Source organism: Gallinula chloropus (genome assembly GCF_964237585.1).
Source record: "Gallinula chloropus genome assembly, chromosome: 27".
Taxonomy (NCBI): domain Eukaryota; kingdom Metazoa; phylum Chordata; class Aves; order Gruiformes; family Rallidae; genus Gallinula; species Gallinula chloropus.
Window position 1 is genome coordinate 5,451,503 of NC_140112.1, and position 69,703 is coordinate 5,521,205.

Sequence of the window (69,703 nt, forward strand, 5' to 3'; positions counted from 1 at the left end):
CAAATCCCCTGCCAGGAATTCCAGGGGGGTTCTCAGGGCAGTAGGGGGGGGGAGGGGGGGGGGGATGCCAAATCTGTCCTGCACCCTATCCCGCTGCACACACCCGGGCTCTGGGACAGCATCCCTGAGGACAGCATCCTTCCTGGCCTGGTGCCATGCCCTGTGAGATGAAACCCTGTCATCATCCTCTTAGCGACAGCGAATTTTGCATTAATTGGCTCATTAAGTGCCAGGCTGGTTTTCTAAGCTGCCCTCCCCCCCCTGGCGCTCCACAAAGCGGGATTAGGGGGGACTAAGGACTTCGGAGACGCACGAGATCCCAGGAGCAGCCTGAGATGCCGTCAGGAGAAGCCCCCATCACCCCCCCAGCTCCCACTGAGCCCCAGGCTGGGGGGGGGCTGTGTGGGGCACGGGGCAGCTTTGTGCCTGGGCAGGATCAGTGCCCAGATGGCCGGTGCCCACGATCCCGGGGATTTTCAGGCGAGGTGATGGCTTTAGCTGTTGGGAGCCCTGGCAGGGCGTTGAGGGAAGGATGAAGGTAATACCAAGAGTTGGAACCCGATCAAAACCCTGGGGCTAATAACTCACCCTTCTTTAATACCTTCTTAATATCTTCAGTGGCCACAGGCAATCAGGGTCTCAATTTTATAACTGAGAGATTAAGCCCAGACACCGGAATCGCTCACGAGAAGGGACCTGGGCTCTGAGAGCCACCAGCCCTGGGCTGCTGCACCCAAAAATCATCCCACTGCTCCTAAAATCACCCCACCATGCCAGGCTGGAGCAGCATCCCTGCTTTGGTTTAGGTTATTTGGGAGCAGGAGCCCCTCGTGCAAGGGGCTGTGCAGGTTTTTCCCCCTGTTTCCCCAGCACTGGTGGGTGGGAAAGGGTCCAGCGCCCACAGAAGGAGGATGTTTGGTTTTGGTTCAGTGGTGACACCAGGAAAAGGGCAGGAGAAGGGGGTGGGAGAGAGATGAGGTGTTTTTCTCTCAGGTGCTTTGCCTGGCAGGCACGTCCCTCGTGCCCAGGGAAGATGCTGTCCTCTGGGAAGTCAGCGAGGAGACAAAGCCCTGTTCTGCTCCATGCAAATCCCAGCCCACACCTGGCACCACACCAGCTCAGATGCAAAATGAACAGGGACATGGTGTGATCCTCCCACCAGGCCCCTGACCCCAGCTCAACCCTGCCCCGGTCACAGCCCAGGCACGGCTGGGACAGGGCGCTGTGACTGTCACCAACAGGCAGAGCCTTTGTGTTTCCCCTGCTCTAAAACTCCCCCAGTTTGGTTCATGGCCAGAAGGAACCACCATGCTGGCGTTGTGCTTGTTGCTGGCATCGCCAGGCAGGATCCAGCAGTGGGATTTGATGTTATTCACAGTCCTAATTGCCTTGGACTAAATTAGACTGAGCCCCTGCAAGGTATCCCCCCTCCCTGGGGCTTCTCAGCAGCTGGGCATTCAACCCTCCACGTCTCTTCCATAAAGGCTTTGCAAGCTGGGGATGTTGGTGTGCATGGGAAGCCCTGCTTGCTTGCTTCCTTCCAGGGCTCCTCTTCCCCACTTTGCTTTATTTAGGGCTTTAAAAGGGCTGAAAAGATCAGATCCTCTGGGATGGGAGGTGCTGGGCAGACACGGATTCTCACTGGTGGTCCACAGGGCCCTGTCACCCCGTGCACGGCGCTGAGCCTGACCCACAGGTTGGTTTTTCACGATTGTCACCTTCAACTCACCAAGTCATCACACCTCTCACATGCTGTGAACCCCAAAATTTTGTCCCTTTCCCCCCCAAGGCTGGATCCAGCCCTGGCAAGGGAGATGCTCTGGCTGGTGCCACCACGCCAAGCGCTGGTAATACCCCCCCAGCCCCGAGCTGCCTTAATCTGCAGCCCTACTTAGGGGGTCTGGGCAAAGATTAGCTGGGAACATTCCCAGCGATTAGAGCTTAATCCCTTTGACATTTCACATCTCCTTAGGCCTCGTAGGTGAGACCCCAGCAGCTGTAAATCCCCTCAGTCCTGGCAGGAGCACCAGCGAGGGCACCAGCTTTACCCAGTTCTTGGTGTCAGCTCAAGCTGCTTGGGTGAACAAAGCTCCTTCTGCTGGGCAGGGAGTGGCTATAAATAGTGAAAAAATACCAGGACCGCACCGTGCAGCTGCTGCAAGGCTCCCTGTGTGCCACCTTCCCTCTGGCCTGAAAGGAGAAGTCCTCAGCAGCTGTAGCAGAGCAAATGTTAATCCCCATGTGAGGACCACGCACATCACCCACCAGACCAGCCTGGCTGTCACTTAGGGACCAGTTTATTTGAGGTTTTTTTTTTTTTCCCCTGAACTTCTTGGCTGACAGCTACAGGAAATGCTGCTGTACATCCCCAGACAGGTGTGGGAAGGGCAGGGAAATAAATACCCAGACACAGACAGGAACAACCCACGAGTCTCCACGCAGGCGCTTGGTGGGAGCCAAACCCCAGAGCAACCTCCAAACATTGGACTTGGTTTGGTTTACAGACTCCTCACCCCCCCAGCAAGGTGGGTTTGAGGCATTTCACGCTGCTGTGGCTGTTGCTGTTGTTTTCCTCTGAAGATTTTGAAATCCACAGCTCAGAAAGTCACCCCACAGTCAGGTCACCAACAGGGACCGTCCTTCCCCATCGGTAAATCTGCATCCTCGGGTTCCCAGGCACCACAAGCCCCCTGGAGAAGCCAACATCAATCTGGGCTCTCGCAGTTGTCTGTGCTGAACTCTTGCCTGTTCTGCTGAGACAGAAGAAAACACTCATGAGGTTCCCTTCCCAAGCTGAGCTCGTGGTCTCCTAGGTGGGTTTAGGAGGAAGTTCTCCCCTGAGGAAAGCTGTGGAGCGCAGCAGGGATGGGCACTACGGGGCAACGATGGGCATCTCCAGCTGTGGAGATGCAGCAGGCAGGGAGCAAAGCAAGTCCTGCTCCTTACATGGGCTGTGCTTACACTGAAGAAAGGCAAAGGCAGCCCAAACAGCTCAGGGCAAGACCCAGCACCCAATCCCCCCCCTTCCACAGCAAGCCAGCACGACTGCTACCCACCCAGCTCTGTCAGTCACCCTAGAATTATACCCCTTGCCCTAATTTGCTGCTTGGGAGCTCAACCCCAGGCTCAGTCCTCCAACCTACCTGGAGAATTCTGCTGTAGGACAAGGGTGCAAATGAATCTTCCAGGTAGCGGGTGCCGAAGCCCATGATCCTGTTGACTGCCTGGTTGCAGATGCCCGCCACCTTGGCCGTGAGGTGCACTGTGAAGGCAAACTGGATCTCCTGGGGGTTGATGTTGGGTCTGCTGGCCGTCATTTCCTTGTGGACGTAGGCATCAGCCAGGTTCTTGAAGGAGCTGTAGGACATGTCCCTGAAGAACATCCACAGCCGTGCGTCTTCTTTCACCTGGTTAAGGAGGGAACACACACGTTACAAGTGAGTAACTCAGAGCAGCATCCCTGTGTCGATGTGTTTGGTCCGTTGGATGGACTGTGGTTGAGGGAGGACAGACAGACAGACAGCCAGGATCACACCCAGTCGGGGAATTAAAAGCTGCCATTTCCTTGAGTGTGCTGAGCATTTCCCTGCCCCAGTGCATCCAGCACTGAGCTTGGCCCAAATTCCCTCCACCCCACCGCCGCTCGCCTCTCACCTGCCTGTCCAGCTCATCTCCTGCACTCTGGAGCAGGGCGACGATTCTCTTGATGGCTTCATCTGCAGAGAGAGACCCCACGTTATCTCCAGGCCTTTCCCCGAGCCCCACACCCAGACTCTCTAAGGGGGCAGCAGTGCCTGTTTAGCCCCTGTGAAAAAATTCCCTGAGCAGCATCCATCCACCTCCACCCTCCCAAACCCCATTTTCACCTATGGCCACGTGCCTGGGCATCCTCAGCCAGCAGAACCCCCTGTGCCTTTGAGTTCCTCCCTCCCCAGCTCGAGCCCCGATGCTGAAGATTCCCCCTCAAGTCTGCCCATGCCTGGTCAAGTCACGTAAGCCCCAGAGCCAGGGCTGAAACAGGGCACGAGTCCCACGCAGGCTCTGCATGGGGGCGAACCTCAGGCACGGACGTTGTCTCTGCGTGGCAGCAAGGGCATCACTTACCGACCCCGTCGGCGCTGACGGGCCGTGGGGGGGTCCCCTGGCCCCGCGCTCGGCTCCCCTGGCTCTCGCTGCCCTGCACGATCAGCCCGATCTCCTCTGAGACCTGTGCGTAGTACCCATCGGGCTGCTCCACGTCTGTGGGAAGAAAAACAGGGATTCAGACATCAGGATCCTGGGGTTTTCCCTTCTTGGCCCTGGATTGGAAGGAGAAGCAGCTGCGGCAGTGGCTGCGTCCACGTGATGCTCGTGCCCACCCTGCATCAGTGCGTATTGCTGGTGAATGATGGGTCTGTGCTCTCCTCATCATTGCCTGGGGCATCTCCCCTGTGAGGAAAGGCTGAGTGAGCTGGGGCTGTTCAGCCTGGAGAAAACAAGACTAAGGGGGGACCTTATTAATGTTTATAAATATCTTCAGTGTGGGATGCAGGGGGAATGGGCAGCCCCTTTTCAATGTCTGTGGGGACAGGACAAGGGGCAATGGCTGCAAGTTAGAGCACAGGAAGAACTTTTCCCCAGTGAGGGTGAGGGAGCCCTGGGACAGGCTGCCCAGGGGGTGTGGAGTCTCCTTCTCTGGAGAGATTCCAGACCCGTCTGGATGCTGATCTGTGTGCCGTGTCCTAGGGACCCTGCTTTGGCAGGGGGTGGGACCCCATGGGCTCTGGAGGTCCCTGTGATTCTATGATTCTACAATAACCAAGTGCTTGAGACTCACCCTAAATCTGCCCAAGCTGCCCAGAAATCCCCATGCCAGCTTTTTCACCAGGGGATGGGCTGAGGTGGGGATGGGGGTGTCCCGTGGGCTCTGCCTGTGGTGCCAGGGCAGCCAGCCACCTGCACCCTGCCCCACAGCAAACCGAAAGCAGCTTCAGACTGGCCCTAGGCTGGCTGAAGAATTAATCTCATGTCTGTAACGCAGGTTTAAACTAAACACAGGAACACCTGTGCCTGGATTGTGCTTGGGATGACTCGCTGTGCTCAGAAGCCAGAGGGGTGACTGACCCTTTCCTGGGGTTGGAATCAGAGCCCCCCAAAATCTACCCCAGAAAGCAACAGGAGGGTGATGCTTTGGGTGAAGAACCAGCACCAAGCACCATTTCTCTGCTAAGCAGTGCCCAGCAGAGGTCCTGTTGGCTGTAGGGTTGGCTTAGGGGTGGTTGGGGTCCCACCTGGTGAGGTTGGTGCCTGGACGTGCCGCAGCGGCAGGCAGCTGGGCCGCTTGGCCTTCACCCCAGCTGCCGCCTCTCCCCGCTCCTCATCCGCATGTTTCTTGAAGGAGAAAACCTTCTTGAGGCTGGATCTCTTCTTTGGGGCCTTGCCCAGCGGTGGGGACATGCTCATGTCCCCTCCAGGTCTGCTACTCCCTTCTGGTTTGGAGCTGGGAGGAGCTTTAGCATCTCTGTCCTTCGCTTTATGAGCTGCATTTTCCTTCTGCTCCTCAGGGTTCTTCTTCAGGAGGAAATTTAAGACACTTTTGAACCAGGTACGTTGGCTTTTGCCCTGGGAAGAGTTTTTTTGGCTTTTCCTCTTGAGCTCTGGCTCCTCTTTAGGGACCTCCCCAGGAGCTTTGCTCTCATCATCCAGAGTCTCATCCAGGTCCTGGGCTTTGGGTTCGTCCTCCTGGTCCTTCCTGGGGCCGAGTTTGCCAGACGAATACTTGCAGAAGTCGCTCTCTGACCGTTGCAGCCCACTTGCCTTCCTCCCTCTCCGGTCGGCTCTCTTCCGAAGGGGTTTTTTGGCCACTGTGGAGTTTTCACAGCAGCTCAGTGAGCGGCTGACGTAGATCTCCAGCACCTTCTTGGCCCCTTGCCTGTCCAGAGAGAGGATCTTTCCCGACGGCTGCATCCCCACGTCCCACGGAGGCTTCTCTGCAGCCAGAGCCTGCATGTTGCTGCAGAAGAAAACAACATTTTCAGCCTGGTTTTGGCTCTCCCCAGGGTGCTGAACAGTCAGGTCGGGCCCCGTTTTAGCTGACGCTGGAGCCCAGGGGAGCTTTGGCTGTCCCAATCTGTTTACGTCCCCAGTCAATGATCAACCCCTTTTATGATGCTGACCTGAGCGCTCCGTACGCAGCTCATGAGGAGCTTTATGGTTCAGCTTCACTGATAAAGGAAGTGAAACTGCAAGCAAAGGGGGGAGGAGAGGAGCTGGGCACATCTCAGAGGAACATCTGTGGTATCATCCAGGAAGGGTATAAATACCACCATGGTGTATCTGCTCCATGCTACAATGCCAAACTACACACCAGGAGTACCTCCATCCCCCCCCTGCCCTGATGAATTGCACAACACAGATTTATTAGTGTCTCCTCTTGATGTATTGGCTGGTAAAAAATAACCCCACCGTTCCCCAGCAAAGCAGGGTGCTTCCAGCCCTTGGAAAAGCCAAGGCCAGTGTGGGTTCCTGTCAATACACTCAGTCACTGCTGGTATTGACTGAGCACCTTGTGATCATAGAATCATAGGGGTTGGAAGGGACCTTGAGAGCTCAGCAGGTCCAACCCCCCTGCCAAAGCAGCTCCCCAGCTCATATTGCACAGGTCGGCGTCCAGATGGGTTTTGAATGTCTCCAGAGTGATGACACAGCCCCCTCACCAGCACAGGGCTCAGAGCATGGAGCACCCAATCTCTGCCCTTCCCATCACTCTTTTCCTCTACATTTTCCATCAAAATCCAACAGGAGAAGCTACTGCTGGGAAAGCAGAGTGCTGCTCTGCTTCCGAAACCACATTCACCCTTCAGAGAACCAAACCCAAGCCAGACTTTCCCCACTGCTGAGCAGGAAGCCAGCACTGGAACCCATCACACTCCGGCGTACAAACCACCCCAGAACCAGGCATCAGCCCCCTCCCCAGTCTGGATAAGCTTCATCCAAAGGCACAAGCACACCCACCTTCCTCTGGATCAAGGAGGAGAGTTTCCCTCATCCAGGCCAGGAGCAAATCCACCCGACCACCCAGTAATAAATCATTGAATTAAATGTAATCACAGCAAAGGGATAACCCCCACCCTCCTTCCACTGACACAACATCCTCATCACCCTTCGTTGCCTCTGTTGGTATTTACCTTTCCATGGGTATTTCAGCCCTTCTGGACATAGGTAAAGACAAACTCCTTGGCCGTGGGCGCTGAGGGTTGCCAGGCTCTCCTGGGAGGTGCCTGTTTTATACCCAGGGCTGGTACCTGGCTGAGTTCAGTCCTATTTTTAGCAGCCATTCAGGTAGGAGCTCGGCCGGTGCTTCCGCCTGGCTTCCCTGCTGTCACCTCCCTCGTGGCAGAGCAACCTGCGGGCGTGAGTTTCGCTGGAGGAGAAACCAGTTTCCTTATAGCAAAAGGAGCATAAACCTCACCTGGCAGCCGGTGTGAGCGCTGCCCTTTGGCACCAGCTCACTCAGCCCCTTGGCATTTGTTTGTCGGTCGGGGTGGTTTTTCCCCCCCCCCCCCGTGGGTGTGCAGCCCTGTGTGGGGTTTTCTGGGTTGTTTTTAGAAGGAGCAGCTGGAACTTTGGCAGATAAATGGGGTTTCGCTGCAGTGAGCAGATCAGCACCCTGCCCTGTCGCATCCCAACAGCTTCCAGGAGTGGGGATGTTGTGGCTGTGGCAGGACACTGGATGCTCTGTGGTTTGATGCTGTCGGGTTGTTGTCTAATCCTGAGTATGACTGAGCTGCAGCATCTCTGAAACCCACCCTGGGGGCTTCCAACAGCCCGTGCACCCACCCTAAAACATTGACAGGGACCCACTTTGTGACCCCCACCCTTTGCACCCTCATGGCTCCCCCTCAACCTTGCCCAGGGGCAGAGCATCTCCCAGCGCCCAGCACACACAGCCCAGATCCCTGTATCCCAACATCCACACGCTCCCCCTGCACCAAACCAGCCTCCTTACACCGCAGACCCATGTGGCCCCAGGGCCATCCCGGTGCCCCTCGCCCCCTCCCGCGCGCCGCTGCCCCGCATCCCCATTGCTGTTTTGCCACCTGATGGCCACGGTTCGCACTGCAGCTCCCAGGGACGGGCTGGGTGCCGCCTGCCAGGCAGCAGCTGCCTTTGGAAAACCCTTCAGCAGGAGCCCCAGCCGAGCTGTGCCGTGTTTCTCCAGGTCTCAGCGAGGATGAAGTGTGGCCCAGGTGCCCCCCTTGGTCTCTCCCTGATGCCGTGTTCAGGTCGGGCTGGACCAGCCCCAGGTCGTTTCCTTTGTGGTTCTACAAACAGCCTGGGCTGCAACTTCCTGCACTTGGGAGAGATCCAGCCCACTGCCCTCCGTTCCTCCTGAGCCCACAGGGATCACTCAGGGTCCGGTACTGGTTCGGGATTACCTGGCGCTGTTTTTCAGCACCCTCATCCACTTCTGATCAATAATTAAACCGTCCCTCAGGAGCTCCGTGCTGATCACTCGCATGTGACCACAGCGTCCTGCCATAAGCAGGTCAGTTCCAGCAGGTGAGGAGGAGTCTCACAACCAGTTCCAGTTGTTTTGGGTTGTTTTGAACTCTGCAGCATCCATATAACAAACCCCCCACATTCATTCTGACCACAGGGCATAGTTTGGTCATCTCCAGCTTGGGGACCTTGCTACTGGAGAGCATCCAAGGCTGAATCCAAACACTGTCTCTGCTCATGGAGGACTTCTCGTCTGGAATTGGGAATGGGCACTGAGATGTGGCCCCTCACAGGCTTTCCTTGTTTGTAGCAGTGTTTCTGGACACAGCCTGAAGATGTGACACCCACAGTGACACCTGGGAAAATCTTGATCTGAATTGTGAATCCGGGTTCAGACCTTTACCCAGGCTCAGACCCCTTCTGGGATTTGGGACATGCTCAGACTCAATGGGAGAGGGGCAGAAGAAAAAGATGCTTGCAAGGGACCTGAGCCAAACCAAAAGCCCATTATCAGAGCTGGGGGAAGATTCTGCATCCAAAACTTGTCTGCTTTTCTCATCCTTACTGGGAGACAGAGAGGAAGCTGGCTGGAAAGGCAGTGGTGTGGAGGGAACACACAACATCAAGGTTGGTATCTTCAGGCCAGCAACGCTGGAGGGAAAAGCAGAACTAAAAGCAGAACCACAGGGGCTCACTCACTCATTTACAGGAACTTGCTCATGAGGGTGGAAGAAGAACAAGGGAGAGGGATTTCCCACCCGGAGCTGTGGGGCTGAGGAGCCCCAGCCCTGCAGAGGGGGCTGGTTTGGCTAGCCAAAGCCACAGCCAGCCCAGCTGGGTGTCAGAGGCGGTTGTTGTGTTTTAAGTGGACCACAAAGGTCCCTTCCAGCCAACACCAGCCGCCCAGGCACAAAACTATCTGCAGTTTCAGATCTGACCCAGCACAGGGATGCTGAGGGCACCCACTGCTCCCTGTGCCAGCCGCAGAGGAAACCCCTTGTCCCAGTTGTGTGGAGCCTCTGATCCAAGAGGGTGGTGGGCACCAGCCCCCAAAGCAAATCCTCTTTCCCCCCAGGCTTGGGACTGACTCTAGCAGCTTCCCTCAGCAGATGAGACACGTGAGATGCACACTCACCTCTGCTGCCCCACGCACCACCCGAGCTGGGGCTGCTGAAGCTGGATGGACAATCACCTCCAGGGCACGAAGCACCCACAGACCGTGGGGAAAGCCCAGATGGGGCACCTGTCTGCGTGGCACCGCCCCTGGCCTCCAGCCATGGCTGCTGTGTGCTGTCCCTCCCCACACCCCCACACCAAACACCCCGGCGCGAGCGGCGGTTACTCGGCTGTTTGCTGAGCGGGATGGGTCCCCATCCTCCTTCCAGACAAGCAGCAGGTTTGCAGCCTTCCCGGCTCTGTTTACTGCAGGGAACGGGGACACACCGCCCCAGGAAGGACACGAGGGCTCCCTGGGAGCATGGGAAGGGCTCATCTTTGCAGCCCATCCTCAGAAACGTGGCCTTTCTTCACCCTCCCAGCTCCCTCCCAGGCTGAGACAGCACCAGGGGGTGTTGAGTGCTTCTGGCTGCTTCCCAACCAGGAGGGGAAATCCCCATCCAAGTCCAACACAGTCCTTAGTCACTGCAGGAAAAACAGGTGAAGAGAGGTGAAGAGAAGGTATCTCAGGCTCCCTGGGAGTGCAGCACAAGCACCGTGGTCACTGACTGTCACCTGCACCACCCAACCAAACCAGCCAGGCTGGAGAAGCCATGGGATGCTCAGGACTCATCAGGGCTGTTTCTACAGCAGGGATGAGTTGTTAGAAGGTGAGGAAACATGCACCCATGGGTGTGTATCCCAAGAGCGACACAGGGCCAGTTGCAGAGGGAGGATGTCCAGTTTCCCACCAAGGCTGATCCTCTGGGCTCTGCAGGGCTTACACTGTGTGACAGCCTGCTGGATGCTGTCTGGGTGCTTCACTGCACCTTCCTGCTACAGTCCATTGCCAGGCTGGGTGCTCGCTGACATCCAGCCCCTCTCCCAGCAGAGATTACAGCCTCCCTCCCCAGCTAGGGCCTCCCAAGGGCTGGGATGCTGTCCTCACTTACCCCACTGGAGCTTCTCCTTCCTTTCTCCCCCGTTGCTTGACTTGCCAAGCCCTTGTGGTTTGCCATCAAGCTGGTGATTTCTGCTGGAAGTGAAACCTCTCAGCCAGTGTTTCTGGAGATGCCCCACTGCTGCCAACCAGCCACATGTCCCACCACTGCTCCTTGCTGGCCACAGCATCTCCAGGCTCCAGTCAAAGGGTGTAAGGTGGGTTTGGAGGAGCAACGTTGGTTACAGTGAGGGGAACTGTGGTTTCAGGGTGGCAACGATCAGTTTGGGTGGAAACCTCAGTCACCAACCCTTGGCAAAGCTTCTCACAGGACAGACAGTTCCCAGACCCCTTCCCAGCACAGCTGCCCAGTGCAGCCAGGAGACAGCAGCTCGGGCTTGGGAAAGGATCCAGAGCCAAGAGAGGAGGCAGCAGGAGAACTTCTGCAGTGGTGGGAAACTGAGGATGGAAGGAACTCACCTCTTCCCATCAGCTGTGGTACAACACTCCCCTTCCCAGCCTTCATCTGTGCTGGTCCAGGTATCTACAGAGCACCGTGTCTTTGCACCACGTTCCCCCATCTGCTGAGCATCTCTGGTGGGGGGACAAGACCCAGGTACCCACAGGAGCTGGTTTAAGCAAGGAAGGCTTGGATTTTTCCAGAGTCACCCCTTCAATTAGCAAGAGGTGGGATTTTCAACCACACACAGCCACAGGACTTTTATTTCCTCAACAAAAAGCAGCCTGAAAATACTGACAGGTAAGTTTTAGATCTAAAATAATCCCCACCAAACCCACAGGTTGTTTCTTCTGCCTCTCACCTGGATGCTCCTGGGGTGGCTGGAATTCCTGCTGTGGGCTTAAAGCACAGAGCTGTGGGTGTGATGAGGAGTGGGCTCACATTCCTTACCAGCTTGCTTTCTTTTCACATTATTTATTCAACTAAGGACAAAAAGCATTAAATGGAGGGAAAGAAGTTAACCTGAAGCCCAGCTCAGGGCACCTGTGCAGCCTGGAGCTGCAGCCAGGCCTGATCCAGGCAGATACTTGGGGATATTCCCACCCTGCATCCCAGGAGGAGACAGGGAGTTTGTAGAGTATCTGCAGCCTGGGTCTGTTCTCAGGTGGGGGGAGCAGCTCAGGCTCAGAGCAGCGTGTTCCCACTCAGGGCCCCTGCTCTCTGCAGAAGCATCTCCAGAGATGCTCGACCAGGAGGACACACACTGGTGCCCTGGCTCAGCACCCCTGGCTCAGCACCCCTGGCTGTAAGGACAGACCAGTCTTTACCAGCAGGTTTGGACCTTACAAACATCACCATTCACAGAGCCAAACCACCACGCTCCCTCCCTGAGGACAGAAGAGCAGCAAGCAGAAGACCAGCCCAGATGTTCACGGCGCTTTGGGGGCTTCTGGGTGTGTTTTGCTAATGAAGCCTCAGAGGTGGCACAGCTTTGGCTCAAGGCAGGTTTTGAAATCCAGGACCAGCTCTCTGGCCTCTGTCCAGGAGATGCAGGAGACTCTGGCACTTCCCAGAGGAGCACAACTCTGTCTGTGATGCACTGTGACCGCCACCTCCAGGCACCTCCTACGGCGAAGCCTCCAGTGAGTCCTCTTTCAAATCCTCATGGTCCTCGTTCTCCAGCTGCTCCAGCTTGCTGGACTTCTCATGGATGATCTCCCCAGGAGTCTTCAAAAACCTGCAGTACATTTTTTTAATGGCTCTAAGGACAGGCCCAGTGCCAGCCCCAAAGCAGGCTGTGGATGCTGGAGCCCTTGCCCTCACCAGCTGAGCTCTGCAGCGTGCAGCAGAGGGTATCTGCCAGCCCTGAGCTTAGCTGAGGGTCCCAGCTCTTGCTTTGCATCCAGGATGCACCAAGCCTGAGGAGACAAAGCTCAGGACTTATCAGCCCAGAGCAGGCACTTTAAGTCCAAACTAGTCCCAGGGAAGCAGCCAGTGCAGAAAACAGGAGGCTCCTCATTTCTTTCAACCCCTTTCTTTGTCTGGAGGTGAACTTCAGACCTGGTGTCACTGGGGAACAGGAGGGACCTGTCCACTTGGCTGGGCTTGGGGACATTTCCTCCAGCACCAGCTGGACTCCATGAAGGAGAGTGGAAGGATGCTGGCCCCGGGGCAGGGTGCTGGAGCCCAAGTATCCCAGCTCCTGGCTTGCACAGGACAGAGCCTGGTGTTGCATTTACAGCCTCTCATGTCCCTTACCTGTCCCATGTTCCCATACCTTATCCCAACATATGGCAAAGGCACTGCAACTTCAGCTCAGGCTGGACCATAAAGGATTCAGCCAGATGCCAACATCTGGAGCCCACCACCTTCCCCTGCCCACCCACAGCTCCTTTCTCCCATCTTCTTCATCTCACCTGAACAAGAGCTTCTGCCCTGGCTCCTTTTTGATGATGTTGAGTTTGTAGTAATGTCTGAGTGCTCTGGACATCTTCTCATATGTCATGTTCATCCGGTTCTGGAAGAAGAGGAGAACTGAGGGGTGGTGGAGCCACCAACACCCGGGTTGGGTCTGTCTGCAGGGGGACCCACGTGTGGGATGTCCACAGTGGCTCCTGGGCATCGCAGGAGGGATGGGTTTGTTCTCAACCTCCTGTACCTTGTGGTTGCCCCAGAGCTGGGCAAGCCCGTTCGGGTTCACGACCCGGAAGACCTTGGCTTCCTTGTCCTCCCACTTGATGTAGGGCTCGTAGCGGCTGTCAGAGAGGAGCTGGTACACATAATCCCACAGTAACCTGCAGTCTGAACACCGGGGGGAGAAGAAACAGTCACAAACCTCCCCCTAAGGCACCTAAACCCCAGCGAGGGCTGCTCAGCACCAGGATTGCCCGTGGCAGCAGGGGTGACGCACGTAAGAAGAGCCCAGAGCTCGTGGCCAGCACGGCTGTCGCCACATCTCAAAGCACTAGTGGGGAACTACGATTTCCCAAGTGGGGAAACTGAGGCAGGGAAGCACACATGGATATGGCAACCTTGTGTAGATCCAGGCCTGGAGGTTGGTGGCCCTGCCTGTAGCAGGGGGGTTGGAATTCTATGATCCTTGGGGTCCCTTCCAACCCAGACCAGGCTGGGATTCTATGTGGAATAAATAGAGGGGGGGACAGATGGGCAGACAGGAAACAGCATCCTTTTATTACCCAGATGAACCTGGCTATAAATTCATCTTCACCTGCAATTTTCCCATCTGCTGGGGCTGGCAGGGCTGTAGGAAAAGAGCAGCCAGTCCCTGGCCTGCAGCTGCCCTCGGAGCTGTGATGGGAGAGGTTCAGCGGCTCCGCGTGGCTGCGGGACACGGGCTGCTCAGCACGACCCAGGCAGGAGGAAACAGCAGCTGGGGCAGCCTCAGCACCACTGTCTGTCCCTGGAAAAATATAATAATGAAGTCTCTGGTGTGTTATGGCAGGTCCCAGGGGAGCTTCCATGAGGAAGGACAGCCCAGGGTGGTCATCAGCCCTAGTGCCAGCCCAGGCAGAGAAGGCAAGCCCAGGGTTTTCTTAGAACAAGAGCAGCAGAAGGTCCAGGAGAGGTCAGAGAAGATGCCAACTTGGGTGAGGGTCAGATACAGAAGAGAAACTGGAATGTAACACCCCAGAGTACAGGCACACCCTTGTAAACTGTGGGGGCTTGAGATGCTCAGCACCCTACACAAGAGCCAGCAGAAGAACTCAGGGAAGCACTCCCAGATCCACCTCAGTGCAATGACACCAACCCCATCCTTAACTCCTACCTAAGCCCCCTGAGACCACTAACAAGCCCTGCTGGTCCTGACCAGCCTCCCCTGGGACCTCTCCCCACCCCGCTCTCCCTGATCCAGGTCTCAGCTTGCAGACACACTTCCTGGTGTGTATCCTAGCCTGGCCTTAGCTTGTCCTGGTCACTGTGGACCCACCTGATGCTCTCTAGATCTCATCCTGACCAGCCCTGCTTCATCACTACAAACTCCCTTGATGACTTTGGTGGAGCTGGACTCCATCTCCAGGACTGTGCTGCTTGCCTTGCTCAGGTAGTGTGGGATGGGTTCAGCTGGCTGAGCTTCCAACCCCAGATCCGTGCAACCGACAGCAGCTGAGGGCAGGTTCTGCTTGATGGACAGCTGCCATTCTCCATCATACCTTCCTTTGTGGTCCTGGCTTCCCTGAAGGGTGAGCTGAGCAAAGGGCTGCACACCAGAGCTCTTCTCTGAGTCTTTATGTACTGGAGTATTTCATACAACACATCACCTGCAGGGAAGGGAAGTCTGCTCAGATCAGGCTGTATTACAGCCCAGACTCTCTCAAGCTGATGTTGCTGCTGAAATTTCTGGGCTACAAAGGAAGAGGCTGTCCCCATCCCAGAGCACCTGCAGTCCAGGTGGGCTAAAGGAAGGAAGAAGGCTGTCCTTGCCTCCAGCACCCAACTGCCCAAGCAGGGCTAAAGCCTGGTCTGCTGGGGCCCATCCAGCCCCTCTCTGCAGACCACAGCTCGGGCTGTACTTGGATGGTCCTCAGAAACACCCTTGAGCTGGTCTAACCTGAGCTGGGCGCTCGGTGTCTGAAGTCATCCTTGGTGAGGATGCAGAGGGCTTTGCCGTTCATTTCAAACTTGCTCTCGTCCGTGTGCCGAAGGGAATACTCCTCCTCAGCCCATCTCAGCCAGTGGATCACGTCGTCCTTGCTCCACAGGGAGGGCTGGATTCCTGAAACCAGGGGCAGCCTCTGAAACTACTCAGTCTCCAGTCTTCAAAACTGCTGAGGGGCAGGGCAGGGTACTGGTCTTCTCCATCACCAAACTCTCCCTCTACATTAAGTTCTCTCAGAGAAAATGAACCCTGATGACAGGTCAGCCTGGTACCCCTGTCTTGTTCAGCATCTACTCACTCAGCCTGCCTGGAAGCTGGAAGATCTCCCCATCTCTGCTGGGTGTGTGTCCGTCCTGGGACAGGGCTGGTAACAAAGCTGTGACGACGGGGCTGGAAGAGCTGACTGCCACTTTACCCTGGGCAAAAAGAGATCAGACACATGAGTGAGGGGAAAATTCCCAACTCCCATCCTGCCTGTGCTTTGGAGACGCCTCTGGGAGTGGGTTATCCACCCCCACTGCCCCACGGCTGCAGGGAAGTAGAAGCTGGAGCTCTGACTTCCTGCAGGACCCTCAGGTGCCCGTTGGATGCCCAAGGGTTTGGGCCAGCACTTCAGTTCTTTGGAGCAGTGAAAACACAGCTGGCAACACCACTTGGGTGTTTGCCTTAAAAACACTGTCAGAAGAGACTCAACTTCCCAGTGCCCATCTGGCTGGGACTGGAAATAGCCACCCCCCCCATTGAGGGAGACCTCCACTCATCTTCTTCTCCTGCCAGTAAGTCCGAGTCCCTCCAGAATTACTCTTCCCTCTCATTAAGGAGCCCAAACATATCTAGATATGCAGATATATATCTATAGTCACACTATAGATATCTAGATAGACATATATAGATAGCTATATATATATATATATATCTTGTCACACTGTAGTCACATACAGATCTAGATAGCTATAGTCTATATCTATAGATATCTAGATATCTCTATCTAGATATAGATATATTTGGGCTATCTATAGTCTATATATCTATAGATATAGACTAGATATCTATTTATATAGAGAGATCTATATATACGTATCTAGAAATCTAGATATTCACTTCTATATATCTGGATATCCATATATAGAGAGATATCCATAGCCTCTATCTGTAGATATATCTAGATATCTATAGTCTGACTATAGATACCTAGATATATATGTAGATATAGATATCTAGATATACACATCTATATCATCACACTATAGTCACACTATAGATAGTCACATATAGGTATCTATAGTCTATATCTACAGATATCTATAGTGTGACTATAGTGTGACTATACAGACTATAGATATATATAATATATATAGATATTGAGATATATAGAGATCGCTAGATATGTATCTAGAGATCTAGATATTTGCCTCTATATATATAGATATCCATATCTAGATATCTAGATATCTGTAGTCTATATCTAGATATATAGATATATATATAGTCACACTAGATAGATAAGTAGGTAGATAGATAGATAGATGGATAGATAGATAGATGGATAGATAGATGGATGGATAGATGGATGGATAGATGGATGGGTGGATGGATGGATAGATGGATAGATGGATGGATAGATGGATAGATGGATGGATAGATGGATGGATAGATGGATGGATAGATGGATAGATAGATAGATAGATAGATAGATAGATAGATAGATAGATAGATAGATAGATAGATGGTGTGGCTACAATCACACTATTTATTAGGGTTTTATCTTCAATGGGATGAGTGGTATTTGTCTGGGGGTGTAAGGGATGCTGGCCGGCTCGGGGGTTGACAGGTGGTACCACGGTGGGGGGCAAACAGAGACACCCCGGGATAAACCCAGCCCGAGCCGGGACCAGGCTCGGCAGCGACGCGACCGGCCTGGCGGGTTCGTCTTCAGCTCCGGGAAAAATAAAAGCGAAAGAGATCCGAGGCGTGTGGTGCCCAAAACCCCCCCCCGCGAGCTGCCGGGGGCTGCCTGGGTGCCGCTCCTACCGGGACAGCCACCGGACAACCGGCCTTCTCCCGGAGTGTGTCACGTCGCGTCGTTCCGACCGGGGGTTTTCTCCTCCCCGCTCTCACGCCCGTGGCCGGGACGGTGTCTCCTGGCTTCAGGAGGAAACGGGGTGCTTTTTTTTGGGGGGAAAAGCCAGAAAAGGGGGTGCGCGAGCAGCTTTCGGCTCGGAGCCAAACTGGGGGATGCAGCTCCCCCCCCCCCGCCCCCCGGGCGCCGTGAGACCGGCTGGAGGGGGATGGAGGGGAGGGGGGAGCCCCCCCGGGACATCAAGCTGCAGCCCCGAAATGGGGGGGGGGGGGGGGGCCTCTTACCTGCATGGCCGGTGGCGGTGGGCGGCCGCTGCCCCGGTGCCCGGCGCGGGTGGGTCCCGTCCCTGCGGCTGCTGCGGCTCCGGCGCGATCCTTCCGGGAAACGAAATCGAAACGAGCCGCAGCCCCGGGAGGCAGGAGAGCGGCGCGGGGCGGAGGTGGCGGGGCGGGGGGGGGTGGGGGTGAGGGGGGGGACACACGACGCAGCTCCACGGGCCGTGTCACCCCCTCTCGCCTCCCGGTGCCGTTGCCCTGCGTCCCCTCCGCCACGACCACTGCCACCACCACCTCCGCCGGGACCGGCACCGGGACAGCGCCGGATGCCCCATCCCGCCCGGGCTTCCCTGTATCCCCGGGGATCCCCGTTCTCCCGGGGGTCCCGCTGTCCCTCCTGGGCAGGGCGGCGGGGGGGGGACACGCGCTGCCGGAGCGGGGCGGAGGGGTCCCGGGACGCGCTGGGGGCGGGGGGCGGCAGCTCGCATGTTTATCCCCCTTTATCCCGGTTTCTCCACCGGGCACGGCCGGGACGGGCCGGCGCTGCTACCAGCGGGGCCAGGCAGGGCCGGGAGCGGCGGGGGGGGACCCCGGCGAGACGGGGAGCGGAGCGGAGCGACCCCCGCGCAGCCCCCCGCACGCACCGAGCCCCCCGCGCGCACCGGCGCGCCAACGCTCCGCCCCCCCCCAGCAGCCGCCGTTCCCTCAGCCCCCCCATTGGCCAAGCGGCTCGGAGGACGGGACCAATCGGGTAGCGGCGGCGGCGGGGCGGGGCTTAGCGGCGGGACTCCGCCCTCCGCCCGCCTAAGGGAGCGGCCTCGGCGGGGACGCGGTGAGTGAGGCCTGAGGGCTCCTGGGGGCCTTTCCCTGCGCTTCTTGGGGCCTGGGGGGGGGCTTGTCTGGGTCTCTGCGGCGCTGGGAGTGGGTCTGGGGTCCTTCCCGGCTCGCTGCGAGGCTTGGGGGGGCTTCTTGGGCCTTCCCGGCCTTCTCCGTGCTGTGAGGGGGCCTCGTTCGCTGGGCGCTCTGGGGAAAGGCGGGGCGCTCGGGAGAGGCCTCCCCGGCCCCCGCGGGCGCTGAGGGGGATGCCTGGGGGGTTCAGGTGGGCTCCGCTCTGGACGGGCTTTGGGGGGCGCCTGTGGGGCGGTGTCCGCCTTTCTGGGGGTCTGGGGGTGCCTCCCTCTGCCCGCTGGCTCCTTGGAGAACCAGGGGCCCTGCGGAGAGGGGGTTCGGGGCCTGTTTGGCTCAGGGCCGGGGCTGCTGTCCCTGGGGCCGGGGCTGCATCTTTGGCCTGTTCCCTCTTTCCCCGGCACTGCGTGGGAGGCCTCGGGGCCTGAGCTGTGCCCAGTGCCCTTTGGTGAGGCTGCTGCTTGTCACCAGCAGGAAACACCCCACTCTGAGGATGCTGGTTGGTCGTGCCGCCCTCCTACGCGTGTTCTGCGGGTGTGAGCTGGTGCACTGTGAACCGGGTTTTTAGCCTTGAGTCTGCCTGCCCTCTTCTCCCTCCTTTCTGGCCCCACTGTGCTTTGAAAGGGATCTGGAGTTCCCAAGGGCTGTTTCCCTCAAGGGATGCAGTAGGCGAGACCTCAGCCTGCCTCTGCTCGCAGGCACCATTTTGTGTCCTGACTTCCCCTGTCTCTGCTGCTCTCTCCCTGCTGCCTTCTCAGTGACCTTAGGCCCTTCAGGGAAGGGGTAATAATAATGCTAAGAGTCTTGGGCACAACCCTAGGAGGCTGAGATCACACCTCTGGAAGGAGAATGCTTTGAATTACTCTGCCAGGGTTGCTGCAAGCACAAATCCTTGTAGGATACCAGTAGGGTATGGCTTTGAGGCAGCAGATTCACCTGTGTTCCCTCTGTGTGCCTTATCCTCCCTGCAAAGTCACGCTCATTCCCGCTGGTGTTAGCAGCAGTCACGAGCTGTTAATCAGAAGGAGGTTGTGTCTGAGGAATCAAGAGAAAGGCTCAGCTCTCCCTTTTGAGGTGTGTCCTTGTTTACCCCCCTGTGCCCAGACTGTGAGGCTGCGCTGCTGACAGTCACATGGACTGAAGGGTTATAAATACTTCTGCCCTCGGTTCATAGAAGCATTTTTCAGTGATGTAAGCATCAAAACAATTAATTACTCGCCTCAAAAACTGTGGGTGAGTCTGTGAGTAAAGCTTCTTGTGAAGAGTTGTTATTCTTCAGGCTGGGCTTCCACGTGCCGTTATTGCAGTGGAGCAGTTTTGCTCAGGGAGTCATCACCCTTTACTAAAATAAATAAGCTGTCACTGTTTCCAGTCTCTGCATACTCGTGTCAAACTGAAATGTGCTTTTTACAAAGCAGCTGCTTGTGCTGGTGCAATTGTCTGTGTTTCCTGTAAGGGCATCCAGACCAGAGGCTCTGCTGTCGCTGAGCTTATGGTTGAAGTGGAGCTGTTTATGTAAACTAAGTGAAACCTGAAGTGAAACCTCTACAAAAGACTGTGTCCAGACTTATTTCAGCCTATCTTACAGCAATTAAAAACATGTTGGAATAAATTAGGCTTTCATGGAAATAAGTGTGTGCCAGGTTAGCTAAACTGGTGTTTGCTTTAAGGTAAACTTATTTGCAGCTCATGAAGTACTACTTAATCTCAGTACTATCTCTTGCTGCTAGTGTTGTCAGGGATGAGTTTTCTGTTTGATTTGGGCTTAAAAAGAGTGATCTTTCTGGTAGGAATTAATCACACTGTTTATTTTTGGGGGGGAGCTTTCTGTTTGGTAGTTACTCTGTGTAAAGTTGAGTGAACTTCAGTTAGTGCAGTCAAGCTGCAGGTGTCTGCCTGGAAGAAGCTGTAGTCAAAAGGACCAAGCTGGTTTTTTATATATATATTTATATGTCCTGTTCAACAGCAGTGAGAAACAAGCTTTAGCAAAGGCATTTGAGCTGTTTCATGTAGAGTGAATGTACCTACAGGCAGGGAAAGTGGTTGGGGTTTGTTGGGGGGTTTTGTTGGGTTGTTTTGGGTTTTGTTCTGTAAAGGTTTTCTGACAGTTACTTGAGTAAAAGGCAAGACAATAATTCCACAGCCTCAGAAACAGGGAGTCTCATCACTGGTGCTGACAGAAAGGTGTCATCAAAGACACACCTGAATGTGAATTCAGGTTTGTTGGATGTGTTGGGTATAAAACTCCTTGGTGTTACACTCTACTCTTCTGTGCTCCAGAGGCAGCCTTACCTGAGCTATACACAGCAGTAATCATTATTTCCTTCCCTAAAGTATTTTTAACCATTGGAATTGAGAAACCCTCTTCCTTGAGCTGTTTTGGTCCCAACTCTGATTTTGCCTCAGTCTCCTTGAGGTGATTCAGCATGTTCAGTCTTGCCTTCTCCAAATCCAAGAGGTTTCATAACCACTCTCCTCCTGCCTTCTCAGGATATTGTAACCTGTGTTTGTGTGGTGATCCAGCCTGTCCTTACAGGTCATGAGGAGCCAGAATCACATCTGGATTTATTAGTTGATGCTTTCAGCAAAGAGTTTGGGGTGTGTTTGGATGTGTTTGTCACTCAACCTCATCTACCCTGTACCCAGGACAGGCAGACCAGCGTTTAGCCCACAGTAGAGCAGCACAGTCAAAAGCAGCAGAGTGTAATATTATTTAAAAGCAGTGCTATTAACTCCACTTGAAACACCTGAAAACCCCTAAGTAGAAAATTTGGGTGTGGAGAAAGGTAAACAACACTTCACCCTTTGTAATGTATTTGCCATAAGCCTTCAGTGCTGTGCAGCAATTAACACCACCTTTGTCCTCTTTTGGCAGAAGCTGGGATCACAAAGGGATCTTGGCCAAGCAGCAGGTGGTAGTGGCTCTGTATTAATAATTGCATCACAAAGTTGCAGTCCTGTTAGGAAAGTCACTGTGTGAGGACAGGCAGACTCAGCAGCCAAGTAACTTCTGAAAGGAGGCTTGCAGAGCTGAAATGGCACGTACCTGTGCAGTCTGTGTTCTCTCCAAAGCCAGTGTTGGAATTCTTCCTCCTGCTAGAAAGGTAAAATCTTATTTGAGGAGTGCAAAGTGAGCCTAAAATTTTAGCTTGGGAGCAGACTCTGGGACTGCTGTGTTCTGCTTAGAGATCCCAGAGGAGTGAGTAGATAATGAGCTCTTTCTTTACAGGAAAAATGCTGAATTGGTGCCTGCTGATAAAGGCCACTTCAGCTGTCTAAAGGATCTCCTGATTTTTTAATGAACTGCTTAATAGAAAGTAAATTTAGCTAGAGGTTCAGTTCATTAGAGGGTAATTTAACCCTTATCCAGGGAAACAGCATAATAAATACTTTTTTGGGGGGGGAGGGAGTCTGTAATAGGAGGGCAGAGATGAGGAATGTGTCCTGTCATCTCAGGTCTAGAAATAGTGGGGGAGACTTATTACCAAGACATTGTTAGCAAGTACCTACAGAACTGGGGACTGGAATTCCTCTGCAGCAAACTGGTGCCCAAACTAGGCTGGGTGGTAACGTGGCAGAACCACAGAGGCAGAACAAAGTGGGCTTTCCCATGGGTGTGTTTCAGGAGTCTATTACAGGGAGATAATTACAGATGCTGGATGTAACTGGGACCTGCCTTCCCTGTGGCTCGCTTCATCAGCTGTTTCTCCTCCTGCCTCTTGTTCAGGTTTGTGATGTGTCCTCTGACCTGAGCACAGACTGTATGCTGGCCTGTGTGTTTCTCAGCTCAGCTTGTCTGGGAGCACAGCCCTGAATTTCAGATATAAAATCAGTAAAATCAATGGCTGTTGGTCTTAGAGGGGGCATTGACCACAGGCTGTAATCACTGAAGTTCAACAGCCAGTAATTTTGTCTGTGATAGCAGGGATTGTTCTTTCCCTGGGTTTTGCCCTCAGAACAACCTCAAATTTGTTATGTGCAGCTATTAAAAATGGTGTTGATCCACTGATTGCTCCCAAGTGTGGCATCAGCTTTGCTGCTGAACACAGAAATACACTCATAGTGTAAATGGGAACAGGTCACAGGTATCCCCCTGTCAGAGTGACTGGAAAACTAGTCAGCAGCTTACTCTGAGAATACAAAACTGCCAGGGATCCAATACTGGGATAGTCACAAGAAGCAAAAAACCAGGGCTGAGGGAACTTGAACAGAGATAGAGAAATGAGAGCACAGCTGTGTGTCAGGCTTGCCTTTGCAATTTGTGGACAAATAATATAGATTAAAATGGGTTAGTCATGCTTTCAGGGGCACAGGCACATGTTGGAAGAACAGGGAAATAAATGTAACTAATAACTAGCTCTCCTGACCCATATGTTGGGATGTAGTAGTTTAGTCCATCGAATTTGAGACTTCTCAGAAGGAAGTAGAGCTTGGCAGCCACAAAGATAACACAACTGGACCTTGTGCTTATCACAACAGAGTGGTGCAGACGTGCAAGTCCTGTGGCAGCAGCAGAGATGGTGTATAGTCATTAGAGATTGCTGCTGCCTGGTAATGCTGCTTGTGTGTGAGGTTTGGGCAACATAGCTTTGCAAAACAGGCTAGGCAGGCAAAAATAGTGAGGCTGTGTTTAATAAAATGAAGGCTTTCCTCAGTAAAAAGTAATTCTGGGTCTAGAAAGTGTAGTCAGGTCTCTTGGAGCCCAACCCCAGGGCTCACTTTGCTGGGGCACCAGAAGGTGATGCTGCCTGAAACTAATCTGTGAGTCCACCTGTAGGATGTCCTGCTAATGGTCTGGTTTAAGCATGTGCCTCAACTCTAGTGAATTTTTTCTCAGTTTAATGATCACTGATGGCATTTCTCTCTATTTTATAACTTGGATGACTGTAGGTCTCATTGGGGTGTCTGGTAGCTTGGAGAAACTGGAGTGAAAGGTCCACAAAGGAATGAAGAAGGCAGGAAGAGAAACTGTTCCCAGCCACTGAGTTGCAGCAGCAAGGTTTGGAGTAGCACTGGAAGGTAGCAGAGTGGATTTTACAAGTCTTCCAGTTCATATGCAGTTAATATCATCTGCTAGTTAATCATAACTGCAACAAATAAGAGAGGAAAACAGAGTAAGGAAGCTGTAACCCTTGTGAAAGCTGACTAATTTCTTCTTCCTCTGGGTGAGTGGATTAACAATCCTGCTGTTACATAATCTCTAGTGACAGGAAAGGTTACATCTGCCTGGAATGTTATCTGCTGTAGCAGTTAGTTATGAATGATTCCCCTAATCCATTGACATAAACGTGCTGGCAGACACTTCCAAACCTCCTTGTCACCTAAGGCTTTTTGAGAGCACTGCTCTTTGTCAGGTGTCAGTAACTGGTCCCGGCTCAGGAGATGGGAGGGTAAAATGGCAAAGGGCTTTTTCCTAAGACTGTATTTGTAGAAGACTCTACTGCATGTATGAGGTAAGGAGTCTTTGGAGGTTTTCAAAAACCTTGCCTTATTCCTTGTAGCTTTGTTTGGGAGCCTAGCTAAGGATCAGAAGAGAAATACAGATTGTTAGAAATTCAGGAAAGGCTGATCTGCTGTTACAATTTGCTTTATTAAATCTATGGAGTTTAATATACATGAGCACAATCTTTTTTTTTTTTTTCTTCTACAGGACCTACTAAGTTATTTCCTTTCAGAGACCAAGTTGCAAATATGAAAAATCATAAGATTACTCAGTGATCTTCAAATCAGGATCAGTCAGGTATATTTGTGAAATGGTTTTTTTCTAACATAAAGCACCTCAAAATCTTAAGGTTTTGTTAATTTCCACAGCTTTCTGATACCCACTGTAAGAATGGATATCTTAGCTAGTGCTTGAGTCATTTTTGGACTGGGCAGGTTTCAGCTTTCCCCCTTAATGCTGTTTATTACCTGGATTAAGCTCTGTTCCACAGCAATTTAAAACCTTCACTTCAAGTCTGATCAAAAGCCATTAATTTGGATGCTGCACTAATGGAGAAAAATACTGATCATGTGTATTTCTTGGGCATGTGTGAGCAGCAGGTGGGAGAGGAGCAGTCTCACCATCCCCCCCATTTTGGATCCTATAGGGGGGTCTGAGCATGTGTGTGTCCCCCTCTCCCTGCAGCAGCCTGTCCATTTCCAGATGTACAGGAGAGGCTGTGGTCAGACGTGCTGTTCTGGCTGCTGCTGAGTGATTCAAACAGGTTGCTGTGACTCAGTTTTGCATCATTACCCCCCAGCTGCTGGGGATGATCATCCCCTGGCAGGGCTGTGTGGTGTAGCTCTCTTGGAAGGACCTGAATGAGTGATGGATGTTGAGGAAACACGTTCTGTGCAGTTTGGAGAAGCAGTGATACCCAGTTGGGTTGAGATGGTTAGCTTTCAGTGTGCTGTGCAGGATGCTGGAGGGAAGTCAGGCTAGTGATGTGGCTACCCAGAGCTGGCTGAGCAAGGGGGAAACTGCATTTCTGTTTACTGATAATTAAAAAGCTGTGGAGAGCTTAGTGCATTAGGACTGTGCTGTGTTTAAATGGTACCCTGCCAAACATCCCTATTACAAAATGTTCTCTGCCAAGATAATGGGGTGAGCCTCTCCTTTTAAAAGCTCCTTTGGAAACTCTTGATTGTTTTCAGAAAATTAGTTAATATGCTGTGGCATCTGTGCCTGTCTTCACTTTCTGCTGTGAAGTCATTCCTAGACCGTTGTGAAGGTGGTGTGGACAGCTATGGGAAATGCCATTTCACCACTCTGGGATTGTTGCATTTCTGAGAGGTGAAGCTATTATTAATGCAGAAAACAGACTTCTCCAGTCTCTCACCCTGTGCTGCAGATACTTAATGCTATCTTTAATTAGGAGACTGTCACAGCTGAATTAAAAATAACAATTCAGAACAAAGCCTCCTGTGAACTTAGGCCAGCCAGATTGACAGCTGTGAGACTTAAAGCTTTTACTTATCCCCAGAGCAGCTGGAGCCCTGACAATGAGCACACCAGCATCCTCATGCTGCCCTGTCAGTGTCCCACAGACTGTGCTGGAAGAAGTGTTTCCCCACTGGTGTGGAGTGTGCTGAGACTTCTGCCCATGTGAGTCTTGGTCCAGGTTTACCACTGAGAGGTTCACTTAGTGCTGGTGGTTTCTTCTAAGTGCCTACCTGACAGCCAGGTTGCAAACAGCAAACTCCTTTCATGGAGTCCACCTTAAGAGCTCTAAAATGTCATGGTTTTGGTCACCTCTCATTGGGATTGACTTGAAATCCTAGGGTAAAGAGAGCTGCTTTGTACATTAATAGACCCTATAATTAGCAGCCTCTGCAGTAAGACCTATCATCTTAAGGATTCATTAAAATCATGCCTAAGCTCTGCTAGAGGAATATGCTACTTTATTTGTGAATCTCTTGGATTATTCAGCAGAGGAGCTGAATGTTCCTCACAAGGACAAACTTTGAAGACCGTTTCCTTGAAACAAACACACTTTTAAAATCCTTGCCTTTCTTTTGCTTGTTGTCTTTGAGAGAAACACTCACAAAGCCAGCAGCAATTTTTCCTTGGGGATTGATGGGTGGGTTGCTTGTCACACGAGCTGGAGTGGACTGTTCTAGAATACACTTCAATTTTAGAACTTTCCACTTCCAAGAGCGAGCTTATTCCGTGCCCAAATGGGCACCTTTCCTCTGCACCAACACCTCATTATGTGTATTGAAATAGGTATCTCTGCTTTTTCAATTCCTTATTTTTCTTGGTGGCATTTTCCCTTCTTTTTTTAAGCTTCCACACAATATGACTACAGTTCCTGGCTAATTCTGCTGCAACATGACACTAGCCAAATATTTTTGCGAAAGGATTTATTAGTCACATAAGAAAGAATGTAACAGAATATTCTTAGAAAGTGTTAGAACTATGCTTGACATGTAAAATATTTATCCAGACATGTAAACAAAGCCAGGGGTGCCTTGCCAATGTACCATCTAAACCTTAGTTATTTTGAAATCTCCAGCAAGATGTTTTTCAGCTCTTGAAAACAAGGTATCAAGTTCTCTGCTGACATAAATTGACAGAGTGCTAATAGATGGCTTTACCTCGCTGAAAGTTTAGCCCCTGCTCTTGCCTCCCTAAAAATAAAGCAAGATGTGCTTTCCTGGAGAGCTGCAGTGCTAAATAAAACTCCTGGGCCTGTTTTGGTTTCAGATTGCTCTAGTATTACTTGCATTACTAATGATCCTGCACTGGGAAGGGTCGGCCTTGTGTTTGTTTTGCTTTTTCCTGTTGTCTGTATCTTGCCATGAATTAAACACCTTGCTTGTTTGGGGGAACTGTGTCACTTCCACAGGCAGAGCTGATAGTCCCTCCCTGCTCACCAGGAGTAGCTCAGCCCTGCGGCTGAACAGCACGGCTGTACCTTTAATGCCTTTAGCTGAACTGGCTTCCAGTCACTGTCCTGGTGAGATCCAGCAATGCTTGGTGGGCTGTCAAGCAGTTCCCCTGGCAGGGGTCCCATCCTGGGTGAAGATCTCCTGTGCTGTGCTCTGACACTTGAGTTTTGCCAAGGCCTCCCTTGCGCTTCCACACTGGACATGAACTGCCGCTGGGCCTTCAATCCCAGTCCCACCCCACTTTCACAGCTCTCCTCCAGGCCCCGAATCCAAGCCAGGGGGTCTGTAGGCAGATCAGAGCTCAGGCCCATCAGTAAGCACTGAGCTCTGCTTTTTTTCATAACTAGAATATTTACTTTCAAATTTAATTGTCTCATTAATCAGCACACAGCTTCCCTAGTTGGTTGGGCTGGGTTTCTTTCTGTGTTCTTCTGAAATCTCTTTGGTGAACAGCTACTGCAACTGCCTTCAACTTTGAAAAACCTGCCATCTATTGTTAGTTTTACAAGTTGCTGCCGTGTCATTGGTTAAAAATGAATGGCAGTTGGAGTTGTAGCAGATGAGCTGGGAATGAGTTAGCAGTTACTTGTTGGGATCCCTTCCAGAGAAGGAAGGTGGAGTTTAGGCTGCTCACAGCCTTTCTAAAATAAGAGTCAGAGCAAGTAGGTGGTTTGTTTTTTTTTTTGCTGTGGGTGAAACTTCAGCAGAGGTTTGTATAGGGAACTAAAAGCTCAGGAAGAGAGGAGAAGAATTTTTAGTCTGAAAAATCTTTCTGCCTGTGTTCTGCTGTGAAACAATCCACTTGTATAAAAACTGCTGTGTATTTCAGAGTACACTGGTCCTTGTCCCAGGAGGATCCATGCTGGCTAGTTGCTGTGCCAAAGGCAAATAGGGTGGTTTATCCTATATGGTGCTACTGGGTGTTGGGACCCTGTGTTGTGGGTTGAAACGCTGTCTGTGGTCTCTGGCTCTCCTATGGCTGCTGTGGTGAAGGAGACAGGAGGGGGTTCTGGTGTGTTCAACCCCTCAAGTGTGAGCTGAAGGGTAAATTTGTACCCTGCTGTCTCCTCTTGCTGTTTTTTGGGGTGAATGCCCTTCTGCCTGCTTTGAAAGTGCCCTGATTGCACTGTATGCTCTGTGTGGAGTTTCATAGATCTGGATGGTGTAGGATAATACGTGTTCATGATGAGTCTGTTGCTCTTTTCACCCCTCCAAAATTCCCTTATGGCACCTCTATCTGGACAGACCAGATCATTGGACATTAAAGAATTAAAAGCTTGCCCCTAAACCAAATGCAATAAGAATTGCTTGCAATATGTTGTACACACAGTACGAATGTGTTAGTGAATTAGTGACAACTTCTATTAAGCTGGATCAATTGGTTGGGTTTTAAGTAAGATATCTCTTAAGGCATCTTTCATTACCCAGGTGCTATGCCACGATCAGCCTTTAAAACTTGTCAGTGTGTATGCTTTGTCACTGGCATGAGTCAGGATGAAAGGAGTTCTTCCATCCTCGAGTTCCATTGCAGTAAAAGCTGTTTGTTCGTGATGGTGTTGGGTGGTTACTGATGCTGTGTGAAACTGCACTTGGAGCAGTCGCTGAGCAATCCAGATACATCTCAGGAAAGGATTAAAAATGACAAACTAGATTGATTTAATGTCTGAACTGATAGATGGAAGCGTTTCCAGGAGGCTTCTGCAGTGCATAGGCACAGAGAGGAGGTGGTGCTTTTTACTGGGGCTCTTCAGCGATGCATCTTGTGGGCAATGACCTAGCAAAATACCTGATCTTATCCTCAGTCACTGCACCCAAATCCAGGGTCTTCTGGACTCAATAACCCATATGCACGTGGTTATGTGTATATTCAGAACTTCAGAATTAATTCCTTTCTGCCTGCATAAGGGATGTGTGACAGAGGAGTGACAGGAGTGTTCTTAACCATGCAGCATCAAGGGTTTAATGCCTCTTCTACCAGCCTGAACCAGGAAGCTGGGGGCAGAGAACTGGGGGGCAGGGGGTTTGCTGAAAACAGGAGGGTTAAAATAAAGCTTTGTTCCAGATCGTTATATTCAAACTTTTCATGAATCAGCTCAGGGGACACCACGCATGGGACTCTTAAACTGAAATATTTACATGAATCAGACATCTGGGCTTTGGGGGAGTGACCAGTGCTGCACAAACAGTTTAAACTCTGGAGCTTTGCTGTGGCTTAGTGCTTCCCTCTACTACAGCAGGAGTTCAGGGTATTGGTGCTGGTAGCACTGAGGACATATGAGCCGCCAGTAAGTAAGGAGCTGTGTGGTTTGGGAGGGGGTGCTTGGCAGGGGGTTTGCTCCAGAGTTACAGTAGGAAATGTGGGTGATTATTTCTGTTCAGAAGTTCAGATTGCTGCAGGTAGGTCAGAGTTGGGGCTGGGGTCTTAGCAGAAATATTATTGCCTTTATGCTTTTTTGTATCACTTATAATCAAGAAGTTTGGCTTCTTGTGTAGATGTAGAAATTGGCGGGCATTTGGCTGCTGAAGATGAGAGAGAAAACAGCAATTTGAAATCTAAAGGGCTATGGTAGGTCTTGCTTCAGTGCTTTGTCTTTTTCTAGAAGCTTTGGGAGTAGTTTTGTAGAAAATGGTGAAACAGAATCCAGGGCAAAGCTCTTACCTGTTGTTACTGCTTCTATTGAAGATTTTTTACATAAGGATTTTTAGCTTAATCTAATACAGGTGAAAACAAAATGTAACTCATAGTGTCACCTGGCTTAAAAGTTTATTTAGCTCAGTATTCTGTATTTGAGGAGGGGAATGTTTGTTTTTTCAGTCTCTAGAGGAGATGATCCTACAACAGCTCATCTTTCACCAGGGCTTTTCCCCTTACCCTGATGCATACTGCATCCCTCTGCCTGTAGAGGAGGTCTGTGTTCTATATGGCATGGCCAGCTTTAAATTCTGACTGAATTTAATTAGATGGCACTAGCAAAGCTGCCATTACTGTAGTGTTAGGCTCTTTACAAGAGTCAGATATAAGAGCTGTAATGTTTCAGATGACTGTCTTAAAACAAATAGTGTGAATAGTGGAAACAGCCTTTATGGGTTGTGTAGTTGTGCTCTTCAGCAGTAGTGCCATGAGCCTGGCAGGGAGGGAAGCAGCCCTAGCAAAGCCTTAACCTGTTGCCATATTCAGAAATGCTGTTCCCTCCTGAGACACCCAGTGGTAGGACATTATGGGATGCACTCATCCGCTCCCACTGGTCAGGCTGCCACAGTATAACTTGCCTATTTTGGGAAAGTTACTTCAAGTCAATAAAGATCAATAAGTCTTCAGCAGGTTGTTAGTCTTGGGGAGTGTAGGCTGGCAGAAGTGATGCTGGCAGTGTGGGGCAGCAGTGTGGGTCAGTGCTTTCAGCACCTAAACCAGGCGTAGTTATGGAAGAATCTAGTGCACTGTGGGTCATAAATCAAGGTGGGGATGTGCAGTGTTAAACCATTAACAAGAAACAGTGGATTCTTGTTAAGACTCAGGCAGTAAGTCTGTAGACTGTGCAAACACTGAAGCACTATGCACAGAATAGGGGGAAACAATCCAGCATTTCATCAGCCTTCTTGCTGTCCCGTGCCAGAATTCTCAGGCTGTCCTGCATTGCATCAGTCCTCCTGGGCATTATTTTCCATTTATAATTCAAAGCCAGATAGAAAATGAATCCAGTGTATATTGATAATTTCATAACAAGGGAAAGAGCCTTTTGTAACGTGCCTGTGCTAGTTCAGCCCATAAATCACCCTTTTATTGTCTAGTTATGACCCTGTCTATAGCAGAAAATGAAGTGAGGATCATTAGTAGGCAAGAGAAAAGCACTTTAAAGGCTCCATGCAGGCTTCCTATCTGATGCAATCTGGGTGAATGGATTTTTATGCTGTTCTCTGTGGTACAGGCATATCTACAGGTTCCAGCCTCAGACCTGCCAAATCTTTCCTTGCCTTGAGCATCCCTCGTTTGATTTGGCCATGCAGGGCAGTGCCTGGGGCTCAGTCCCTTGTCCTAGGATGCAGGCTTGCCCAGAGCATCCTGATGACACCCACTTCCCCACTTCTGTGGCACCATGCATGGCCTTCACCTTCTGGAAGAAGAGTAAAACTTGTTTTATGCTAAAAAGAGGCGTAGGAAGTGAAGAGCCAGATTAGTTCTTGATAACTGAAAAAAGTCCTTAAAAACCCCCTAAAAAACCCTGCTAATTAATGAGACCTTCTGAATCTTAAAATGTTTAAAGACTGTAGAATTTGACCATGAGCAGGGTTTAAAAGCAGGATGTGTCATTGCTTTAGAGGTGGCTTGGTTCTCACATCAGCTGTGTGGTGCTGACAGTGTGAGCCCATCACTTTGCTGTTATTTTTCAGTTCAAAGCCAATAGGCTTGTGCTTGTTCCAAGGGACTTGTAAAAGGAACGCTGGCTTCTTGTTAAACTCTAAAGGAGTTTTATATCATTTACACTGGAGGTGTGTTTTAAAAGGCAAGTTTTATACATATTTTGTCTATTCCACTTTCCTAATGATTCCCTCTTTCCCTCTGGGAATGCAGAAGGGAACAAAGCAGAGCCTGAGATGGGCAGTTCAGTCGAGATCAGAGCAGACACAGCCGGGCAGGTTTTTTTCCAGTGCCCTTCTGTTCCCTTTCTGTACTTTCTCCATTTTATTTTTTAAATCTTCATGGACTTCCAAGTTCCAGATGTGGGAATGAACAGAACCTGAGGCCACAGTTCCTGGGCTTTGACCCCAGTCTCGTTCATGCCAATTCAAACCTGCTGTTTGCAGCAGCTTTCCCTCATTTCACAGAACAAGACCCCAGATCTCTTCTCAGTCTTTACTAGAGCAGAAAGTTTTACTTTTACCTTCCTAACAGTTGGATTACTCTCCCTCTGCACACTCTGGAATGCTTCCCTGCAACTGGGGAATTTTTATTGCCACTGAACTGACAAGCAGTCTTTTCCCCTCTTCCTCCCTCTTTCCAGGAAGGTGTGTATCTAACCATCAACAGCAAGTAGATTTTCTGGAAATTAAAAAGTTGGATTGCTGCCTATTTACCAAGACCATATTTTTTCCTAGCCAGTTGAATTGCTGCTTTTTTTTACTTAACCAAATTCCATAGGGTGCACACGAGCAGACCAACAGAGAGGCAGTGAATGGGAGTAGCTACATGAGGTCAGTCAGGTTTACTACCTCAGTGTGGTTCAGGACTGATACCACTAGACTCCATCTGCCCTCAGACTGACAAATCCACACAGGCACAGCAAAGCCTCTCCTGGCTGGGTATGTCTCTGCTTCACCCCCAATGTGGTTTAGACATACCCTATACTGATACACTAATCCTTACGCATTCCTCCTTCATACTATTTATCTCCTGCCCATGAGATTTCCCTTTTCCTCTCCCAAGGAGCAGTTCAGTCGTTGCTAATTTCTTTCTCTGCTTTTCTATTCAGAGAAACTGTTGCCATGTTCCAAGGATATGCTTTAAGAAATTAAGGGGAGGCTGAATTTTTTTTGTGAAAGGCTTGCAATTCTATTAGAAACCCCTCATGTTCTGGAGCAGCAGGCTGGAGAGTTGGGGCAGGCACACCCTGCCTGTGCACGTTTCCTGCTTGCTCATGTTGCTGAGAGTAATTGTCCCTGGGAATGTTTTTGTGCAGACTTAAAGGAGCGTTGTCACCTCAAAAATGAGTTGTTTGGGGTTTTATTTAAGCCGTGGTGGTTACGCTGTGGCTTGGGAAGGCTGGGAGATTGCTGAACACCTGATTCACTCTGTGCTGGTGGTTCTTGGCCGTTCGCAGGGCGAATGAAGTGAGGTTACTCACTCAGACTATTCTTACCCTCCCATGACTTGCATCTTGTCACAGCAGGTGACAGTGAAGCAGCACCCAACCTGTCGGATGTTCCAGTAAAAGGGCTTTTACTTCTTAACACAACGTGGCAGCTCAGCTCTACGTGATGTTTCCTTGAAGTCCCTGTGAAGTTCTGCTAACCTGATGCAGCAGTGATTTTATAATGGCTCTAAAAAAACAGTGGTGAGGATGAAGTGTGAGTACTGTAGTAGAAGGAAGCCAGCAAGTCTGTAGTGATGATTTTGTTATCTTTTGCCTAACTGAATGCCCTGCATCTGCATGGGTTTTCTCTGCTGGACCTGTGGCTGTGTTTGTGTTTCCATCCCCTCTGTGCTGTTTAGGTTGGGCTGTACAGGTCAGGCCATTCAGCTCCTTCCAGCAGCTGGGTGAGAAGTGTGTACCTTGGGAAGTGGGTTTGGATGGGCTGCAGCTTCCTGAGCGTGGGGAGGGGTGATGTGCTGAGCTTAGGTTGCAGTACACTTCCTTCTTTAAGAACTGGGTAGAACAAGAATCTTCATCTCTGCAAAAGGTTTATGATAGAAATTGTTTGTGCCAGAGCTGCATTGCTAAATTGTTTCCAGGTTGTGTTAAAGAAAACAAAAGTATCACTTCTGTATAGTTTTCCCTCCACAAAAGTGTTGGCTCTAAACAAGTTTAAATAAAGATGGCTTTACCATGGCTTTCAACACGTGGTTTGGAGAACAGAGATGCTTGTGCCATTGCACAGCTCATTCTTAACATTGCCATGTTCTGGAGGGAGGAGGGGACCTGTAGCCTGATCCAGGCAGACCCAACAGCCAGGCTCAGGTGGGAATTTTGACTTTGATAATGATTTTCTAATGAAAAATAAAATAAAATCACAGCCTATTTAAGAGCCTTTCTGATCTTCAGTGCTGAGTGTGATGATGGGATTTTGATATTCATGAGTTCCCAGTTCCCAGTATCCAGCTGCCCACAAGCCACGACCCTTCATGTGCTCTGCAGGCTGGTCCCTGCCTGGTGTTCAGGACCTGAGCGTACAGAGTTCCTGAGCAGTGAGTGTCAGGGTGCTTGTTTACTGCTCATGATGGATTCTGTGGTACCAGCTCATTTATGCTTAGCAGAGGGCAGGAACGTGCGTGGAAGCAGACCTCAAAAGAAGATGGTAACCTGCTAGTATTTGTGCTGTTAACCACAGAGCCATTGCTGCTGCCCTGCCAGGGAGTGAGAGCAGGAACGTGCTCCAGGTCAGACTAACGCCTGTGCCCGTGGTGGGCCTGGTACTCTGGCTGGTCCTGAACATTCCCTCCTTATTTTTTTCTGTGTCCCTGTTTTGTCTCATAAATGACTTCCCTGCAGTGCTTCCCAGGGCTGTTAGGAGCAATGAGCAGTTAATAATTGTAAAAACCTTTGAAGATGAACAGTGCTAATTATTATTTATAGCTATTCATTCTCACCACGGGTAGTTCACCTTGATCCTGGGCATGAAAGGAAACCAGGACATTTGTAAGCTGGTAAGGCATGAGTAGGGCCTTCTGAAGTCTTTATGTACTGGTGTCCCTACTGGGTTGTGATATATTTGTCATGTTAAATGACTAGTTTGGATATTTATTGTACCAGCCAGATGTGCTAAAGGAATCCTGACTCATTTACCACAATTCTGCTGACGCCTAATGTGTAGAATCTGGACATGCCAAGAGGGGCAGAAGCACAGTATGTAGCATAATGTATAATTCCCTGTATGGAATTGAGGGGACAAGGCTGGAAACCACAATTCTTGTTGCCTGAACTCCATTTCCTCACAGGAATTACAGTGGGCTGTAGGAAATAGGGGAACAGTACACTTTTGGTTGCTCCACTTGACATTGTCAATTCTGGAATTGATTTTATTTCTTCCAAGGTGTTGTCCAGTATGTAGGTTTGCATATTTAGGTTTGGTTTAAACAGTACCTTCTGCATATTGTGTGTGTTTGCTCCACTACACAGATCAGTCCTGGGATAGCAGGTTTGTCCTGAAGTTGTAGGGGCAGTTGGTGTCTTCTGTGTAGATACTGGGGGCTCCACACCCCATGTCCCACCACGTAGTGATGCTCCATGGTTTGTTGGAATGAAGATGACCCTCATGGGCTCCATGTGTTCCTGCCAGCCAGGCAGAGCCTTTGGGGAGGGGAAAAAAAGCATGAATAGGGCAGCTTTTCACATGCTTTTGCCATTGCCAGAATTCTTCCTTCTGATGAGTATCACATGATGCATAAGCAACAGATATTTCTAAAAATACCCAGCTATAATAATGCTGGCAACTTAGCACTGGCTTCATGGAATGAGAGAAAGGATTTGCTATTGCTTTTTTTAACATTTCTGATTAAGAATGAAATGCTTACACTGCCTGCCAATAGCAACAGGCTTGAAACCCACCACTGAACTGCTCATTAAGGCTTTCATCCTCAGCAGGGCTGGACCAGAGAGCTGGCCAGCTCTCATTTGGCATTTTGTTGTCTTACTAGTGCTCTGCTTTATCTGCTTCGCATTTAGCCATGTCAGAGTTCTGCCCTGCTTTACAGATGGCACCCACAGGCCTTGGGAGTCTTAATTCAGCCAAGAAAAAAACACAGGACAATTGTTCTGCAGGGGGGAAATTGGGCAAATTCATTAATGAGAAAATTGGTGGTTTATATTTGAGAGAGTGAAAGGAAAACACTTAGAGCTAAGAAAGGAGAGTTGTTTCTTGTCCAAGGTAATAACAGGACAAAATATATGCCAAAGACAGAATAAGGGAAAGAGACAGCAAGAGACCTGTTAGAAGACATGAGTGAAGAAAGTCCTAATGATAGGAAAGGTGGAGAAGACTCTTACATGAGAGTAAAATGGACAAACAGCAACAATGGATGGTATGTCTCTGCCTGTGCTGAAGTAATATTTGAGTGGCATTGGTTTGAAGCAGCGTGCACCAGGCTGGGGCTTTAGGCTTACTTTTATAAAAGGAAAAGTTTATAGGAAAAATAGACTCCTGGTTACTTTCAACCCCCTTTCTTTCCTATTCCTAGCTAGAGTAGGGGTACACCTAGCATCCCAAGTTCCTCTGAAGCCCAGCCTGAAGAAATGCCCTTTGAGCCTGAGGGACTTCACTTGCAGCACCAGATACAGGAATTGGAGCTTCACTGCTTGGGAGTTTCTTCCCAGACTAACAACCTGGTGTTTTCTCTCCCAGCTCTTCTCTTAGGAAACGCCACCAGCTCCTCGCATCACGGAGGCCCAGCATGAATGTTAACTGTGCTGGTGCCACAGACTGGTCAAGAAATCTGGACTCCAGTTGCTCTGTGGAAAACAAACCTGTTGCAGTCCATGAGTCAGAAGAAAATAACGTGGTGCTAGGAGGTCACAGCCCTGCTGCTGTTCCCAGGACTGAGGGTAGAGATTATGTCTTTACCTTATAGTCACCTTTTAAGTGAGAGATTTTTCTTTTTTTTAGGAGTGTTATGTTTTGGAACAATTCCAGTATCCCAGGGCAGTTTGCACTGGGGTGTATGTACCCTGCCTTTGCCAGGCTGGTCTAAAGGACAGCAGTCCACAGCAGGGTTTAGTTCAGGTCTTTCTGTCTTGGCAAGGCCATCACATGTTTGTGCCCTGGGCAGTCAACTTGCAGCTTCTGAGCTGTTGGTCTGTGCCTGAACAGATGAGCTGGAATTAGATGGTTGGTCCTGAAGAGCTCTCTGCCCACCACAGACCAGGCATCAAGCACTGCTGGCCTGAAGCACCTCTCATATGGTGTGTGCTTCTGCTCCAGAAAGCCTCTGAGAGCGGTTGTTAGGTGTCTGTCCTTCTGGTCCTGTCTAATTCCTGTGCTCCTGCTCTTTACACACTGAATCCATCTCACTTTAACAAGGAGTTTTAAGCATCATTGTTCAAAAATCCAACTGCTGGCTCAAAATTATAATGCAGTCTGGTTTTCTGTCGTGTGGCATTACCCTCCCAGTGATGTATACTGACATCTTTTGTTATTGGATGAGTCAGTTTTGTTCCTAGAGTAGGAAGTGCTACTATAAAATGATGTTTTTCAGTAAATTACATCCTGTCCTTGCAATACTCATTTGTCTCTCAGGTTTGGATCCTGAATGCCGGCACACTGCTTGTCCAGCCAGTCCCCACATCAGTAGCATGCTGTCAGCTCCTGAAGACACTCACAGCTGTCACTTCCAAGATGGAAATAAGAGACAATCAGAGTATTTTAACAGCCAGGAACGCCATGGATGCTGCACATCTTCAAGCATCAGCTCACAGACAGTGGCTCCGGAGAAGGTGACGCTTGTGGTGGATGGCACGCGCTTCGCAGTGAATCCACAGATATTCACTGCTCACCCGGATACTATGCTGGGAAGGTGGGTGATTTCCACCACTTCCAAGGTACCTCAAGGGGTAACAAACCCCTGATGTTTGTTTTGTGATCTCATCTGTACCCACAAGTGAAGCAAGACTGACCTCATTCAGAACTTGGCTGTGAGCGAGGCATTTAAGGCAAGAGCAGATGTAAAGAGAGTTGGTAGATAATCTTCTCCCTTCAGTCCTTTCCCTTCAAGCCATGTGCACTTTTAGGGGGTGTTTTTGCCTTCTCCCCAAGTGTTTGCCTTGCCTGTAAGGAGTGTGTCTGTTCACAGCTGATAAATTGCCTTCCAGAATGGGGAAAATGATAATGCTCCATCCCCCTTCTGCTGTTACCTTACGATCCTCTCCCAAAACAGAAGTTACTCAGCTCCCTGTAACGCAACTCAAAGGTTGGAGCCCACTGATGCAACAAGAAGCACCCATTTTCTGGGGTTCCTTCTCTTTCCCCCACCTCTGACCAGAGGGAGACAGGTTTTGCTGGGTTACTGACCCTTGCCCAGGTTGTTGTGCAGCAGTTATCTCACACAGCCTTAGTGAGAAGACTTTATTGCCCTGCTGTTTTCTGCCCCAGGGTTGAATATCTCTCTATTCCTTTGAGCTGTGGCTTGTTCCACATGGTACAGTAGCTGTAGCAACAGAGTCCAGCTGTAGGAGGACTTGGGTGATCCAGCTCTTGTGCTTATTTACTACGTAAGAGATTTGCGCTTCGGTTTCAAGTTACTGTATATGTGTGTCACTGCTGGGTTTGTTTAACCTCACTGTATCTCTTGGTATCTGGAATGAGTGTGTTTAAGTATAACTTGAGCACTTAGGTTTCTTTCTTTATCTGTTCAGAATGTTTGGACCAGGAAGAGAATATAACTTTACCAGACCGAATGAAAAGGGAGAATATGAAATCGCAGAAGGAATTAGCTCAGCGGTGTTCCGGACTGTGCTGGTAAGATGTTCCCAGCCTGAAAAATCACAAGCTGTTTGTCACATTGCAAAACCAAACCATCTTCCAGGCAGCTACACCCCCCCTGGGACATAACCTTTTATTCCTGTTTTGCATTCTGGGTTTTTTTTAATCAGAGGAGACTTTGGTATGAGTCAACGGTTCAGATACTTGTGTGTGTTGCCTTTTACCTTTCTTGTGCTGTGCCATTGTAGTTCCTGAGCTGTGCCCTGACCTCATGGTGGATATAAATTCATATTGCATATGGGGTGTTACAAAACCCTATGCCATGGGAAAAGTTTTAATTGGAGCTCAGAGTTTATCAGGCCCAAGAGGACCTGCAGAGAGACATGGATTCTTGGACAAGCGGGGCTCTTTCTACTGTTCACAGAACTATTTATAGCTTCTGAAACTCTCAAATGTTGGTTAACAACACAAAGATCTAATTTAAAGTTATCACAGTCTGAACTATTCTTAATTTTTCCAACCAAAACCCATCCTTTTACTTGCAGGATTATTACAAAACCGGAATCATTAACTGCCCTGATGGGATTTCCATCCCAGACCTTCGAGACACATGTGATTACCTCTGCATAAACTTTGATTTCAACACAATCAAATGTCAAGATTTAAGTAAGTACAGAGAGAAATCAGCTCGTAGGAGATGGTTGGCATGGTGTAGAGCACTCTGATCCCGTTCCAGTGCAGCTCTTAATCATGTGCTTTAATTTAAGCACGACAGCATCAGCTTCCCTAGGACTCGTGCATGCATTGCATTTAAACAGCTTCCTTCTTGCTACATCAGTCCAAAGTGAGGTGATTGAATCCTGCAGAACACAGACACCTGGCTCAAAAAAGCAACTTGAAACTGTAAAAATTCTAGTCTCCACTTGTAACAGGGGCTGAGAAGAGCTTGCTGTTAGCAGCCAAACAAAATGAATGCTAAAAGCAGTTATAGCTCCTATCTAAAATGTACCAGAGAATTGTGAATAATTTAAGATGACAGATGGTGGGCAAAGCAGGAACTGAAGACACCAAAGCTGCAAAGTAGTAGAGAGCTCCTAGTCATGAAGGAATCTGACTAGGAGCAGCTTTTTGATGGGCATGCTGGCAAGAAAAAAAAACCCCTATACTTCTAACATAGGCAAAGCTATGAAAGTGAAAGACACTGTGCTGGAATGGGGCTTTGGTGTCCTAGCACAGGCCTTGGGTGGAGTTTCCCACCCTGTCCTCTGCTGAGGGATTGCAGAGAAGGCAGAAAATGTGCTTTAAAGGACAGAGGTTGTTGCTGGAAATTCAAGTTAAGTATCATAATGAAGGAATTAATCAGTCTATGGCTGTTTCACTGTATTGATTTTTGGACCCTGTTGGTTTTTTAATGGGAAGGGAATGGTTCTACAGTGCAATTTGCATCCCATTTGAAACCCAGTCTCCTGTTTGTGATCTTGCCAGTTCTGGAGCTGGGAACTATTGATGAATCTGAACATATGTCAGGGAGTTTGTCTGCAGAAGAATGCAGGAGGCTGTGTTCTCAAATGTGTCTGGAAAGTGTGGAGCTGAGGCATATTTTCTTGGTGTGTGCAGAAGCTCCTCATACGATTTCTGTCTCGTTAGGTGCTCTGTTACACGAGCTCTCCAACGATGGTGCTCACAAGCAGTTTGACAGCTACCTGGAGGAGCTGATTCTGCCCATAATGGTGGACAGTGCAAGGAAAGGGGAACGTGAGTGCCACATTGTCGTGCTGACAGATGAAGACACTGTGGACTGGGACGAAGATCATCCCCCTCCGATGGGAGAGGAGTACTCACAGAGTAAGAGCTGCACACAGGGACTGGGGGCTCTGTGCTGAGCACACACCCAGACAGCTGGCCATGAGGAAAGGGCCTGTTGTCCAGGCAGCAGGCTTCCTCCAGGAGGAGATGGTTCTGGTTTGTCTGTTCCTCCTGAGCTGAGTGCTGCCAGAGGCAGGCTACCTGGGTAGTTAGAGCTTGGTCTGACGTTGGCAATGACAGCACTTGCTGCATCCTTTCCTTTACTCTGCTGCCTATAGAGGAGGTCTGTGTTCTATGTGGCATGGCCAGCTTTAAATTCTGACTGAATTTAATCAGATGGCACTAGCAAAGCTGCCATTACTGTAGTGTTAAGCTCTCTACAAGGGTCAGATATAAGAGCTATAATGTTTCAGATGACTGTCTTAAAACAAATAGTGTGAATAGTGGAAACAGCCTTTATGGGCTGTGTAGTTGTGCTCTTCAGCAGTAGTGCCATGAGCCTGGCAGGGAGGGAAACAGCCCTAGCAAAGCCTTAACCTGTTGCCGTATTCAGAAATTCTGCTCCCTCCTGAGATTCTGCTGCCTCCCCCTCAGCCCTTTCCTGGCTCCCTAGTGAGTGGGTACACTTTCCATTACACACCCATCACCACCCCTTCCATCCAGACGGTCGTGTCTAGCATGTACCCTCTCACCAAGGAAGCACAGCTAATCCCAGTGACAGGAACAGACACCTGAAGGAGTTCTTGGAAACCAGACCTGCCTTTTGGCACCCCCACAGCTGAGCATGGCAAAAACAGAGAGAAGAATTCTAATCCCTGTTTTATTTCTCAAGTCCTTTACAGCTCCAAGCTGTACAGATTCTTCAAGTACATCGAGAACCGCGATGTTGCAAAGGCCGTGTTGAAGGAGCGGGGCCTGAAAAACATCCGCATCGGTATTGAAGGTAAAGGGGGTTCTTCAGGAAAGGAAATGCTAATCCAAGTGACTCTGTAAAGCCAGGTTTCCTCTGGACTCGAGGTGTTTCCTGTTATGCTCCCTGTCTCATGAGGCTTTTCTTTTCATGAAGCTGGTAGAATCCAGGCATCTTCATGCACATGTATTGTGTGACACTGAAACTGGCCAGAAGGCTTAAAAGTTTGGGGGAAAATGAGAGAGATATAGCATGTACCCACAAGGCTTTTGTCTTTAGGGTCGAGTAAACAGGAAGGGGGAGTCAAACACTTCCACCTGCTAATCCAGTCATTCCCTTAGCAAAACACTCTCTAACCTCCCTCTGTTCAGGGAGGGTTTTATTTTTCTAGGAGCTATGTTTGTTCACCAAATGGCTAGTGCTGTGCAGCCATTGGTATTATCACAGATTCACAGGACTGTAGGGGTTGGAAGGGGCCTCCAGAGCTCATCAGGTCCAACCCCCTGCCAAAGCAGGGTCCCTAGGACAGGGCACACAGGTCGGTGTCCAGACAGGGCTGGAATCTCTCCAGAGAAGGAGACTCCACACCCCCTGGGCAGCCTGTCCCAGGGCTCCCTCACCCTCACTGGGGAAAAGTTCTTCACAGAATCACAAGGTTTGAAAAGACCTTTGAAGATCATAAAGTCCAACCAATCCCATCCTAAGCTAAACCATATCCCTGAGTACCTCATCTCCCCTTTTTTTTAAACACTTCCAGGGAAGGTGACTCAACACAATGCTGCACTTTCTTTTTTGGGGGGAACAAAGCAATGTGAGCATTTGTTTATTAAGCTCTGCCTGTCCCCATAGTCACTCCTGCCTGGCTGTTCTTCTGGGATCCCCTTGTCCCTGCGTACAGCTGACTGTGTCTCTGTGTCTCTGTGTCTCCAGGCTATCCCACCTGTAAAGAGAAGGTGAAGAGGAGGCCTGGTGGCCGCTCAGAGGTGATCTACAACTACGTCCAGCGGCCGTTCATCCAGATGTCCTGGGAAAAGGAGGAAGGCAAAAGCCGTCACGTCGACTTCCAGTGCGTGCGGAGCAAATCGCTGACGAACCTGGTCACTGTGGGCGACGACGTTTCAGAGGACCAGGAGGTTCTGATGCATCACCCCCCACAAGTAGATGAACTGGACAGGCTAAATGCACCGTTCTCCCAAATGGCTGTTAACGATCTACCAGATTAGTCCTGGCTCAGGGGGGATAGTCCTGCTTGACGTGGGAAGATCTCAGCGTGGTTTCATCCCAGAAGATGGAACACAGACTCCTGCAAGGTGCTTTATCCTCCTTCATGCTCTTACTACATTGTCATATTTCAAGCATGTTATTAAAGAGCCACACTCCATAGTCTTAATTGTGCAATCAAAAGCAATGTCTCCTCAGACAAAAAGAAATCATGCTCTTTGTTTCTACTACAAAGGCTTCCAGACTGGTGGGTGCTGAATATTTTACCTAAACTTCTTTTAGAAGAGCAGAAGTATTTAGAGATGTCATGTTTGACATTTGAGAGAGGAAATTCTGGGCCTGTCAAGACAAAGCTCTCCTCTTCCATTAGGCACTTAGCTTTGCTTACGTGATAACCAGTTACAAAGGACCGAACATCAAAGCAGGACAGATGATGCTCTTTCATCAACCAGCAGAAATGTAGCACAGTTGTGACAGCAAAATCCTGAGTGTGGAGGAATGAAAGCAAAATCCTGAGTGTGGAGGAATCTGTTTACACTGCCACCTGGCTTTGCATCCAGCATGTGGTACTGACATTCTAGGGAAGGATGAACTAGTTTAATAGGAGGCATATGCATCTTCACAGGAATTTCCCATATATGTTTCTCCATAAGATGAAATCACTGGTTCTAGGGATGTTGCCTGTTAAATTCAAGTAGATCATGCTGAAGGAAAATGACAGAAAGAAGATACTGTAGCTGATACTTTAACAACAGAGTAAATGTGTTCAGTAGCCTGGTAGAAGTAAGAAGCTTTCTGAGGTGACTGCATGCTAAAGACTTTCAGTTGTCGTCTCCATCCTCTCTGCTAAGGCCAAAAAAGCCACTGGAGGAGCTCCCAGCACAGTTTACCTGATGGTCACACAGTGTGTTCAGTCCTGCCACAACCCAGCTGCACGTCAGCCAGAACGGGCCTCACAGAACCATGGCCTCTGCTGGCTCTGTAGGGGTCTGATGTACCTAAAGCAGAATATTTAAATGTGGTGCTAGTGCAAAGACAAGCTGAGACCCAGTCAAAAAGAAAGGGAGAGAGTTCCCTTGCAAAGCTGTTTGAGTTCAGGTCAGTTCTCTTGTTGCTGCTGTTGAAATCTGTAAAGCTGAGGCAGTGAGTTACCTGGTCCTTCTTGGCAAAGTAGAGGTAGGTAGCAGTCCACCCCTAGAAGGTTTAATCCTTTGTTTTCATCAAGCAATTTTTTATTCTGCTCCATCTGTGTGCAAAGTGTATGACAGACTTAGCATCAAGAATAACTTGTTACTCTGTGGCTACCAAGGATGTTTGTGTTCTTTTCTCAGTGTAACTAATATGACAACATCAATCACAAATTTTCCTGAAGGTTTATGAGGGTCATTTTGAGAAACAGAATCTCTGCCAAGGCATCTACTTGCTGATGTATTTATTTCCCATTTATATGGATACAGGTTCCATTCTTGCAGTGTTTTTGTTCTTAAAAGTGCAGCAAACATCTTTCTTCTTTTTATAAGTGCCTATGGTAAGATCTCCAAGAGTGCTTCAGGACTTTGAGAGTCCCAGGGGTTGAGATGCCCATGTCCACCTGCCAGCTTCTGAAAACTCCTGCCTGGGTGTCCCTGGATCAGTAGAGAGAAGTGTCCTTCAGTGTCTGCTCAGAGCTGGTGTGCAAGCACTCTCCATTATTGTTCTAGATAAATTTCTATTTTTGTAGTAGAGAAAGGAAGACACATGGACCATGAACCTTGTGGCTAAGGGCCAGACCAAACCCATCACTTGCCTTGGTAACAAGCCATTCCCACGAGTCAGGCAGAGTCAGTGGTGACACTGTCCCCCCAGCAATGATGGAGCTTGTCCCCAGGCCCTTGGGATTCTGTTTTTTTCCTGTGTGTATTTATTTTTACAGCAGTGTACATTTAAATGTGTCTTGGGATTGACCAGGGATTGGAGTTCACCCGTGCTCTGCTCTAAGGACCTGGTTGTTGAGTGCTGCCCTGCAGGACTGTGTCAAGGCATCAGAGGCCGAGCATCTGCCTCCAACGGCACCTTATGGGATCCATGTTCAGCCAGAACAAGCCCCCAGTGTCTGTCCCCATGCCCATTGTTAGCAGTAGATTATTGGCTTTCCCAAGTATCTGAAGTTGACTCTTGGATTTTATTTTTAGTAGAGTGAGTTCCACTGGAACACTAATCCCAGCTGAGCAAGTGTATGTTTGCTTTTCCTCCTCCTCTTGTGGTCACCTACTTCAGGTAAAAGATCAAGTTTTGTCTTACTCTGGCTCTACTGAAGTGTTAACTGTGGTGTGTGTGACCTACAGCTGTATGGTTTCTGTATTAAAGTATAAATTACATGTGGCTTGTTTGGCTTTTTTAAATAGTAAGTGGGGAGAAGAAGAATGAGCAGGGGGTAGATTGTCAGGTTTGGTTTCCTTGCTTCATAAACTCCTGTGGTTTGTCACCCCAGAATCTCTGGAAGTACTTTTGCATCACACTGGAGTTGCTGGTTGCTTTGGCAGGGACCTCACACAGCAGCTGCACAGAGATGTTACTACTGAGAGGAGGGCAGAGCTCACCAACTGTGTGCAGCAACGTTCTAAAAGCAGCACATAGCACAGGTATGACACAACCCTGCTTAACCCACAAACTATGCAGAACCCGTAACAGGCCCTCGGGCTATTTTGGTCAGTGTGCTGTGGAAGGAGCTCTCTTCTGTCTTTGGAAGAAAACAGCTTTGGAGCAGGTCTGGCTTTTATTTCCATCTTCAGCCTTGGATGGAGTTCAAGGGTTTGCTTGATGGAAGCTTGAGAAAAGCAGGAAGAGTCTGGAATAGGTGGAATTTGGGGGAATGACTGAGGTGGTAACAGGAACTGTGGCTCCTGCATGGAGCTGTTGCAAAGCTGGGGCAATGGAAGAGCTCAAGTTGGTTTTTACAGGTTACAAACTGGTAAGAAAAAGAAAAGGCAGCAGTGTAGCTTTGCTTCCACTGCCCCTTGCTCACTGCTTTTTATGCCTTTTAAAAATAGGAGAAGAGAGTAAAACAACCTGCCCTGAAGCTGGGAAGTCGAAGGGGCTGTTAGACAATGCAGACCCCAAGCCAGGGTCACCCATCCTTGCCAGCTGGCCAGGCACAGCTTAATTCTGTTATGAGCTAAGCCCAGAAAGGCTTCATTCTGCTGTTCATCATGAACAGGGTGCTTATTTCTTCCCATCTATGCACAGCCTCTGGAAATTCAGGCATTCTCACACCAGCTCACACCAAGCCTTTGATTTTTAGAACCAGTTTCAAGTCTGGAAAAAAAACCAACCCAAAAACCAGAGGGATTTAAGTTTATAAAACAAAAGCTCCCAGGAAGTGTGTTTACTCAGGTTTTTATTTACACAACATAAAAAGTTGGCTCCCCCAGTAACACAGAATACACTTGCCAAATCTTACAGTGCAATTTAGTAACAGCTTGGAAATATTTACAGAACACTTCTTCGACTTGGAGGTTAAGGCAGAGTTCAGGGCACAGTGATAAGAAACACTTAGTGCAGTTTTGTGCTACCTGGGATACAAAGATGAACTGGCAGCACAACTCAGCTTCAGATCCACTGGAAATTCAGACTGGAATTACTCCTACGAGTCCAGCAACTGCCTGCAGCTTTAAAAAATACCCTTAAAAAACCCAAAAAAGATACATAAGAACCTCAACACACAAACCAGCAGCTAAGAAAAATGTTTGGCTACTGTGGGAGATGGGAAAGACAGAGAAATTGCATCTGTTAGGGGTGAAAGAAGATGCTGTACTCTGTTCCTGGGGTTGGTGAAGAGCTGTCCTAGGAAGCAGGCTCATGATGCAAAAGGTGTCCAGGAGGTCTACAGAGACATCCCACTTCTACAGAAAGAGGAGTGAGGTACCCAACTGCTCCTTGTGCCTTAGAAAACTTCACCTTTAACTCAAACAGTGAACAAACAGAAGACTTCAAAACACATGCACTAAAAATGCACAAGACACATGATTAAATAGGGGGTTTTTTTTCACAGCATCTTAACTTACAATTGTGTAGCTTACTCTTTGGTATTTATAAATAAAAATGCCAGTCCCTTTTAGTAAAGGGCTAATAATGCAGCTACTATCATGTCTTACTAATCCACAGCAGCTTTAAAGGATTGATTTTTTTAAGGCAGTAACTAAGCTGTTAGGAAGTTTTACACATGGTTTAACAGGAATACTTCTTAGTTTTCCAACAGTTTATAAGGCAACAGTGTCAAATGGCTAGAAGAAACTGGGATAAGATGGAGCAAATCTCAGAAGTTGGTATCAGTCCTTCATAAAAAAACAGAGAGCAAAAGGTGACAGTACTGACTAGTTGATAGAAAGCCTGATCCTAAAAGTGATCATTTCAGTTAGCCCTTAGTCATCTGGAGTAAGCCCTACTCACTACAGCAGTTCTGCTACATCTAATTAAGGCTGGTTTTGCATTTCAGCTCTGTAGGATCCAACTGGTATCTAAACTGCTTATGGCAATTCATTAAACTCCTAGGACACATACAAAAACCAAAGCACATGGGGTGGTTAGGGAGGGGATGCTAACAGGGTATCACCTGGCTTTAGCTATAGGTGGGACTTTCACCCCCCATCACTCCTTCACAATGGCACTCAGCTCAAAAGACATCTAGGTAAAAAAAAAATCCCTAAAAAGCACCTAGTAAAAGAAGTTTTGCTACAAACCCACTGTCTTTCATTTCCTAATCTAGAAAGTTAAGACTAAATATAACCAAAGGCCTTCCTTATGCTTTGAAACACTGCTCTAGCTTTGTTCTGTATCTCTCTGTGCTGTGTTTAGTGTTCAGCACCAACGAAAGTTTGCAAGAATCCAAGACAGCTGAAACTGATACACACTTTCAAGAAACCTCATTAAATTTATAGTTAAAACAAAGCACCTGATTGCAAACTGGAGACTGGAACTGGGCAGGCCCAAAGGTTAATGCCACCTGCCCCGGCAGCAGAGGGTTCATGGCAGAATGGGTGCCAAGTGGAGCTCGGGGGTGTAAAACTGAATCACCAAAAGCTCAACCCAGGCAGAATCCTCCCTCCCAAAATGCAGTCATGTTCCAAGAGATGTTTCAGCAAGGAAAGGCACTTCGGGGCTCTCCTGGAGATCATCCTGATCACAACTGAATGGACTTTTATCACTTACACCAGGCAAGAATCAAAGCAGGGACGGGGTGGGTTCCGCTGCCCCAGGAGCCACCTCGGGATGCGGCGTCTCTGCGGAAGACGATGGGGACAGATGGTTCAGTCAGGACAGCTGGAGGAGCTCTGGGAGGGAAAGCCAGGGAGGCCTCGCTCACCCAGAGTCACAGCAGAATCCTGACGCTGGATTTTTTGCTCAAAACCAAGAGCAAAAAGGCCACGGAAGATGGTTCCATCCTCACAGCCGGGAAGATGCCGCAGATCTTCACAGCGGCCAAGAGATGGCAGCAGCAGCAGCGGGAACTCTGCAACCGCCCCACCCGCAGGCAGGATGCGCTCCGGTGAGCAGCTCAAAGGAACTTCCCTCCCTCTCTGCCCCGATTCCAGGCTCACTTGCGGCACCCGCTGTAGTTCTTCCGATGCCTTGTGGTGTAACTGCAGCCCGGTGGCTCTGGCAGAGGGGCCCGTTCCTCCTATGGCTGGCTAAGAAATTAAACCCAAAAAGGTGTTGAATTGTTTTTAAACTTAGAAAAACTCCTCAAGTGCCTTGAGGGTCACTGTTCTAGTACCAAACATAAAGTGCAGTGCAACTGGAGCTGTGAAAAGCTATTACAGAGGCTCCCAAGTAGCACAGTAAAAAACAGCACTACAGACTAAGGTTAAGGCAATACAAGTTGTGTCCTTCTTCACCACGGTTTACTGGAGAGTCTTCTAGCTCAAGCTTTGAATTATTGCTTTGTTTCCTCTGTCCTGAAGTCCTCAGCCACTGGGGAAAAGAGCGCTGGCAGAATTGGCAGGTGGAGTTTGTCACGCTGCAGGGCTGGCAGAACAGTCCCTAGGAAGGAGTCAAAGGGGAGGCTCGCTCTCCTCTCCCAGTGGGGCTGTACAATCTGGCAAAGAATTCAAAAAAGAAAACTCAAAACTCTTGCTCCTGAAGCAGCAAAAGGTGCCTGCAGCAGAGGTAATGCAAGTATTTGGTGGAATTTTTTTTTTCAATGGCAGAGAAAGAAAAAAAAAATCCTTAGTAACAACCAGGGTGTGTAACGAAGAGGGGTCCTGAGGCCCCTTCCAGAGCTGAGAGCCCTCAGGGCTTCTGTAAAACAACGTTCTTTTTTTCTTATGGGTAGAAATCCAAAGTGTAGGAACAGAATTCCACGGCTCAGGAGTTGTCCCAGGGAAAGGTTTACTACTTCCCAGCTTTCATGTAGGAGGGAATGGCTCCTCGGGCTGTCAGACCTTCGAAGCGCTTGTACGTGTAATTGATGAACACCCAGTCTTTGTTTTTGTAGTCAGTCTCTGGGTGGTTGCTTGTTGCCACTGGTAAGAAACAGAGAAAAATACAGCTTGGCTTTTGAAGGCTGCAAAGTTTATTCTCCTACAAAACACTGGACAGGGAGAAATACCTCTAAAAGAAAGAAATGCCCTCAATCCAGGCGTTCAGCAGCATTCAGTCCCAGTCAGTGCCCTTCCTCACACGGCTCCTGCATCACTTACCAGTCTGCATCCCCTCTCCTGCAACCCAAATCACAGCATGCACACCCCCAGCAAGCTGCCAGTTTGATCCTGATTTAAAAAAACCCACAACCACCACACCCTGGGATCTAGTAAGATCCTTCCTCTGACCAACAGGGAAGGTACATCATTCTCCTGGAGAAAAGGAAGGATTGTTTACATGCAGAAGCAAAGCATTTACCTGTTGGTTTAAGTATATCAGATTCTGGAAATTCATCAAAGTTGGAGGTATCATCAATACTTTTAATTTCTATGGAGATTGCAGCAGGTCTCTCTCTGCCAAGAAAAGCAGATTCAGCATTATTAAGATTTCAAAGGCAAAAGCAGGCAGGATGCAGCCACTTCATGGGACTTAAACCTCAGCAAGCTTCAGATCAGAACAAAATACTCTCACCCACATCTGGATACGACAAATGCCAGTCGAGCTGCTCCCTACTGTGGAGCAGGATTACCTTTCAACAGTGTTTAGGGAAGAGCAGCTCCCTTTCCTGCAAAGCATCTTACCTGATATGCTCCCAATCAACCCCTTCAAAGAACAGGTTACTCTTTATTTCCTCCACACCAGACGCACCAATTCTGTGTTCCCACTCACAGCAAAATCTGGGATGGAAGGAAGAATGAGAATGAAGAATGAAAACAGAAGCATTCCATCCAGAAATGGAACTGCTTTCTGAGCTTCTACACTTTCTTAACACATCAGTGGAGAAGGTTAAGAACCCCACTGCAGAACTAAGTTATGCTTAGGAACGTCACATCAAATGCTACAATTAAGATGTGTTATTCTTCCACAACAAGATAATGTGCCCTTTCTATTTCAGGACAAGCATAGAGCAGGAGGACATTTAAAGCCTAACAAGCCAGATATTTGTATTTCTGTCCCAAGAATAAAGTGACTGAAAATACAAATGCAAGAGTCAGCACACCCTGAGATCCGTTTGTATGCTCCAGTGCAAGAAGCTAGCTCTGACAGAAAGATTCAGCTGCTTCCCACAAGCAGCTCAGACAAAATACAGAGCAGAAACACTTGTATTTTGTTAGACAGTTTGGTCAGGATTCCACTAAAGAACCTCAGGAACAAACCTATTTGCCCTGATGTGTCTATAACAGAGCACGTGGCTGTCACGAGCATGAACCCCCCCACCCCGATGTGAAGCAAGCTTTGAGAGACACACAGAACAGTTTGCAGGACAAGAAAATGAGTATTATCTTAACTGGCAAACCACAAAGCTGGCACCTTAAAATGAGATCCTTTGCTTTATCAGAGATTGGGACTTCTGGAGGAAATGTCAGGGTCTCTTTCCAATTCATCACTTTCTTGTATGTTTCCTGAGGAGTCTCAGAACAGAAGGGTGGGTAACCTGCAAAGAAAGAGAGTTCCTGGAGTTACCAAAGCCTACAGTGCATGAGAGCAAACCTCACCCACCATGCAAGGAGTGGATGCTTTGAGAACCTGATCTCAGGCCCACAAATGCAGCTGCAGTCCTTCCTACAGCACGATTCCTGCTTCAGACTCCTGCGCTGCCCATTTCTTACCGATCAGCATCTCGTACATGATGACCCCCAGTGACCACCAGTCACAAAGCTTGTTGTATCCAGTCTGCATGAAGACTTCAGGGGCAATGTAATCTGGAGTTCCCACAGTAGAAAAAGCCTGGAACAAAGACCATTGGTTACATATCTTGAGAGAAAACTGCCCAGAATGGAAGAGGGAATTTGGGCAACAATGGGTAATTTGGGGGAGAGACCAGATTGTCTCTAAGATGCTTTAGCAAAGTTGTTTACAGCCTTTATTTCAAGACAGGTGGCAAGACAATTAACATGTTCATGTGAAAAGTCTTGAAATACCATCAGGGAAATGGGGAAAGGTACCACTGTCAGTATGAACCTTGGAACGGGTCCTTAGGCCTGTGTTATACTGACAGTGACAAGAACTCTGAGCTGGGAGACATCAGATTATCAATGGAAATAACTACAGCAGTGCTCTCTCAGGCACACATGTCACCAGCAGGTGGGTGAAGGACAAAGGAGAGGCATTCATCTTGAGAAGGAAACACAGGAATCTTAATTTCAGCCTTGATCAGAGCTCTGAACTGGATTAACACCTGTCCTGTAAAAACATGGCCCATGTGAACACAGCAGCTCAGCAGGTAAAACACACTTACCAACTGCCGCCTGTTCCTCTTCCAAGTCTCTGCTTTCCTTTTGGAATTCATGTTCTGGAAAGCTAAAGGAGATGGGGATATATGTGACTGAATCCTACACAACTTTACCACCAAACCTTTGCACTAAAAATCTCCTTTATGCTTCAAAAGATGTGGCCAGAGCCCAGACAGCTCAGGTTGGAGCACAGGGAGTGCCCCACCAATCTGGGGAAGAACTTCTTCCCAGTGAGGGTGAGGGAGCCCTGGGACAGGTACCTGTGGAAGCAGAGCTTCATTCAGCTCACTGCACATCAGCCATGGCAGCAGAGATGGAGCAGTTCAGCTGCCTCAGCCTTGCCTTGCTCTGTTTATTTGCCTGCACATTGAGCAGGTACTGACAACTGGCAGGTAAGAGCACAGCCAGGGGTGTAACCCCTTCCACCCACATCTGGCAGCACCCTACCAGCTCCTCCCAAACCTGCAGAATATTGATCATTTCTTAATCGAGCCTTTCATCAGTGATCCATGCTCTCAGGGGGTTTTCAACCCCATGATCAAAGCTGTTCCACTTGAGAAAATCACTGAATGCTCAAAGAGACTCTGTGTTCCCTTAGTACTTCAAGTAACACTCCAGACACAGCATCTCCCAGGCCTGAGCTTTCATGTGAGGTTTGCAACAGGCAGAAGGGCTACAGCAGAGTCTATTTCAAAGAGAAACTTCTGAAAATGCAGATGATGAAAGTAACTGAAAATATTTTTAGAAAGAAAAGCAAAATTACACCTGAAGATGCAACACTGCTTATGAGAACCCCAGAGCAGCCTCCCAACCTCACAAGGACACGAGTCAACGTCAGGCAAGTGCACAAACACACTTCTGAGGCCAAGTCACTCACTGAAGTCGCTGGGGAGACTGTGGTTCAGGTTCCTGTAAAATTCTGTCCTGTGGGCTTTCTTCAGTCCAGTACACAGGCCAAAGTCTGACAGCTTCACGTGGCCCTAAACCAAGCAAAAACCCCCCAAAATCAGGAGACGTTATCAGAGCAAATACACTGTTGTCCTCCTTCCCCTCCCTCTATTTTGGATAACAGATGCACTCTTTTTGCACCCCTTGTTTTAGCCTGAAGCTGGGTGCATACACAGAATCAAGCTATTAGTATTGTCATCACTACTACACAGAGAAATCTATTTCCTTCAAGAAACCTCCTGCAAACTCCTCTCCACTGCAGGCTGAGAGCAAAGGGCACAGAGGGAGCTGCAGTCTCTGGATTCTGCCTTGAGCCCAGTAAGTAAAAAGAAACACCTGAAATTCAATGTCTGGATCTGCCCTGCAAGCACACCACCTCGGTGCAATTTTTGGGTATGTATCTCAAGGATTTATCCTTTTCAAAGCCCTGTATTTATCCACATCCAGCTGTGGACATACTGAAGTACATCAGGAATTCCAACAGCACATTGGCTGGCCAGTGGCAATTACTGACATGGTTGCAAACTTTTTCCAAGCAAGGAGAGTTTTAAAGGGAACTTTTAGTGAGTGATAGGAGGACAGCAAAACAATCATGCCTTCTGCAAGCTGCCTGCAAGAACCATCTAGAAGCAACTGGATGGCCTGGCCAGCCTTTTGAAACACATCCTGACTCCAAGGGAGATGGTACCTCAGTTTTCAGGCTCACTAATGGAACAGCTCCATCCTTCCCATCCAGTGTGCTGCTCATCTACCCAGTAGCTGGCAAGTGTGAGCAGAACAGATGTGAGGCCAAAGGAAACATCTTTGACTAAGAGGGGAGAACTGAAACTGCCTCTTTTAAAAACTGCAGCTGAATAAAACCAACATTGGTTTCAACAACTGTAAGAAGGGAGCTCACAGCGTGGTATGAGCACAGCTGGCTGGAGGAGAGGTCCTTCTTGACTTGTTTCTTCTCTCCCCCCAGCAATATGGGAGATACGCCCTCATAAGCCAGGAGGAACAGGGCTAAGGAAGCAGCACTGTCACCTTTCACAACTGCCTACACCAATTTCAGGTCACTGTTAAAGATAAGGAGACAGCTTTGCCAGTGGGGAGCACACACCTTGCTATCCAGAAGAAGGTTGTCTGGCTTTATGTCCCGATGGATGAAACCCAGCTGATGGATGGAGTCGATGGCCAGCACGGTCTCAGCTATATAGAACTGTGTCTCTTCTTCTGTTAGCGTGTCCTTTTTCATCAACAACGTCATCATATCACCTAGGAACAGCCCCCCCAAACAGCAAAGGTAAACACAAGCAAACACACCAACTCCTCATTCTGAAGATGCTCACCAAGAGAAGAACTCAGCTGTTCAAAACCTTGGGAAGTCCCAAACTGATTTCACACAAACACAGCTCCCCAGCACCTGTGACCAGCCACTTTCCCTGTGTAACTGCTCTGTTTTCTCCCTGTGTGGAAAGGTTTGGACTGAAGGTGCAATAAACTCAGTAAGACAACTACAGAGCGATGAAAGACCAGCACAGAAGCATCAGTTACAGGCTGCCACTCTTCACATCTGCATCACAGATTAAAATAGACACTTTCAGGTGCAGAGCTGGTACAGAGAACACTGCATTTGTGCAGTGTCATCTCAGAAAGCATCCCTGTGGTTTCATCAGTCACATATTTTGCAGGCTTTTGGTGTAACTGTCGTCTTGAGTGAGTTCAAGGACAAACATCATCACCTTGTGAAGAAAGGACCTTACAAGTTACTCTTGCCACAAGCCAGCTCAAAGCAGGTGGTTAGTGAATGAAAAATGGGTTAAGTTGGGGTTCTGTAGATAGCCAGGGCACACTCAGGGCAAGTACTAGCATATAATTAAGGCCATCCCAACAGGTAACCTCCACCTGACCCAAAGACCCCAGCACCCTAACTCTCAAAAGCAGAAAGCTCTACAATAACTTGTACACACAGCGTATCACCCAGCCCAGTAACCATACACACTCCAGTCCCAGCCTACACCTGTGATGGAGGAATTAGGAAACCACAGAGAAAAGGAGAAGAGCCTTTTGATTTCAGGTACTTACCTCCTGGCAGGAACTCCATGATAAGGTAGAGGTTTAGCTTGTCCTGAAAGCTGTAGAACATTTTCACCACCCACAGACTGTCTGCCTCAACTAGAATGTCCCGCTCGGCACGGATGTGGCCAACCTGGAGATACACATACACAGCTGATCAATTACAAGCCTGGGTTTTATTAAGATAGATTGATTTCACACACAATTCAAGTATTGTATTGAAAAGCATCAAATATTGAAGAGAGAGCAGTCAAGCTTCTGCACGAGGGCAGAAGCACCAGCACCAATCCAATAGTTTCACCTCCCCAGTATTTTCAGGTAATGAAATGGTGTAGGAAAGCAAATGTGAAGGTCGTGCTTCTGACAGCAAAGAAGGTGAGAAGCTTTCATTGAACTGCTGTGCTTTTCCAGAATGATTCTTTTTCTTTCACCCCCAACCTGATAAAACCCACTGAACACCAAATCCATTTTACTTCTCTGAGAGACCCTTCACATCCAAAAGTTCCTAGCAGAAAGCTTTGGAGACTTCTGCCTTTGGACATTCACCCTTGAGTAACGTTTATCATAGAATCCCAGCCTGGTCTGGGTTGGAAGGGACCCCAAGGATCACAGAGCTCCAACCCCCTGCCACAGGCAGGGACACCAACCTCCAGGCCTGGAGCTACACAAGGTTGCCCAGGGCCCCATCCAACCTGGCCCTGAACACCCCCAGGGATGGGGCACCCACCCCCTCTCTGGGCAGCCTGTTCATTTATACTCACTGCTTGACCATTGCTGCCACACACTGAGGCACATGCAAGGCAGGAGAGCACTAACCTCATTCTCTTAAGCCACAAACTCAGGTTAAATTTAAACCACCCTCCCAACCAACGAGGTTCTGTACAGAAAGACAACCCCCATTCCTGTCGTTATTCCTTCCACTCTTAGGGCACCTGGGTGCCCTTTAAAGCAGAACTCTATGGGTGAAACAGGATGGGAGCATCTCTACTCACCTGCTCCTTCTCCAGCATGTCAGCTTTACGCAGTATTTTCATGGCATACACATGCCCTGTGTCTTTCTTCTGCACGAGCCTCACCTAGAAGCACCCAAAACCTTGAGTCAAACGCAGCAGCATCACCTCAGCTCTTGACAGATTCGGATACCAAGCCCTTGGCTTCCACTCAATGAAATCCCATCAGATCATAAAAACAAACACCAGTGGTATTTAAAGAAGGTTTTAGTCAGTTTTCCCTGGACTTACCTCTCCAAATGCTCCTCTGCCTATTACTTTTAAAGACTCGAAGTCTTCCAAACCCAGCCTTGTCCTCTTCAGGCGAAGGAACTCCGTTTCCTTCTGTGCATGTGCCGACCTCCTGATCCTTTTCTAGAGTTCAGGAGAAAAACAACACACCACACAGTGGGAATCCTGCAGCTGGGCTCCACAGAGCTCCCAGCAATTCCAAAGAAAGATCCCAGGTCTCCATCTATGCATCACTTGTCTTTAAGCATGAAGATAATTTCCCCACATTCATTACCTCTTCATCTTTTAAGCCTTCTTCTTCCATCATTTGCTCCAGCTTCTTCTGTCTGCAGAAGAGACAAATTGGGAAAATAAAGGTTGAATCATTGGGTTTTGATCACATGCACACATCAAGACCTCTGGTCACTGCCTGCTGCCAAACAAGGATGCAAGGCCAGCAAATAACAAGAGTGATATGTGAGGGAGACTCAGACACAAGATTCATTTTGAAGAATCTAATATTACATATATATATGTGTGTGTATATATATACACTGCATATATATAACATTCAAGCCTTGACCTCTCTAATTTTGATGATCTAAACCCACTCTGAGCATCACATCTTACTCAAATATACATTTTCCCTGTAGACAAATGTAGATTGAGGAGATCCACGTTCAGTTCTTGTCTCCCTCAGACAGCTGGACAAGTCACTTAAGGCCAGAGCTGTAATAAATATTTAAGCAGCAAAGTCTCACTATTCCAGGGGGAATTGGCAATCCAGACATCTTGGTGGATCTGTACTGTAATTTCTCTGCATCTCAAATTCATCACATGCAGAATGAGAAGTGTCTCTCCGTCTCCTAACACCTGAGATACTGAAAATGCTCAGGATGGGAAGAGGAAACATGTCTGTACACATCTCCCTCCCCTTAAAGGGTCAGAAATATTTACAACCTGGATACAGAATGAGTATTTGGGAGCAAAGGAAGGAAGGAAACAAGACTTCAGAGGGGAGATGGCTCCAGGGGACAGCAGTAATGACCTTTTCCCCAACACCCATCCCATTAACAGCTGGTTGAACTGGGATTGGTGGTTTTGGGTGGGGTTTTTTTGGTGCAATGTTAGAAATGTACTTTAAAATTCCTGCTCTTTGTGCAAGTCATTCTTTGCAAGATCCCCTTCCGGCCCTGTGTGCCCCTACGCAGCTGCTGCGACGTGATAGTACTTGGGGTTGTTGCTTCCACAATCAGGCACGTTTCAAATCGCTTTGCCCTTAGTTTGGTAGCCAGTCACCCCATTCACACTCAAAGTGGTGACTCTCTGCTGCAAATAAAATAGCTCAGCACAGAATCATAGGGGTAGGAAGGGACCTCAGGAGCTCATTGAGTCCAACCCCTGCCAAAGCAGGGTGCCTTGGACACAGGTCAGTGTTCACATGAGTCTGGAATCTCTCCAGAGAAGGAGACTCCACATCCCCTGGGCAGCCTGTTCCAGGGCTCCCTCACCCTCACTGGGGAAAAGTTCTTCCCCATGTTGGTGTGGAACTCCATGTGCTCCAACTTGAGCCCATCGCCCCTTGTCCTGTCCCCACCGACACTGAAAAGGGGCTGGCAGATTCCCCCTGCATCCCATACTTAAGATATTGATAAACATTAATAAGGTCCCCCCTTAGTCTTGTTTTCTCCAGGCTGAACAGCCCCAGCTCACTCAGCCTTTCCTCACAGGGGAGATGCTCCAGGCCCTTCAGCATCTTCGCAGGCCGACCCAGCAATGCCCAAATTCCCCAAATACCCTTAACTGGTCCTATCTCCACTTCAGCACCCGTGTTGTCAATGCCATTTAAACCCCAAACTGCACATCCACAGACACCTCTATTGTTAAAATAACCCACATGTAAATTATAAAGTCCAGAATGTTTCTTCAGATGGGGATCCTAAACAGAAAACACCCTCTCACTGAGGTTTTGGGTGCAGACACAGCACTAATAATTAAAAGTGAGAGCTATGCAAAGAGAAAGCAAGGAATTAAATCAGTGATATTTTCTGTTTGGACTGGAGCTCAATCTCTCCTTCCTAATTTGAAGATATACACAAGTTAACATTGATTTCTAAATTGCTTTCTCATCTCTGCAGCTCCTGGAGTGAGCAGGAATTCCTCCTGGTCCCAGGGAGGTTTTTGGCAGCAAATCCATTGGGCAAACGACCACTGAACCTTTTTGAAGATTCTGATTATAGACTGCCCAGCAACTTAGGGGAACATCAAAAGTCCCAGTGCTATGAGTTGAGGGTATTCAGCAAATTACAGGGTTCCAGCCAGAGGAAAGTAAAAGCAAAACCTCCCAGTTAAAGGACTCGTCGTCACTTCAGCCCGCGTGTTGAGAGAGACGCCACAGGTTCAGCTAACTCACAGGTCAGCACCGTGACCGTCCCTACAGCAGACCCTCCAGGACTCTAAGGAGATCCTCTTCCTTTACCAGCTGCCTGGGGCACAGGCTGCGATTCAAACTGAAACTCCAGGATGGGTTTTACATGTTACACCCAGGGATGTAAAACAGGAAGAGGCGACAGAGCAGACACCACCAGGACAAGCTCTGCGAACGGTGGCTTTCCCCTTCAGAGAGGCACTTGCACATCTCAAAGCTCCTTTCGACTTAGTTGCATCACCAAATATATGGGTTTTTTTAAACCTGGAGAACAGTGCTCTCACTTTGGCACTTAGAGAATCACCAGGTTGGAAAAGCCCTTTAAGATCAAGTCCAACCATTCCCATCCTAAGCTAAACCAGATCCCTCAGCACCTCATCTATCCCTTTTTTTTAAACACATCCAGGGATGGTGACTCAACCACCTCCCTGGGCAAACCAGCTGCAGAAGAAACACAATCAGTTGCACACAGATCAGCTGCAGAAGAAACACAGAAAGCTTTTTTTTAAGCTACCACAGTATCCAGAAACCCAGGAGCTGCCCAGGATGCTCATGCTGAGCCCCATCCAGGTCCCATCTCTGGAGTTCCAATAGATGCTCAGCAAAGATCAGTCTATTTTCACTTCAGCTCCAGAAAACCACAATTACTCTGTATTTTTGGGCCTTGCCCAGTTTGGGAAGGAAGAGAGAAAGGAAAGGTGCTTCTCACCTCATCTCTCGCTCCTCGTGCTGGGCGATGAGATTGCTGTAGAAGTTCTCTAACGTCACCTTTGTCATTGTCACTCTCTCCTTGGTGTGATTACTCATGGACGAGCACGGTGTCGGGCCTGTCATTGCCATGGCTGTCAGAAAGGAGAAAGGCAGGAAACATTTCACCTTGTAAGTGACAAACGACCTTCAACCAGGAGCTGCCATCGACGGAGCGATGCTGAACCACCCGGGTCAGACTTTTAGTGGCAAACACCACCAGCCCGGGCTGAAGTGAGGCAAAGCAGAGCAAGGTTACAGAATAAAAAGGTGCCCCTCAAACTTCCTGTTTTGCACATTTTTTGATCTGGAAATGAGAGGGAAGGAAACTTAAGAAACACGATGCCTCAAAAACCACAATTTCAGGCTGTACTGCAAGTGTTTATGTGTCCCAAAAATGTTATCTGAGATCTTGAAGAAACCTTAAAAATCCAGAAGCATCTAATCCAGATGCTCTTCTTCCCTTGAGTCCTGCAGAACCAGCTCCCTCAGTTGCCTGCTGTCTCCTCTGCCAGGGAACTTATCCAAACCCTCAAAGCCAGGTGGTAACAGGGAACAGAGGAAGGGAAATAAAAGGCATTCACTTGCTTTTAAGCACTCTCGCTTTTACTAGCTGCTTTCACACAGAAATCTGACCAAATCCAGAGGGACGCTGCCTTTGAACAAACTGCAGTGTGAAAAACCACCCTGGAGTAAGTATTCTACATTTACACGCTGGATTGTAACTTGGGAAATGCCACTTCCAACCAGTAGCACAGCCCCAGGGCACGTTTGACAACCCAGCTCTACTTTCTAAACTGCATTTAAACGATTAAAACAAGTGTTAAACCACTTTAGAGTCGAGTTCTCCTACTCACAGCGTAACCAGCAGGAAGGTAACCAAGCTTGTGCAACTCCTGTTACTAGAAGCTGCAGTCAAATATAGGTTAGGCACACACTTCCCCCTTCAAGAGGCTGTATTCTGAGTTAATTCCTCCCTGTTTACTTCTTGCAGCTCTTTCCGAGGCAGCATTACATCGTCCTTGCAAACGGCATCCTTCAGGGACACCAGCTGATGGGTCTGCTGCTCTTACAGGGTCCCCCACAGCAGAGGTGGGAGCGGCTGGGACCCTGCAGCCGTTTTCTGAGGTGGAACTCCGTGTGGAGGAGGCTCCCAGTGCCACCCCGCGAGTGGCACGGCGACAGCACGCCCGGGGGATGGCAGGGTAGGTGTGAAAGCCATGCCTCCGGGTTTCGGCTCCCTAGGGAGCGGATCTAACAGCCACTCGCAGGTGAAGGGGGAGGGGGGGAGAGATAAAATACAGAAACAAAGGGAAAAGGGGAAGGAAAGAGAAAGTAGCCGGTGCCAAACCACCTGTTGGGGTTCAGCTGCCCCTGCTACAGGGAGCAGAACTCGGGGCCAAACGGCGACCGGAGGGTGACAGCGCAGGATGCTCCCGGCACCGGGGCTGCCCGGGGCCGGCCGGGGGGCGAGGCAGCCCCCGGGGGCAGCGGCTGCGCGGCCCTTCTCACGCCTCGACCCGCCGCGCTGGCAGAGGGGCCCGACAGCATCACCGGGAGAGGACAAAAGGGGCCCGAGCCCCTGGAGCGAGGGGGAGGACGGTGCCCTCGCCGTCCCCGCAGCACGGCCGCCCCCAAGGCGGGGGAGGGAGAGGGAGGGGGGGAGCTCATCGCCCGCAGCGCCCCTGGTCCCAGCCCCACCGGCGCCGGGGGCTTCGGGAGGGCCGCTGCCCACTCCTCCTCCCCGGGGGCGGCAGAAGGCCCCGGAGGGAGGGAGCAGAGGGGATGCGGAGCACCGGGGGACACGGGGACCGCCCCGGCAGGGCGGGGGGAGCGGCTTACCGGAGCCCCTCGGGAGGAAGGCGGCGAGGAGCTGAAGGCGGCGGCGGGGTCCCGGCGCCGCCAAGCCGGGTGAAGCGGCTGGGGAGAGACAGGGCGGACCTGGCGGGCTGGGGGACGGGAGCGGGACGGCCGGAGCCCCCCGAGCGCGGCCGCAACCCACCCACACACACAGAGACGGCGACCCGGACGGGACAAGCACCCGAGGGACCGCTACGGCACCGCGCATGCGCCACCATCCTCCTGGTTCCGCCCCCCGGTGGGGCGGGGCTACATCGCCCCGCCCTCTCTGAGCACGCATGCGCGGGGCTCTTCGCGCCAGCCCAAGGAGCTCGGGCGCGGCCTGGCGCATGCGCAGTGTGGCCCGGGCGGAGGGAGCGGCCGGCGCACCTGAGGCGAGCCGGGCGGTCGCAGGTCAGCGCGGTTCTCCATCGGGCCTCGCCTCAGGCGCTTTGTGCTGCGGTGCTCCCGCAGGCCTGGGGGAGCCCTGTCCTGCAGCCGTGCTGTGATACGCAGCCTTCCCCTTGCTGCCGGGCCGGCCGCGGAGGGGAGGCTGGTGTGGGGTCACCCTGTGGTGATGTACCCGGGGTAGGTGCCGCCAAGGCGCCAGTGCTCGCCTCAGCCTCCCAGGCCGCAGGAAACCACATCTGGAAGGACCAGACAGGACACAGCCATGTCCCAGAGGCCTGAGCTTCTCATAGCTTCATCCCCTCTGCTTCCTTCCCCGGGTGTTGGTCTGGCACAGGCTGCAGGGAGGGTCAGGAGGGGAAATATCCCACTTCCCAACAAACTCATTCCTTGGGTGGTACAGCCCAAGAGCCTCACGGCTCTTCTGGCACATCCAAAACCATCTGTTTCAATAAGGGAATCGAACAGGGAGCTCTGAGGAATGGGAAGACAAACATGATTCCGTACTCATCCCAAATGTCTGGAGATTGTAGCAAAAGAGGATTTTGCTTCACTTTGGTTACACAAAAGAAAAGCAAGTGCAGTTCAGAGGGTGAAAAGGGTTTTTATTATTAACAACATCAAGGATTCTGTGGGTTTCAATCACTGAGAAATACCTTCTGCTCATGCAGACAAAATCTATGAGCAACAGAGGAATTTCAGGATCTAAAACAGTGTGTCTAGTCCCTACATGATGGAAACGCTGATGTATTTGTACCAAACATGACAGACATTTAACTACTGAAAGTCTTAACTTGGCAATTAATCTGGACCTTGCTTTGCTTAGATAGAGCTTAGACAGAGCTGGTACTCACAGCAAACAGCAAACCCACGTTACCTCTTCCTCTTCCAGGAAACACAGGTGGCCTTGTGAAAGCTGGGTGTCTGCCAAGAAAACCTGATGCACTGTGAGAGCTCTTGGAGAGGATTTCACACAACGACAAGGTAGGAAGTCTCAAAACAAAAGGCTCAAATAGGGACCCTGGGAGCCGATTCTCATCTCTTCCACCTGCAGAACGAGGTGAATGTGTAGGGTTTTGGGGAGAAGTGGGGACATCACTGCCAGCTTCTGCCTCTCTGGCCTGGCAAAAGCTTACCACCCTGAAGGGAAACCTGAGAGGTGAGAGGCTTAAAGCATTCTAGGTGGAGAAGCAGGAAAAAACCAAATATTTGGACCTAAAGTATAGGAGGAGTTTCTTTCTACCACAGGCAGGTGTGAAATGGAAACGAATCTGTATGAGGAGGTAACTGCTTCTTCAGGACAGAACATGAAACTGCAAATCAACCGGTGAATATGCAGATCAATGAACCAAACTTCCTGCTATGTGTGGGCTCGAGAGCTACAAAGAGCTGCAGCAGCCCTGAGATACCAGTGATGGGGAGTGGTAATAGGGCGTGCCCTGCCTGTGACAAATGACCTGCAAGGGAGAGGACCTGTGTCCTTACAGGGGTCTCTATTCAACATCAAAGAGTAGTTAATGGAGCAGATGGGGGTTATTTTACTTTTGGGGGTTCTACCTTTACACTACAGCTTTTCCTTACAACATGACAGGCCTAAAGCACAGACAGACTGAGCTGGATTGAAGCTATTGGGAAAAGTTCTGGGGCTGGCTGCTAGGATTTCTCTTGCTGCTCAGCTCTTTGATTTGAAGGAGGTCGAAAAGGTCTTGCAGGTTCATGTTACCCTCTGGGGTCTTCACATACTGCGGCAAATCCAGCTGCTTTAACGCAGGGAAGCCCGGTTCTTTTTCTGTCAGTTCCAGCAGCTGCTTCATCAGGCTTGAATCAGGCTTCATCTCATCTCTGCTGATGCCGTTGTAGAGATCTGAGGGATCTTGGCTCTTCTGGGAATCCCAAGTGGCATCTGAAAGCGAGATATCCCTGCTGCTGGCTGTGTGCACGCTACCTAGGGCGTTGTGGAGCCACATCAGGCGCTTCAGCCCTTGAAACGCCCGTCCTTTGTCATGCATGAGCTGATGCTCCGTCACTGCTCTTTTACTGCAAGGGGAAGAAGGAGTTAGTTAGGAATCAGGCACAGTCAAAGCTCAGCTGCTATTTCAAACGTGGCTGGTTGGCATCCATCAGTCTGAGATGCTTCTCTAAGCAGAGGAAGGAGGGTTGGTGTGTCTGCCGTGATGTGCTGACCCTCATCTCTCAGGCTGCCAGGTGCTGAAGCTGGGAAGCTCCAACACTATGCCATTCCCCAAATGAACACCATTGCCTTAGCAGGATTAAAAAGCTCTTACAGAGATTTGGCCTTGCCCAAATTTGGGTTCTTTTCAGAGGTTTAAATACCAGAATAAAAATCCCTTTTCATGACCTTAGTATTGGAGGATTCTTGGGTTTGTTTCTTCCCTTCCAGAGCTGCACGTCAGGAGTAATTTAACTGAAATCAGTATCCATGAAATGAAAACAAATCCTTTTTTTTTTTTTGAGATATGCCAAAAAATTTGAGCTAACTTTGGCTGGGGAGGGCAGGCTAATTCTGGGATGCAAATATTTCTGGCTTTCAGGCTGTTTAGGTAACAGCCAATTGCAGCTATCGCCTCCCAGTGCAGATTTAGATCGGAATGGGAACCTAAATGTAGAATTTTAGGGTGTGCCATTTCCATGGCTTGTGCTGAGCATCCTTACAGGGTTTGCTGCACTGGGTTTAAAAGCATCAGCTGAAGTGTGGGGTAAGTTACACATCTAAAACAGCAATGGGTCTGACTTTATATTGCATAGAGGGTGATGGACAATGTTGTCCTACCACATATATAGAATTTTCCTTCTACCATGCCCAGCAGTAGAGATTACAGCCCATTAAATCAAAGGCAAGCAGTCTTCTAATGGTATTTAGTAAAAGGATGATGTTGCTTACTTTTCAGTGTCTTGACATGTTGCAAAACAGGCAAAGAACCCAATTGCCAAAAACGTGACCATCTGCAGAGATCTCTGGGGCAGGAACATTTTCTCTCCTCTTTAAATCTGCTCCACAGGACAAGAAGCTGGCAATATGATCAAAAATCTTTATTTTTCTTTGTTCTTTCTTTCACCTGACAAAACAAAGCACTGATGTCCAGAGTGTCAGGCGTGGGGGTTTGTAACATATACTAGCACAAGGTTAACAGATTTCATTCACAGTATATTTCTACAATTCCTTGCTAAAAGTCCTGTCCCTTTAGTTATTTATTAGTAAATCCTGTATTAATTGATACATCAAAAAATAGACAACAAAACGTTGCAGCATTTCAATTGTTAAATAAAAAGAGTAAAGAGATTTTGTGGTATAATGAGGCTGCTCATTTTTTTTAAGAAATAATTCTTCTTGTGCAGGAGCAGTTTGGGTTCATAAAAAACTCAGCACCTCCTCAAATGATTTTTCTTTATACTAATTTGAGTATGAGACTGCCAACGACTGGGTAGAAAGGCAAATTATGTCATACATTTGCTTGTAAAAATTAATAAAGTCTGCTCCACTAATTAACAAGTAGTTTCCTTGGACAATATGTTCCAATTAAACTAGACATGAAAGAATGAATAAGTACTAATTCCAATTTAAACATTTCTGTATTAAATACAGATACCTACACATAACTACACATACAGATAGGTGTGTATTTACACGGTGTGTGGTAGTTTAGGTTCTGCTGATGCAGAACTCCTGCTCATACATCATGGATAAGTTGTAATTTCCTGGGTATTAATGACAAAGCATCTGCCAGTGAGAAAAGTAACATGATCTACTTACAGATGATCTAGTAGAGATGACAGGGAAGTTCTGATCCACACAGATGCGGCTCCTTGCCAGTCTTGATGTTCCAGTTGCAATGACAACGAGTGCCTCTCACCTTCTTTTATACCTGCCCAGAAACCGCAGAAACAATAGAAATGATCTCGACAGCGCTTTGTGACTAAGACCTTTCCTCTCGTGTCAGTGAAATGAGACAGCTCCCTCGTTCCAGTGATAACAAATCTTGGATTCAAAAATGTTCTGTTCAGCAGTGACTAAGGAAAAGATCACAACTTTGTGGACAGTTTCTTACTGCTTTGCTGACTTTCCTGAGAACTTTTTTATTCTAACGCAGCTTTCCTGTGCCCCAGGATGATGGGAGAGGGCTATTCACACCCCCTGTCCCAGGGCTGATGGGGGGAAAATGTGTCTGGGATGCAAAAGAGATCTCCCTCTGCTGTCTTAACGGCCCTAGGAGGAATCTAAATCAGCAATAGGGGTGAACTCTGTAATGCCAGTTATCAGACAGTTTAAAAAACGGGACAGTTACTTGCAGAAAACCTGAGGAGCTGGTAAATAAGACCCCTCTGGACTTTCATGTTCCATACAAATTTTGTTTAAACCCATTGATAGTGCAGTAAACGTGTAAATCTTGGAAACTGGGGAGATTTGGAGAAGATGTATCTGAGCTAACAATAGAAATGTGAGTAGTAGCTCATGCAAAAAGCCACATACTGACAGGCTTCAAAACCCCACGAGGTGATGCCATGCGAGGTTTGATTCTGGCTTTATCACCTCTAACCAGGTAACTTCAGTAGAATTTGGATACTCAGGATGTGGCTGGACCATTGGGCTGAAACCCTGGTCTATGGCAGGTGACCAGTTCCTGTTTCTTGAAGTGAAAGAAAGCGAATTAATTTGTCAGTTCTGTAGGAAAAATTCCCTGGAAAGATTGAAAAGAGAATTTGCTTCATGTTATCAGGAGCTATTGATTCCTTGCACACAGGCACAGCCATCCCTCCCCATTAAACCCAGCCTCAGGTGACTGCAAACACACTGCCCAGACAGAGACAGGCCCTATTAGCAGCACTAGCAACACCTCATCTGTTCTGGCAGCTTCTGTGGACATCAAAGTGCTTCTTGTTCTCTTCCCCACGATTTTGAGCCCCACAATTTCCGAGCAATCAAATAAGCACCCCTGATTTCATTACGTGAGCCTCAATTGCTAAGGAGAGTGTCACTCATTAAAGAGAACAAAGTGTATCAGCAATTAAAGATGACATTTGTTAAATGTTGGTAAAACAGGGACTTGCTTCGCCTCTTAGTTTCCAGGGTAGCGGTTACGCTGCCGTTACACTGAATTATCTGCCTGCGAAACCCAGGTTTCTTAGTTACATCTTCAAGGACTAATAAGCATCAGCCCAAGTAATGCCCCAGACATCTGGTCTAATTCATCCTTGAACTTTTCCAGGCGCAATTATATGATGGGGTTTTTATTGAATGCAGTTACCTGCATCTCCAGTGGAAGAACTAATACGGTGTTAATCCCAGTGACTGCAGGCGGGCCAGAGACGCTGCCAGGGCAGCTGTAAATGGGCACTTGAAGCGTTCTGTACTGGCCAAGCCACATTGCCATGGCTACCCTCTTCCACGGGATATTTCTTTCCACCTAAAGACTTAGCAGAAGTCAGAATAACCTTGGTCATGACTTCACAACACCTCCCTGAGAGGTGTGTGTGAGGACAGGGCACGCTGAAGTCACGATACGTCTTTGGGAAGCATCAGGTGCAAAGACTTGCTGGCACAGGCAGTGCAGTGGGGAAGAGGTGCTTGCAGGGATCCATGTCCATGATCTGCAGTGTTTCTAGAGGAAAGACATGCCAATTGCACAGCTTAGAGCACAGCCACACGTAGCAGTTAACATTTGTAACTATGGTGAGAAGGTTGCTGCTTTCACAAGGATAACTTGCACAAACAGCACTACCAGGTGGTGTTTTTAGCAGGTATAGATTAATCTCTGCACAAGCCCTGGACATCCTAGAGCTGACTAGGAGCCAGTTTTGCCAAGGAATAACCAGCAAATCCATCTGATGAGAGTTCAGTTACCTCCAGGCCTCCCTCAAAGCACACATGGAGCCATCAAAGGTTTTAGCCTTGGCTTCAAAGCCTTCGCTCCCACCCTCCGGCTTTTCCTGGTCTTAAGGTCTGACTTCACATTAGAAGGTGCCTTTGCTCTTCAATCCCCTTTTTCAGCGGGAGCCTTTGAGCAAGGAGGGCTGTGCAAATTACGGTTTCCCAATGAGTGATTCTTTTGTTTTGCTTTCCAGCCCTTTCCCCGGGGAGCCAGGTGGGGGAGGAAGGGAATACGGTTTGCTGCAGGGCATGAAAGAAAAGGGAAAGAGAAAGCCTGGAGGCCCGGCTGAGGGGAAGAGGGAATGAGGGGAGGGATAGAGAGCAAAGGGAATGTGCAAATAGCCTCGTTAGGCCAAGGGGGATCTTCTTGCCTGCGATTTTAAAGCTTAATTAAACAAAGACTGTACAGCATCAAAGGGATCCTCCATCTGTAGGGAGATGGACAGACCGACCTGATGAATTTTTGACACGTGTTGTGCTCTGTTATTTCAGCAGTAAGAGAAGTGTGGGCTCCAGAAGGCTTCGTGCTTCGTGATGTAAAAACAACTGGGGGTTTTGGGTATTATTTTTTCCTCTCACTGCACTCAGACTACGATTCATATGGGCTGTTTGGTGCTGCTGTGGAAAGACACCGCCCTGTTGAGAGGAAACTGTTTGACCACACTTGGATGGTGCAGTTCCCCCCGCCCCCCCCGGCCCCAGCTGCTGGTGAAGCAGCTGCTAATGAAAGGCTGCTTTCCCTTCCTGGCCTCCCTAATTGGGAGGTCAGAGGAAATGACACCTCGCAGCAAACCCAGAGCCCATGAAGACTTTGCACCACCCCACCCTGTCACCGGGCCCTGCGGGGGCCATCACCAGCCCTCTGCCCCCACCCAGAGGCAGGAGCCAGAAGCTCCATAACCTTTGAAAGGAGGTAAAAATCAGCCTTTTGAGAGAGCAGGCTCCAGGCTTCCGCCCCTTTGGGTGGTTAGAGCACTTCTATATCAACTTCGTATTCTGGGGGGGATGCAACACACAGTCACATGCAATTCAGAGAGGTGTAAGTAATGTTTGAGGAGGGGGAGTAGGCTCCAGCACCAGCATCTGGGCTGTGTGGGCAGGTTTAAATCCTGTATTATCCCAGAGAGAACACCCATCTTCCAAGGGATTAAAGCTGGAGTTGAAGAGCAGTGAGTCAGACTCACTGTTCAAATTCTCCATTTGCTGATTTCACGCCAGATTTACAGAAGTGCCAGAGACTCACAGCTCTGTCTGAACAGTAGCAAGGATAAGTGTTTTGTCCTTCAAACCCTGCCCTGGAGCCCAGCCCGGGGCTGACTCTTTCCTTTCCAAAATAATCTCCAGTTGGAATACTTCCCATCTGCAAAACAAATTCAGGTGAAGCAGAGACAAAACCTCCCATCCCTTGTGCTGCTTCTGTAAATGCCCACTGGGCTCTCTGAGCTTATCCCTGTTTGCTGGTCTTGCAGCATGCCTGGAGAACACTGCAGAGAACCTTGACCAAGCAGAAAGGAAAGAAGAGGGGTGCCCTGCAGTGCTGGGGCTCCCTCCCTGGGAAGGAGCTCGCTAGGAGCTGCCCTGGCAAGTGGAGGGTGCCACCATCTGATGCCCACCCCTCAGTTTGGCTGGCCTGGGTGGCAGCTGAGCAGGAAGGTGCCAACCCCGGGCACCAGAAGCCTGCCTGAGAAGTGGGGGAGTCCCAGGGTCACCCAGAATCAGCTGTCTGGTACCCAGACTAGACAGGGTGCCCAGTCACTAATGTCTGTAGGACTGAGAAGGTTTTTTATAAAGGACCAAACAAGCCAAGAGCTGGTCTGGATTTATTTCACATGGCGAGGCCTGAGGGAGATCCCTCCCCATGGGGCTGGGTCCGTAATCAACACCCAGCCTGGGACCCCAACAATGGCAGAGGCTCATGCCTGGGAAGATGAGGACGAAGGCTGGCAAACTAAGAGTCTGCAAATGACATCATTCCAGTGAAGGGACTTCTTGGTAACTAATCCCCAAGTGCTGAGCCTCAGGGACACGCTATGCCCCTGCGCTGGGTGCTGAGTGTCTCCTAGCTTAGGTCTGTGATGTATCAATTGCAGTCTGTTGTTTTACTCACCCTTTACTTGAGGTCTGAGGCACAGGTAAATGCTTTCAGAGTGTAAAAATACATACATTTCAAAAGGCAGGGAATAACGAACAGGAACTTGTACCCTGTAAGCAAAAGAGCAGTTTTGGTGGGAATAAGTTCGCACAACATGGTTGTAATATATCTAAACATCAGGCAAGTGTAGGTCACAGTTTCTTTAGACAACAGCTTTCATCAAGATGAGTCTGTTGGGAGAATGTGAAAATAGGCTCAATCCACAAGGGCTTCCCAAGCAGCTAGCTGAGGTACAACTCTGCATGAGGTATGACTAAAGTAAGGACGAGTCCCTTCAAACCAGTTCCTCTTGGGTTCCTGTAAAGACATTTCCTATCAAAAGACCTTTCTGTAGACAGAATCATGCCAGTAAATAAGGATTGTTGCTAATGTCTAGTTTTGCTCTAACAGATCCTATTGCTGATAGAACTATTCTTGGTAAATACTGTCTGTCTCCTGAAGTATCCCTTAAATTTGGCTCACGTGGCTGAGGTTTCTCCCCAGCTGTTATCAGCTGGAATAAGTTCATCTCAGAAACATTGATAACAGCTTGAAGATAACACCTTATTTCTTCTCAGTCTGGTCATGGAGTCTGGTCTCAGAAGTATTGGACACAAACGGCATTTTCTTCCTGCAAAAGCAAGAGATGTGCAGTGCAGCAGGATTTTTCAAACCCTGCCTTGGGTTTGAAAACCTTGGAATAAGGAAGAAAGTAATGTACACGATGCAGCTTCCATGTATGTCTGTACACATACATGGTGCTGCTCAGAGCTGTTTCAGGGTATCGTCTTTCAGAGGACAATCAAAACGCTGACTTGGGATTAATGAAGTGCCACGCTGGGGCACGCTGAAACCTGCTGTGGAAATAGGTTGGGGTTTGGTGAATACAGCTGCCTCTGTTCTGACCTCTGCCTTTTGTCACGGTTATGGGCCATGTTCTTTATAATGCCAAAAGCAAACGGGATTACATGGTTTTTACAATATTTTCAGTGTCGTGTGTAACTTTGGTACAAAGTTAAAAGGATCTATTAAAGACTACAGAGTTGGCCGAGTTGCTCTCTGTTCAGTGGGATTTTTGTTTCTTTTTTATTTTACACTTTTGTTCTTGCAAAACTTAAATCATGTTTCAGATCTGTACTGTGTGATATAAGGCAGGGTCTGGTCAATGTTGCAGATCCCAGTTGTGAAGGGTGGCAAGCATGGGAAATCAAATTAAGTCAAGAAGTGAGATGGCTGAACAACCTCAAGTAAGCTTGGAATTATTTCCTTTGTCTCGACTCAGGAAATTATCCATCAGCTAATTTAGATTACAATGCATTAGATTTCTTTAATTA

At 49.2% G+C, this 69,703-nt stretch overlaps 3 protein-coding genes across 3 annotated transcripts; 1 reads left to right on the forward strand and 2 right to left on the reverse strand.

The window, feature by feature from the left end:
- Window positions 1–12,137: 12,137 nt before the first annotated feature.
- On the reverse strand, window positions 12,138–15,170 carry ETV7 (ETS variant transcription factor 7). Its single transcript, XM_084275758.1, has 6 exons — window positions 15,106–15,170; window positions 14,708–14,815; window positions 13,765–13,956; window positions 13,195–13,337; window positions 12,953–13,053; window positions 12,138–12,273 (listed from the first exon to the last, which is right to left on the reverse strand). Exons 1-6 carry the CDS (start codon window positions 15,167–15,169, stop codon window positions 12,162–12,164), a joined length of 720 nt encoding a protein of 239 aa, XP_084131884.1. The 5' UTR covers window position 15,170; the 3' UTR covers window positions 12,138–12,161.
- Window positions 15,171–18,333: 3,163 nt separating this feature from the next.
- Window positions 18,334–44,201, forward strand: KCTD20 (potassium channel tetramerization domain containing 20). Its single transcript, XM_084275945.1, has 8 exons — window positions 18,334–18,340; window positions 35,842–36,041; window positions 36,733–37,009; window positions 37,848–37,950; window positions 38,460–38,580; window positions 39,562–39,759; window positions 40,553–40,663; window positions 41,561–44,201. Exons 2-8 carry the CDS (start codon window positions 35,891–35,893, stop codon window positions 41,851–41,853), a joined length of 1,254 nt encoding a protein of 417 aa, XP_084132071.1. The 5' UTR covers window positions 18,334–18,340; window positions 35,842–35,890; the 3' UTR covers window positions 41,854–44,201.
- A 4,019-nt stretch (window positions 44,202–48,220) lies between these two features.
- Window positions 48,221–58,199, reverse strand: STK38 (serine/threonine kinase 38; the record flags this gene model as incomplete). The annotated part of the gene is made up of 13 exons (XM_084275777.1): window positions 58,067–58,199; window positions 55,225–55,276; window positions 54,951–55,073; window positions 54,702–54,785; window positions 53,719–53,842; window positions 52,754–52,908; window positions 51,581–51,683; window positions 50,709–50,770; window positions 50,080–50,197; window positions 49,781–49,904; window positions 49,051–49,146; window positions 48,728–48,822; window positions 48,221–48,351 (listed from the first exon to the last, which is right to left on the reverse strand). Exons 1-13 carry the CDS (start codon window positions 58,195–58,197, stop codon window positions 48,221–48,223), a joined length of 1,398 nt encoding a protein of 465 aa, XP_084131903.1. The 5' UTR covers window positions 58,198–58,199.
- Window positions 58,200–69,703: the final 11,504 nt, after the last annotated feature.

Bases quoted from the DNA above. Each gene is read 5' to 3' on its own strand.
- ETV7 (XM_084275758.1), bottom strand. From the start codon at position 15,169: ATGAACGGCAAAGCCCTCTGCATCCTCACCAAGGATGACTTCAGACAC. The intron at 14,816-15,105 runs GTTAGACCAGCT...CCTTCCCTGCAG, and splicing joins ACACCGAGCGCCCAGCTCAG to GTGATGTGTTGTATGAAATA. The intron at 13,957-14,707 runs GTATGATGGAGA...ATATTTTTCCAG, and splicing joins AGCCAGGACCACAAAGGAAG to GGACAGACAGTGGTGCTGAG.
- KCTD20 (XM_084275945.1), top strand. From the start codon at position 35,891: ATGAATGTTAACTGTGCTGGTGCCACAGACTGGTCAAGAAATCTGGAC. The intron at 39,760-40,552 runs GTAAGAGCTGCA...TTATTTCTCAAG, and splicing joins GGGAGAGGAGTACTCACAGA to TCCTTTACAGCTCCAAGCTG. The intron at 40,664-41,560 runs GTAAAGGGGGTT...CTGTGTCTCCAG, and splicing joins CATCCGCATCGGTATTGAAG to GCTATCCCACCTGTAAAGAG.